The sequence below is a fragment of the Polyodon spathula genome, chromosome 13 (assembly GCF_017654505.1).
Source record: "Polyodon spathula isolate WHYD16114869_AA chromosome 13, ASM1765450v1, whole genome shotgun sequence".
Lineage (NCBI taxonomy): Eukaryota > Metazoa > Chordata > Actinopteri > Acipenseriformes > Polyodontidae > Polyodon > Polyodon spathula.
The window spans coordinates 39094513-39166601 of NC_054546.1; the positions used below are offsets into that span (position 1 = coordinate 39094513).

Sequence of the window (72089 nt, forward strand, 5' to 3'; positions counted from 1 at the left end):
ATTTATTTTCACTAGCAATTAAGCTATTTTTTATCGGCTTTATCAATAGGTAGTTTGACTGTGTCCATGGTATTGTAGTTATTAACCACTTTGAAAAAACAAATAACTGGCTAAACACACACACACACACACACACACACACACACACACACACACACACACACACACATATATATATATATATATATATATATATATATATATATATATATATATATATATATATATATTGATAGGTTTGTTGATTTGATAAACATACATAGAAGCATATAAATGCAGATACATTAATTAAATGTACTGTAAGTGCACTGTAGTTACATGTGTGTTTATAGTGCAGTGATGCTTACATCATTAAATATTTAACATGTTGTTAATATCTGTATTATGTGGTAATCCTACCAATCATATAATTGGTATTGTAAGTACCTGAACAGATAGTGACTATAACTAGAAGAAAAAAAATTATACTTTACTAAAGATGTAACCTCATGTCTCAAATTGCTTGCTTCAAAAACCCAACCCAAGTGAGATGCGATGTTTTCTTTTTGCTCCTTCAGTTGTAAAACCCATGTGTTTTGGTGGATAGGGTATTGGTGACAAGCAGTTTCCAGCCATATATAGATTGATCAATAGCTGTGCTGGAATATTACTCACTCCCTTAAGACATTTCAGACAACTCTCTTATTTTCCTGTTTCACACATATTCTAAGATACATATATATTCCATCAGCATGATCGTGAGTCTTTCAGCCCTGTTTTTGCCATTGCCTCATTTGGTGCTTAATTTGTGAATACAGGTACATATATTTACTTAAAAAGCTCTTTACTGTAAGCCTTGTGAATGAGTTAAATGTTAAAAAATGAATAATACGATTTTTCCGGCGACATTTGTATTTAAAATAAAATATTGTAGCATGTTGCATAGCTGTTTGAGCTCTCTTTCTTTTCACCCTGGGTGGTCTTCAAAACTGTGCAACTTGCTGGGGAACACCATGTAGTAGATATGTAGATCAATACAAAGAAGTCATGGGGGTTTAGAAGCATGTAAAAACAATCTACATACACAAAAAATGTCCCTGTGGTTGCTAGTGCTGGAATAGACAAGCTGACTATGGGTTATATGTGGAGTGAAGCAATAACAACATTCTCAACTGAATAGCTAACTTAGCCAGACGGTTGGTTGCCTTCCCCTGGGATCAAGATTTCTGCACGACTAGCTGTCCCCTAGAGTGGTGTTTTGACACAACCTTCTGTGCCCACCATTCCTGGAAACTAAAACCTGGTCCAGCCTTGCTGTATGCTTTGTTGCTTATGCTACATTTGAATGCTGAAACTTCTCCTTCCCTGGTGGCTTCTTTTTGCAGGAACCTGCAGTCAGAACAAAGTGAACTGTCCAGCTGTAGGCAATGTTTTCCCTGATGGACAAAGTACTGACAGCCCTGTCACATTTCAGAAACATGTCCTGGAATCTGCAATGAGCCATTCTATAAGCAATGCTACAAAGCCAAGAGTAAATGAACCTGCTGGATTGCATGAGCATCTCCATTAACATTTTGCTAATTGTTTTAACTGCACATTGATTAAAGAAATCCAACAGCTGGTTATGCAGATAATGTGAAAGCCCTTCCAGCAAAGCAATCCACTTTTCTTTTCCATCTTAACTTGAAGTGACTGTGCAGCAATGGAGGAGAGCAATAAGATAGAAAAAAAATGCTTGGAACTGTTTGTCAAATAGTAAGTCAATAAAAGGTCAAAGAGGGGGAAACACTATATTGGAGGCTGTATAATTTTACATACTGTACATTTTGAAACACAGCTCGGATTTGATGAGCCCAGCATTCCTGCTGATAGTCTTTTCCAGTAGTCTGTTTAATATTTACAAAGGTAAATACAGCTCACAAGTTATTAACTGCCAGTCCATATTTATTTCCAAGCTGAGCAAACTTTCTTAAAACACCTCCAAATGTTTCTTGTTTTTTATTTTTTTTTGCAACCCATAGAGAACAGCATTTTATGTTGCAGAGAGGCTTTTCCACTTTAATCTTCCTGCAGGGTTGCTGGTGGGATCAGCCAGTCTTCACAGGTTCATAGGCTTCATCCTGATTCACTCAGCAAGAGCTCTTGGAATAGCTGTATTGCAGTAGCCAGTGCTGCTATTGGCAGAGAGGATATTAGTGCTAACATCAGAAAGGAAAGCAGGATATTCCATCCTAGAGCAAGCTCTTCAAAAAGGGATTATGTTTTCTGGATTCCAAAACTGGAGAATCAGTTTGATTTAATGCCAAACCTGCAACTGATCTTTTGCAGACTACATCAGCTTGAAATTTCAATTCCGCTTGCTTTGTTGAGGCCATAGTCAACCTAGACTTAGATGATACTGTGGAACTATTGATACCAAGCTACTGAACCCTAGATAAGAAAGGACAGTATGGAAAGCTTCCACCTGGACTCAATGGATGCCTAATTAGTAGGGGTCACTAAAGGACTATCCTCATAGATTTTCCACTGCAACCCACAGTAGTGCAAACGCAAATGCAGTGCTTTATATGGACCCTCAGACAACTCAGCATGACCTTAATTTGATCCGGTGAGCTCCTGGTCATGTAACTCATCTTCCACTCCATATGGCACTTAATTTACTGGATGAGCAACTGTCGACCCAGATCTCTAAACAAACCAGATACACATAGTAGTAGCTTTACAGTAATATTAAACCAAAATAACATTAAAATAAACTGAACATGGTGTGTTAATGTAAGTTTGTGGTAATTTTACTGTAAAACTAATACTAGTGGCTAAAATTTGTAATTGTGTGCTTGTTATTATCTGCAACCTCATAACCTCCATCTGATCCCTTGAGGCATTTACACTTTTCTCCAATTGATTGATGCATTCCAATAACATAGAATATAACAATGACAATCTAAAATATGTGTGCTCTTGTTCATCAGTTGTGTTACACAAACTAGATTTGTTGCATATGTTGGTGTCTACAGAATTAGTGATACTGATATGACTTACAAAAATGCCCCAGGGGACCTATAAAGCAAGTTTTACCATTGGGTCTGGTGAAGGTTAATCAACCTTTCATTGCATCCTTAACAGTTCATTCATTGACCCCATTGCATTGCTGTCCCCTGCTGTTTTCCTTTGTGTTTCATTCTATTAGCCCGCCCTGTTGTATATTACAATCATAGAGCAAAGTGAAAATAACAGTAATGCTTTCATAATATGTGTGTTGATGTTGAATGGTTTCTATTGTACCACACAGGCTATGCTGACACGACAATGGTATATATATTATATATATATATATATATATATATATATATATATATATATATATATATATATATATCGCGCCTGTGACGAAAAACTGTGACGGAAAAACAGATCATCACACAAACTCAAAAGAAAAATTACTGAGACTTCTCATCTTTACTGAATGCAATTAAGAAGAATATGTTTCTTACAGTAATACAAAGATGACTGTAGAAGACACAATTATTCATTTTGGTACATTTTGTCCATTCAGTTTATTTCCACATTAATACCTTATTTCTACATAACATGTTCTTTTGAAAAAAAAAAAAAAAAAAACAGTAGAACAAAAATGCCTGGGTGTAGAGCTATCTTGAAATGCAGGCTCAAAAAAAAAAAAAAAAAAAAATCAAAGGAGAGTAAGTGTTAGAGTTGCTGCAGCAATCTGAGTATGCCCATCAAATGTGTGCTCCGGGAGAGCTAGACTATTTTCATATGCTGAACAATCACTCGACGGATAATTGTTTTCTTAAATGAGCCTGCCTGTTCCTCCTGTTCGCCTAGTTATTATGAGAAGGCGTATGTGCTGTGAACAAGCCTCTCTGACAGCTATAACAGCTCTCTCCAAGGCACTGACCTCAGTTACACATATCTCTGCATGCTTTCATTCCTCTTTCTGCATCTCACCAACCCAGCTATCATAAACTGACCCAAGCCACCTGATAGCCATGCCTTCCACCAGTGGGTTACAAGCACATTGACCAGCTCAAGATTGTACAGCAGGTTGAATTTGCTGGTTCTTTCACCTGTAATGTGAGCAAAATGGGCAATGCTTCTTAAATCTGTAATTCTTAACAAAAGGCTGCAAATTCTTAAGATTATAATGGCATGGCAATACCAATTACATTAATTAGCATATTAAAATGAATTCTAATGGAATACCATAGAAATATTCTATTTGAATACCCATATATTTTATATGAATTCTATAAACATAATATAATTTAAATAGATTCTAAGTACATAATTCTATGAATCTTACCTGTTGTGCACTTAGGTCTTACTGTATGTGCAGTTTGGAACTAAAGTGACCACTTTTCTTATTGTCATCTTTATGACAGTGACTGTATTTCTTAAGTTTTCTTAAATTTGAGAAATTACACTTTAGTCATGGCAAATTTCAAATAAGACTGATCGCCTGTTTATCTGCTTCAGAATACTTCTGCATGGTGGTAAAAATGCCTCAGCTGAGAATAGCCTAACAGTATTGTCATTGTATATATATATATATATTTTTTTTTTAAATGGCAAATTCCAGATCAGCTGATCCATCCCTAATGACACTGAACTCTCTGACACCACTTTCTGCAATTGCCCTGCACAAAGTTCAGCGTCAGGTCCCCAATGCATAGAAAAAGTACAATTCTCAGCTGACGAGGACAGCAAAGAATCAGAAAGGCACTGACAAGAGCAGTCCTTCAGAACAGGGAGTGGTAATGAGGCTAAAACAGTTCATTCTGCTTTTAATTAATGGACCTGGTTAAACTCCTGACATAACACAATGCAAAGCATTCACATTAAAAGACAGTAAGCCACAAGCTTAATAGAGCAGATAACCTTTCTCTTCAGCGCTGACCGACCCTGCTGTAGAAGAGAAATGTGCCATGTCGCCAGCACTGCTGATGAGGTGCCTTTGACATAAATTAAAACTAAGCAATAAATTGGAATCCCAGGGCAGCAGTAGGAGCGACAATGAATGAAAACTGTCTTGTACTCTGGGATTCACTTTAACACCAAATCAAGATTACCCATAATCTCTTTTCTTAGCAGATGTCACTGTATGTATTCACTGACCTTAATTAGATAGGTTTAAATAATTTTTTTTTTTAGATTACTCTCAGGGACTCCTCTCAGTATTGGCTTTTGTGTATTAAGGGAATGAAACTCTACATTGCACTAATAAACATATTAAGTGAATAGCTTTACTTTCTGCTTGCTACATATTGTAATAGTGTTTGATGAGATGTTATAAAACATATTGATTGATAAAACTTTTAGTGCTCATTGCTATGATTCAAAGTCTCAAACAGTGGTTATATATATATATATATATATATATATATATATATATATATATATATATATATATATATATAGACAGACACACACACACACAGTCGCAGATGAAAGTATTTGGGCAGTTAAATAAATTGGAAAAACCAAGTGATTTCTATCATTTCTAATTGTTCTATAGAAAGATATAATAAAACAAATTATTGCATAGCATGCATCAAATAAAAAATAACATGCAAAAACCAATGTTGCATGTGAATTATTGACAGTGATCATGATTGAAAACCAACACCTGATGATAATTATAAAACAAATACATTCATAATCATCAAGTGCTGAAAAATACATTGAAAAGGTGTGATTCAAAAAACAACAAAAATGGGTAAAACTAAATATTACAGCAATGATTTCAAAATGGCAGTGATACAACTAAATGAAAAAGGAGAAACTACCAGAAAAATAGCAGAAAGACTTGGTTTACCGAAAAGCACTGTGTGGGCTATTATCGATAAACACAGGAGAACAGGAACTACTGCAATTAGCTCCAGGTGTGGAAGACCAAGAAATATTTCTGCAAAATCTGGAAGAATCGTTCGAGCAGCCCGGAAAAATCCTTGGATTACTGCAAAAGATTTGACACAAGAATTTAGAGAAGATGGTCAAGAAAATTCACAAGCGAACAAGTCAAAGACACCAGTGGCACTGAAGCTGCAGAGCCCATTGAAACTTCACTGGGCAGAGGAGGAATAGTATCTAGAAAATATAAATTTAGCACAAGCCCATTATTAACTGAAATAATACAGTCGTGTAACTTGAGATGTAACCCGGTAGCATTATATTAAAATCAAGAAATGTTGGTCTTATAATATATATCCTACCTATAAAATATGAACCTAAGAGAAATGCAAGAGTGTAAATACATTATTTCCTATAGTTTAATCATTTTGCTATATGCCTCATGATAATGTATGGATTGAAGGATATTTTAATAAGTGGACTGCATTGCAGGAAATCCATTCAGTAATCAATGTATAGAGTACCTGTCTGCTCACAATAGAAAGGCAATTGAAACTAATACCTGAACTCATGATTACAAAGACTTTATTCCACACAATTTATTTCACTTGCACTCATATAGTAATTCAAACAGATTTGTGTTGTATGTGAAATATTTTTCTTTTTTTCAAATACATTTTCATTGCAATAAATGAAGATAATATTTTCCACTGAGTAAAAGCAATACATATTTTTAATCTTAAGTTGCCAGATGTGTCTGTTTAATTTATTTTCAATGCATCCTTTCGTGCAGCTTGTGACAGTCATCAAAACTGGCATCTCAATTTGGTGACAGTTGTAGCTTGTAATAATAACAGGTAGCATCGTTGTGTAAGTTGTATGAGTCGCATCATGGCTTTGGTATTCTGTTTAGTGAAGACTATATAAAATTAAGTGTGAAGTGGGTTGTCGTTGTTACAAATGAGCACTGTTCCACCACCTGTCTGCCTTTTTTAAGGACTGTTTGTAAGCACTTGTAAGCGAACCCCCCTGGGCCCCACAAAACAACCCAAAATGCATCCACAATTCCACCTCCCACTTAACTAATCAAATGTAATATACCCCCAGATTTCACAATGATCTTGTATTTACCATTGTCCTGTATCTTACACCTGGCTGCAACTGTCATGAAAAATGACACTATTCATTTCAGGATGTATTTATTCTGGCTATACACATTATAAACTAAAGTGACACTGCGTACAACTGTGCAAAGATGGCTCAGGTTATGGAAACATTTGAACTGGACTTTGAGGTTTATCAATGATGTGCCTCTTCGTGAAGAAAGTTCATCATTTGGAATTTATATTCAACTTAGTAAACAGGCTAGAAAACGCTACATATTTTCTGTTGTGCCAGTTTCTGGAAAGAACAATTCCAATAACACCTTGTATGCAAAAAGTGACATGTTGTGCTTGGCTGGCACAGTTGTAATAATCTTGTCCTTGCATTTGGCATTCAGCTATATCTTCTGAGCAGGAAACAACAACAGATTAACCTACACACAGAGAATAGTCAAAACTCCTTTAACAAGTACCCTTCAGGAACCGGTGAACAAGGACAATTAAACTCCTAGACATTGCATTTTCTAACACAATTGAATATTCTTATTCATTGTATACAGTTTAATGTACGCCATGCACAATGCATTTTGCTACAGTATCTGTGATTCCACAAATAACTGATTTCCAAGTGTACTGCACCCTCTAATGGTAGAAGTGTGCCTCTCTACCTTTTATAATTGGAAAAGATCAAGATAGTAAGAGTACATGTTAATATTTTTTTTTTTTATCTGTATAATCTTTTTTGACAGTACTGCTAAACCACCAAACCCCAACATCCAGATTTTACCCATAAACTGCCTTTTTGTAATATTACCATTTTACCCTTTAAACCTCAAAGTTTTCTGATTAATGGGCCACATAGGTTATACTTTAATCATTCATTTTTCCCAGTATTTAGATCTGCTAAAAATGACACACTTGGTTATATCTTTGAAGCAAAATGGCAGACATGAAAGTCGTCTTCTTCTTCTTCTTCTTCTTCTTCTTCTTCTTCTTCTTCTTCTTCTTCTTCTTCTTCTTCTTCTTCTTCTTTGTAGAATTTGAATTATTATAGATAAAGCCTGTCGTTATAACAAATGGTAAATACTGTACAACAGGTTTAAATAAATGAAACTTAGTATGTTCTGAAGGGAAGTGGTCTTTTAATAGAAAACTATCTCCTAAAACAGTCTGTTATATGTCATCGTCTCTGTAAAGTTAATGCACATTAGTCACCTTCCTTCTGCATTCTTATTTTAAAAAAACTGGTGAGCATTTAGATTACAATGTTGTTTGCAGACTGGGGTTCTTGGAAATCAGGGACATGCTCGTACTTTACAGTAAATAGAAGGAATTAGACTTGGCCTCAGGTTGTACATTGATTAATCAAAAGGTGTCAAAAGAAGGTCTTGGATTGCCTAAGACCCTTAAGGTGATTCATTATGACCATTTAAAAGTCCTGCAGTTCTGTACAGCAACCTTGGAATAAAGATCTCCCAGAGACTTAAAGTCACACACACTGGAAACCGTACACAGATTGTGAATCCCTCATTGTTATTTTAATCAAGAGGCCAGTCGATACAGACCAGTGGCTACTGTGACCTGTAGTGTGGCTGCTAATTATTCTGTTTAAATACTGAGGGAGATTAATGTTCTCTAATATCTAGATCCAGACACATACACCATGCCCATCATCCATAGAGGAGTAAAAAAAAATCAATTTTTAAAGGTGTCTTGTTTATTTTGAATTTTTAGTTATCAATAGTACATGTTCTGTTCTTCAATATTTATGAGTTACACAGAGCTGCTGTATCTTTTCCCAATATGTATGTATAATAGAAATCATTGGTGTAGCCCCTCTAGTGAAGGACTATATCATGCACAGTAAATTATTTCTTAGTTATCATACACTGTTAGAATGCAGTACATTTCGTACAGGTTAATCATTTGACTTCTAGCTTCATCAATAGCATACTGTGTTTGGATATTATATGTGAAGGAATCCACCATATCAGTACCTATCATTCTGAATCATGAACAGTTTTGTAATTAAAAAAGAAGGGTTATTATAGTCTAAAAAATAGTCAACAGTGCATGTCCTTTCAAAGAGATTTGTATAACAGAGTGTTAATCTATAAGGGGTGATAGATCCACAAACTCATGGGAAAAAAATCAAATTTTGTATATGGATTTTCCAGCAAGCAGAAATTCATGAGATTGAGCAAAGTCTGAATAGATTAAACTGATTTTATTTAAATATAGATTTCTGTCTATATCTGTGAAATCGGTGACATTCAGGACAATGAATGACTACACTATTGTAAGTGCACCATAACTGACATATTGGCTATTCTGCTGCATTTTCACATTGAGATAAAACATGTTCTTGAGACTTTTTAATGTTAACATATGGGACCATATATTAAAATCACAAATGGGCCTCTACTTTTCTAATCCAATGGAGAGATATTTAGATAGAAACATATTGTAAATAGCAAATTAAATGTTTGCAGTGAATGGACCTGAGGAGAAGATATATTTCATGCATGATTTCCAGTTATCACTGAAGACAGCAATTATAACTGGATGCCAGAAATACATAAGAGAGCAACCTAAAAGTATGTGGGTTAATTGTATTGGGGTGTCCCATTAAAATAAACTGTTATATTGGCACACAATATTGTGCAGATAGCAGTTTTCTCCAATTGTATCACAATGTGTTAACACTTAAAATGGAAGGCATTTTATCTGCAAAACTATAAAACTGCAATTAATCGTAGAAGGAGCTTAATCTATTAAATGCAATGAGATTATATCTTGTCCAGATTTCATCAGTTGCTTCCACATGGTTTGAAAGATACACAGTAAATTTTCCAAGACTAGCTTAGAATCCATTTTAAAATACACTGGTTCTCTTTCTAGAATAAAATGGATGTTGACCCTTTTTTCTTTTCAGTTTCAAGTAAAACTGAAGCTTTTACTGCCGCAGTATCAGACAGTACATTACTTTTTGAAAGAGATATAAAGGCACGAAACACCACAACATATGAACATTTAACAGTATTTAAATCCTGGTTAGCAGTGAGTCGCACAGTCCGGGCTTTAAGTATCCAGCTTCCTCGCAAGTGGGGTATTTCCTACCTGCATGCTCATGTGGACTTGCAGGTGTTCAGAGTAAAAGCCTTCTTTCTGCTTACTAAGTGAGCCTTACAGCTGCTGACATTTTAAAAACAGGCAAGCCAAACTAAAAACATATCAGTGTGGAGGTTTCAAAATAGAGCCACAGGACTGAGGAACGAGAGACATGGTATTTCATATTAAACCCTTTACCTCCTGGAATGCTCTTCAGTGCATCCAGGGTGTCCCCCTGCATCCTATATTAGACAATACAGCCATTTAAGTTCTAGCTAATGCATATTGGTAATATGTGTTGGACATATGTCCTGGACATACAAGTATACGTAAATAATGATTGGGGTCAGGGGACAAACAGCTATTAAACAACTCAATCACGCAGTACATTTATATGTATAATTACGTGTGATTGTGCAAAAAAAAAGTTACATTTTTGTGTGTTTGAACTGGATGTGTTACATATATTGACAATGCATCCCATTGTTATTGTACATGCTTGTGCTCATCATCAAGGCAATATTAAATGTCTCTCCCCGAGGAAGGATTATTGCTTGTTGTGCATGGCATTTCAGATGATGCATTGCAGGGCAGTCATGCCTCAATCATACTGTATTGCAAATAGGGGGTCTAGGTATAACCTTACACTGACTTTCTTGGACTCAAAGAACAGAAAACTAATAAGCCAAATATCAATAAACCTTGAACAAAGTAGGATGGATCTATGGAAGGGTTCAATTTAGGACACAAGCAACATTTCTTTTTCTAGCTTGTGGTTCCATACATATGTATATCTATCTCATCATGGCAGACTCTTTTTGTCAGCTGTCTTTGTTTAAAAAAAAAAAAAAAAAAAAACAGTAATAAATGGCACACAACAGCCTGATGCAATGTTTGGTGTACTGTAACATGAATGATCAGAGTCACGGTTTGTACAATTGTCAGTTGGAAGCACAACAGTACATCACTGGCACTGGGAAGCTAGCAGATGCAAAACATTTATAAAACTGAGACCTTACTCTTGTTTTGAGAATGAAAAATGCAGTGGTTGACAGAAAAGATAAACCTTAAAGTAGTGCTAAGATTTTCAAATCCTTTTTTTAACCTCTTATTAGAACTATCAATATTATCTAAGGCCCCATTTTTATTTTGTTTTCAGGCATATGGATATGAACAAAATATATTAAAGGCAGTAGCTGCAGAGTATTTAAATCTATTGAATTCCTTAACTCTCAAAAGCACTCAAGGGACTAGTAAAGTGCATTTAGTGTCATATAAATCAGTCTGGAGACTGGATTCAGACAAAAGGTTAATGCCACCAATCAGGTTTACAAAGTTGGAAGGTTATAAGAGCCACTGTTTCTAAAGAATGTGCTGTACTCTAGAAACCCAGTTCTGTCAAACAAAATTCCATCAGACTTGTAAATCACCTTCTAATCATAACACAGAGGTGACCATGGTATGTCTTTGATATGATTATCTTCAGATATGCCTGGGAAAATATATCTTTGTATTGTTAAGACTGCAGGAAGAAGTACAGTTTCACTATGTGGACAGCTATGACCAAAAGTTTTGCATTACCTAGAATTTTAGTATTGAGACATAATTTAGAAAAACTGTGAACATAATGTATATCTTTTAATCAGATAAAGTGTAAAGTTATATTGCAAAAGTCTACCAGAAGCCATAATAGTAGTATGGTCACCTGTAATGGAAAATGTTTGGCCATAGCTGCACATGCTCAAATCAGCACCATTCTACAATTAAAAAAGAGACTGTTTACAATTACAAAGTAGTTCACATTCAAGTATTCTCTAGTACACATTCCACTGACCGCCTGTGACATCTTTTCCTCTTTTGAGACCAGTATGTCGGTTTGGCCTGCATAATGAATGTTTTACTAACCAAGACGGACTCTTTGAGTGGGAAAACAAGCATTGGGGCAGTGTGCACATTAATGAAATGTTTAAGAATAGGGAGTGGTGGTTCTGGAAATGGAGCTACAAATATTAGAAAAATCTAATGTAAATTAGGACCAGTTTGTTTATCCACCCATCTTCCTGAGAAGTGTTGGATGCTGTAAACGCAGCCAACCTCAGGCACTGGTGAGCCATTGAAATGCTGCATGGGTGTCAGACTGACAGCATAACTGCTTCTTATTAAAATGTGAACAGTATATGGAAAACATTTTGGTATATTTTAGGGTGGGGCAGCTTGCTGCATCAGTAACACACTGCAAAAATAAGTTTACTGACAATACTGAATGAAAATTAGATTGTGTGCCTTGTTTTATACGACTTACAACATAAACTGATTATATTTCACCACTGGAAACAGCTTTGGTAAAAAAAAAATTAAATAAAAATAAATAAAAAATTACACAGGTGATACAGTGTGCAGTTATGACCAAAAGTTTAGCCTCACCCTGTAGAATAAAGTAATTTTGCTTCATACATTCAAATGAGACCTGCTGAATAATGTTACGTTAACATATTGAATTACATATGGCTTCGTAGTTTTCCATATACTTAACAAACAACTGAAAAAAAAAAAGATGACATTTCGAACATGAAATACTGTTATGGCTTCCAATAGACTTCTGCAATATCATTTTGTAGTTTCTTTGATTACATGGTGTTTCATAAAATATCTTAATTTTGTTCACATAGTTTTGTTCTGCCTCAATCTTAAAATTCTAGGTGATGTAACCCTTTTGGCCACAGCTGTACATTGAGGAGCTGTAAGATGTAGTGCTATATATACAGCGAGCAATCATTAAATTGCTCCACATGTTCAATGCGAAACACAAACTGAAAAAAAACAAAAAAACATTAAGGAAACTTGAACACGAACCCCAGAAGAAAAATGACATCACTTACCAGACATCCAAACTATACATTTTAGAAAAATTCATTTTTAAAAGAATAATTCACAGTGTCAGCAATGTTTCTCAGAGGATAATTGAAGGCACTCTTAAGTTTAAAGGGTGTTTTACCTTATGTATTGTACATTACTGAATCAAGCCAGATATGTATATTTCTTCTGTCACATGTTGCATTGACGTTACATTTGCTGATGTGTAAACATGTCATAACATTTTATTATAAAAATTTTAAAAATAATTAAATACGACACATATAACAGTACATGGTGCTATTTTACAGCATATTGTGAAAAGACAAAAAAAAATATAGATATATATAATCACAATAAATCATGTTGATAGGACATGTACGCCAAACATAAGCAGACACTAAACATATCAATAAATTACTTTTTTTTTTTTTACACAATAAACAGGAGGATGTAGACCAACATACAAAACATTATCATCTTAAATGAGAAGAGCACAAAACACAAACTGGGAGAAAAACAAATTGCCAAGGCCAAACAAAATGTTGCTGCATCTGTTTGCGATCATCAGTCATCTTTAAGTAAAGGTGATCATATTATATTAGCTGAAAGAAGACAAACTCCTAACCTTAACTGTCTGCTGTAAAACATTAGTGCTGCTAATCAGGACTTCCAAAAATATCTTTAAAAACGTAATTGGAGTTTAGCTCTGTCCAGTAAAAAGCAATTGTTGAGACTCCAGAAAATTAGTTGGATGAAGCCTGGCTTGTACTGCAGTTGGTCTTTAATGCTGTCAGCTTTTTTTCTCATATCACTTCCTTCCAAACATGCATGGCTAAAAGGCCACTACTCATATCGGGTAAGCATTGGGCATTAACATCCTCCTTGACACAGTGAGACAAGGCAATATAGAAATGTACAATATTTTGAAATGAAACAACATAAGCAATTAAACTTTAGGGAATTTGTTGCTTAAACAGCATCTAATGAGGCAGAGTAGAATTGGACTTAGCTCCGTTGCGCAGACGTGTGCATCTGATAAAGCATAACAACTTTGAATCCTGCTGTGTAATTAACATTAACATGATATTTGGGTCTCTGTAATCATCATATTTCTTATTTAAAATAAACTACATGAAAATATAAGGACAGACAATTTGGACTGCAAAAGAAAAAAAAAAACAATGAATAGTAAAATCAGTGATCAGTCTTGGTGACTGCTGTAGTGACGTTTGTAGCCTAAAGCCATCAGTGACACAAAACCAAACACCCAGTGCATGTATTAGCATGACCTGTGCACAAATGTCCTGCCTTATAACAGGAGACAAAATGGATGTAAAGTAGGACATTTTAGCTCTAAAACAAACTTTAAAGCCAAGTAAAGGAAATAAAAAAATAATACTACGGTTGAACATTCTACTTTTGGCATGCTAAACTGTTATTGTGTGTATGTGTTTTAAAGCTGTGTTATGCAGCTCTTGCAAGTCATTGCTTCTCAGTCAGCATTTGGTTCTGTGTATACAGTTATGTTACAAAAACAACACAACAAAAATAATTTACCTAATTAAGTGCATTTACACTTAGCAATCATATACTAAAAATGAAAACTGCCATTGAACATATACCCTGGATACTGCTGGATCATCCAAGACAACCTGTTTAGCAGAGACAATTCATAAATTGCGTCTAAACATAACTGATCCACAGTGTGTTGTCTAAAGGAAAAGCCATTACAGAAATATGTAGTGTTTACTTGTTTAAAGGGTTTCAAAATCACTCTTCTCAACATAAAAGATGAAATCCTGCATAGTCTCATATTTCCAGTTCTCAAATGTGGGGGGGGGGGGGGGGGGGGGGGGGGGGGGGGTCAATGAGTCACTATAATAAATGCAAGCACCAGTAGAACTGCAAGCGCTCCATAGCATTCCTTTAGAACCCAGTTTTGCATGGAGCAGTGTTTTGAAAGGTGCAGCAGTCAAGTACTACAGGAAAAAGTGTGCTGTAGTCTACCATGTACTGCTTCTCCAACAGGTTTCCACACACTTTTGCAGTTTTCAAGTGAATAAACCCCTAAACTGAAAGAAGAGAATGTTTGGTGTGAATGTAGAATTAAATATGATTCGCTACCGCGTTTTCCTGGTACATGATTTGCAGCACTGCTGTCCATAGAATTTGTGGTTGCACACACCATGCTGGGGAACCAGGTGGCACCAGCTGAAGAAGTCAATGCAGGACGGATCATCTATAGGAAACAACAATTAATATAATTGATTACATGTCCTTCTCTATATCTGCATCTAGATCTGAATGCAGAAGCCAGTTATTAATCACATTTTTAATTGAATGATACATTAATATCTGAGTCAAAGACACTATTGTATGGTTTCAGAATATCGCTGCAAGCGAAAATCCCATTTATAATTAACGTGAATGCGTATCAACTGCAATGGCCATATATCATGTGTTAATACCTTTCCTCTTGGGTGCCGGACAGAAGTTGGTGTTGCAGGCTCTGGAGGTGGTAGGTCTCTGGTGATGCTGACATCCACCTGATGGTCTGCCCTGCCTGAGACACTGCACACTCCGCGTCTGTACCCCTCCTCCACAAGACACTGTGCACTGCACACAGACAAAGTCACGTGAGACTGAGACTACAACATGACACACTGTAGCATCTGACACTTTTAATTACTGCTGTGCCCCAAGCCTTTAGAACTCAATTGTTAAAAACTGATGCAGACTTTTAAAAAAATCTCCCAGGTTTACTGCTGTTCTGGCACCTTTTCAGATGTACAGTTTTACAAATGTATCCTCTGCTTAGCTAAAAAAAATATGTACCATAGATATCCAGGTGTTTTTATACCTGTTGCCAAGGGGATGAATACCATCCTGACACAACCATACTGATGGTCCTTTCTGGAGCAGGTCTTGGGCCTGAGCAGGACCCCTTGTCGCAGGCTTGCTCCAGTTCCACAATGGGCTTCTTTAAGTTGCGACATCTTCTCTGGGGGAATTCAATGTATTTGTCATAAGCTTCTTTCTCACTACACTTCAGTTCCCTTTTCTGAACCCCTGGACCACAGCTTGTTGAACACTGGAATAAAGAGAATGGATTTTGTTAATTATTATTATTTTACAGTTTCCAATCAATCAATCAAGTTCAAGTAATATTTATATTACATATAGTATATTTATTATATTTCATTTTCTGATTAATATGCATTGATGACCTCTTTGTTGGCTGTGCTATTTTCCGCTATCTGCGATTGTTGTGTTAGAAATCCTCTCTCTTGCCTATTTCTTATTACGAATGCAATTTGTGGGTCTCGTCATTTCTATAGCAATACCTCGCTCCATGCTGATGTCACATACTCCAGTCTGTCATTTTTCGGGCAGCGTCTCAGCACACATGTCTCTTGGGCTTTGGGTTTCTGATCTCGGCTGCACATGCTGTCCGGATGGATGCTGGGCTTGTTTGACAGATTGGTGCTGCTGCAGTAAACATCTCGTTTCTTCAGACCTCTCCCACAAGTCTTAGAACACTATAAAAGAGCATAACTGTTACCCTTAGCCCCCTTTAGAACTGAAAATACATTTCTGTGAACATCTTCTTAAGAACAAATAAGTCTTTTGATTTTTCAAACAGCCCCCACATTTGTCTTTTAATGTCTGTCCCTGGTTGAATTAGAGTTTTGGTATTTAAAAATAAAGTATGTATTCACCAATTATCAGGTTTACCCAGCCTTTTGTTAAACCATGAAATAACAATAAGAGCATGTTATGTATCAAACACTGTCATAAAATTTGGTAAACAGTGCGTGGTTGTGGTATCGACTGTGATGAAGCCACACCCTTTCCCCCCCGTCAAGGGGACTGACTGCATTAAGGTGGACGTTGGTGAGGTGGAGGGTAGGATTACAACTGAGATTGTGACGGCAGCACCCAGGTGAGTTTAGCTGAGATTTATAGGACATACGATCTGAGAGAGCAATTATTCAATAATCCTAATGAGAGAGCAAGCATTCAATAACCCCTCCCCCGAATTTCAGCCTAAGCTTCTAATGTTATGTGGTTTGTACACAATTCTAACCAAAATCCTAACTGAAAACATGTATACCGTTTATGCATAAGTTTATTGCTTAACATTATATATGGTATATGATCTACTATATAAAGTACAGGTACTTTACAAAGACTAACCAAAGGAAGCAGGTTTAACTGTGTTATTGTAATTTCGCTATTTCAATTCACATTAGATACTACACTTCCTTTGACTTTTCCTCAAAACTAATGCATGTCTGCCAGTGAAAGAACACCCACTCATGAAAAGCCAAAGATGTCATGCTTCCTTTTTCTATTTTAACATGTCTTTGGCTGCTGACAGATGAACCTTATAAAACATCCAAATGGAGATGTCACCAGTCACTAAGATTAATAGCTCTGTCACACTATGCAGCACCTTATAAAACTCATATTATAGAAATCAGGGCATAGCTTATGAATATTAGGATTCAGTTTTTTTTTTTTTTTTTTTTTTTTTTTTTTTTTTTTATATAAGACAGACAGAATACTATATTAATAAAATGTTAGTAGCACTAGCCTACTGACTAATGTTCCTTGCTCCTTGAATTTCTAAATTCTCTGTCTGTCAATTGACAAATGTTTCCTTACCTCCAACTAAAAATGATACATTGCTTAGTTAAGGGATTTACAAAATGTAGAATTCAGTCTTGGTGTATTAGATAAGGTTTCATTAAATACAGTTTAAATTGATGGCATTGTCTTTTAAAAAAAATATTTAAAGTACAATTACAGTTCTCATCTGATCACGTTTATCCTTGCAGATCCTCGTATAAACAACAGATGGCAGCGCAGCAGTTCATAAACAGCTCACTAAGCAAACCAAAATAAATAAATAAAAAGAACACAGATTCTAATGCCATTAAGGACCAAAACTGAAGTAAACCCCTGTGATCAATACTGTCATATTTCATTATGAGTAATTATAGTTACTCACATACACACACACGCGCGCACACACACACACACACACACACACACACACACACACACACACACACACACACACACACACACACACACGTCTGACTTTCACTTACAGAATTTTGACTGAAAGACTGACCAGTTTTATACTTCAGGTTATAGGGTTTGAATATTCCTCCATATTTACCTCAGACCAGGCTCCTGTTCTCCACTCAGGCAGACATGCTTTGTTGCTGCAGGGCTGTACCTGGGCGGGCGTCATCACAGGACACAAAGAGTGCGCCACCACCTCCTCCCGCTTGAAGGCCACCTTCCGGAGACACTGGATTTGACGGGACTGCTGTCCCAGTCCGCAGGATTTACTGCATGTGCTCCATTCCCCTGCCGACCAGCTGCAAAGGCAGCACAATTCGATTGAATTCCCGTCCCCTTCACCTTAATTTCCACATGTTATGCCTGCAAAGTGATTCATCCCTTGGCTGCTACACTAAATAGTGCATTCTGTTTTTACAGAGATGAGCAAATGTAAAATCCACTGTTACCTTTAAAAACGCTTAACTTCAAAGACTTAATGAAAGATGAAAGTGAAACATGCTTTTCAACTAAATGCTTGAATACCATCACTAATTTGAAAGTGCTTAGCTCTTAACTCACAATGTAATCATAGCACCAGAAGCCTTTCTCAGAATAACTGCTCAGCTCATCTAAAAGGACATTCTGATTGACAGAACCTGATGTTCCACTGAAGCAAGACAACAACTTTCTGCAACAATTATCAGAAGTATTCTGTACACATGTTAACAAATGTATTTAACAGTATTTCGCTTTTATATTACTGTGAAAACAAATATATGCATGTGTATTTATTTAATGTCATTGTGCATGCCAAGTAGGCCCAGAAAACATGGGGGGAAAAAAGTGAATAATTTTCAGTTTTGCGGACTGCCACTTAGCAAGATAGCTCCACCATTTGGGATCTGGGAGTCTTTGCCCCAGATAAAAGCGGAACCAAAATAGAGTTTGTTTGGGCAGGAAGATTATTGTAAATTAGTATTCAGACAATAGTGTGGCTACATATGCAAACATAAAAAAACTGCTGAAGCAGGGGTCATGTGGCACTTTCCAACCAGATCCCTACCTCTGCCCTTTTCAAGACCCACCACGTAACTGGCGATTTGGATTTGGTGTCCTTTAAATCAACTTTCAAATATGAACTTCTGAAATTTGAACACGAACCATATTGGAAACAGCAGAATCAACTAAACCAGCAGAGCTGGTACAGGGCAGGGGGCGTTTATTTTTTCTTTGTGATATAAATACATATATAAATATATAACTGGAGAAGTGGAAAATTGACTGTCAAGCTTCACTGCAAACCAATTTTGTGTGTGTGTGTGTGTGTGTGTGTGTATATATATATATGAGATAGAAAGGTATAATTATATATATATATTCTCCCTAGAGTGATATATATATATATATATATATATATATATATATATATATATATATATATATATGCATATATAGCCAAAGTATATTTGAAGCCATACAATTGAAAAACAATATTTAAGCAATATTTTTTTTTTTTTCTACTGATTGGTCACGTTTGTTTTTCTAATGTTTTCATGGTGTAATGAAAAAACATCAAAGTGAAATGAGGGAGATAAGGCATTTACATTTTAAATCATTGTTTTGTTTTGGGTTTTTTTCTTGGCATTTCTGCTTAAATTTAAATATTGTACTACTATAAACATCATGCTAAAGATATGATACAAGGAGACTCATCTAATTACTGTATTCAAGTAGTATCATGTTTTTGGGGTTTTTTTTATAAATCAATGTGTATATTATTATATATCACAATAACTTTATTGTAGGTTGATGGTATACATCTTCTTAATTCAATAAATAGATAGAAAAACAGAAAAATGTAAACATCTCCAATTATAACTTGTAACTGCCTCACTTTCAACGATAGTTTCCGAATAACGGCTCATTAACACAATGTATATCCATTAGTATTTCTAACAGGGGAGACCCCGTGTTGCAAAAGTTTATCTAAGGGAAAAGTGTAATTGACTGTACAGCTGCAATGCGATAAAATCAAATTCAAGCTCACAGTTAAGAACCAGGGACACTGGAAAACCATTTAAACGTTAACATTTATCTTTTTGATGACATTTTCAGTTCCAGATACTGAGGTCCCCCTCCCTATCCCTCATTTTTTATCGCCTATGGTCCACAAAACACATAATCCTGTGGCTCTTACAAGTGAAAGATCATCATGTCTAGCCGGAGTAGTGGTGGGGATTCTTGGCTGGCTAGACTGATCCAGCCTCTCAGGGATTTAAACCCTTTTGCTACAATAAAATACAGATAGAGCTGTCAGCACTACAGATATGTGCTGGAAAGATAAGCAAGCATCTTTTCTTGAGTGTGTGTTTTTATAAATGGGTGGAATACAGTTCAGTGTGATTTTTTAGTAATACAGTGTACTGGTATATTATGGGGTATTGTTGAGTAATGCAGTACAATTTGTTTTTGGAAGTAACACTTTATTTTGCACCCTTATTTTGAGGGCAGTGAATTAAGGAAAGGGTCTTTAACTAAAGTATAGTGAAAATATAACTGTACTTTGCAATTTGAATTTGTTGGACACACTTTAATTTATATTCTGGAACAGGACTAAGATTGTGTTCCATAGTTTACAGTAAAATACTTTCAGGCTGGCTAACTCATGGCAAAAGTACACCAACCATCAAACTGCAGTAAATGACACAAAAAGTAATTGGCCCGGACATTTTGGCTTCACTGTACCCCTTCTGGAAAAAAAGACTAAAGTCTCAGTGGGGCTATCCTGTTAAATAGCATTTGAGATAATACATTTAAAATCTATTGTGGAGGTCTACAGAACAGCACAGTGATAAAGAGAATACCTGCAGTAAGGGAAACCATTCTTAACTGCTAAAAGAAAGGTTCAGGTCTTTAGTGCTAAGGTGTCAACACCAACAACAAAAAAATAAAGCACATAAAATAATTTCCATGCTGACATACTTTAGAAGGGTTGTGAACTGTTATGCAGGAAACTCTTTGGCTTACCCTTAAAAACATTTCTTTTGAAGCATCATGTGTATAGTGTTTGATATGCTTCCCAATTAGAGGTGTACCCTACAGAGCCACTAACACTGCTAGCAGCATTTTAAATGGTAGTAGCATGGTAGTTTGACACGGTATAAAGCTGTCACTTATTTTGGGAAATACAAACCAAATCTATAACTTATGCTCTTAATCCCTGGGTCTTGATTTTCGATGAACCTGTTGTTTGCATTTTATGATGCAGCTAGCAAGAGTTAAAAAAAAAAAAAAAAACATTAAACGATACGTATTACCTGCTAAAAAAATAACGTGGGTATTCCCTGACCAGCTCCCGGTGGAATTTTTCACAAAGTGCTTAGACAGTTCAGGTGTACAGCAACTGAAGATTTTATCAACAAACAAAAAACATCACAGTTGCCACCTTCTAATTGACCTTATAGCACTATGGTGAAAGGGACATTACAATTTCAGATGAAAAACATAGCTAGAAGGGGTTACACTACAATCCTAAAAGTGATACTGTACACTAATATTGCTGATTGTTGTGCTTAAATCAACAATATGCAGATACTACCAACGTAAACACTGGCAAGCATTGTTCTTCAGCACTGAGAAATTGTCCCCTGTCAGCACTGATGTCTGGAGGATATGCAGATCCTGGGAAAAAAACATGCCGCAGGGACCAGAGTTGTCCACTGAGTCCCTTTGTTTCCATTCAGAGACTTAACATACCAACTGCTGCTGATCTACTTTGCTGCTAAGTGGTAAAGAAATTCAGCAGCATTAGACACAAAGAACAGATAAAAAGACAGACGCTAATGTGTGATGTGATGCTGAAGTCTGTTTTTCAATACACAATCACTTTTCCATTTTAACAGTTAATGTGCCACAGTAAACTAAAAGGGTGGTCGTCTTACTCCATTCAAGCAGCCCATGTACAAACGTAGCCCTCATTCCACTGTGACTTGTGTAAATATGAGTACAGCTGGAAATGGCTCAGGGCCTAAAGCAGATGAATTCAATTTGTCTGGGCATGTAATAGGTCTTAAACATATTTAATTTACATTAGGTTAAAGGAAATCAGATCACCCTGCCTTCTGTTAATCTCTAAAGTGTATGCTTTGACTGGGGTTTAAAGTTGCATTTTAATGTAATACCACAACTGGGAAGAAACACTGTCTCTGAAACTTTTTTTTTTTTTCTGACAATGAAATGATCTATTTCTAATAAAAATAAACTGCACGAATCAGCAAACAAGGAAAATGTAAACTTACAAAGCTGGGCATGGTTGAGTGTTGCAGACATTAGTTCCTATTGTAGGTCTAGTGCGTGGATTGCAGGAGGATGAGTTGACCTGTGTGTAATGGTCTTGTAGACAAACAGCCTTTATTGACATTTGACCTAAAAGAGAAATGTTACATGTTTGGGATTGTCATCGTCTTACAGCACTTTATTATTATAACTTTTATATAAGCTTATAAGAAAGAAAGAAACAAAGAAAGAAAGAAAGAAAGAAAGAAAGAAAGAAAGAAAGAAAGAAAGAAAGAAAGAAAGAAAGATGACCAGGAACATTCTACTGTAGGAAACATTTAGATTTGCTCTGAAAACTTCTGATAATTGACCTACCTAGTTCAAAGAATCAGTGGAAGTACTTTTATTGATCAGGTTTCCAAAAGCCTTGCTCTTTCAAACCTGACAAAGGCGTTCTTAGTAGCTTGGTGTCTCTCTTCATTCTATGTGAACAAATAGTAATTTCTGCTGAGGTTACTCACCTCCAGCACACGAGGCTGAGCAATCTGATCTGATGGCCACCCAGGTGTAGTTGTGTCTCCTAGCAGTGGTCTTGCTGTCGTTCAGGCTCTTGGGTAAGGTGTATTCCCAGGCGATGCCAGGGTTCTTGCCTTGCAGAAGTATCTGTAACAAGAAATCAACAATTAAAAAAAAAGCTATTTCACAGGTCTCTGGATCACCAGAGAACAATATCAAACCCCAGGGTGTGACTCTGTTCCCACGTAAAAGCCTTGAGTTACAAGGCTTTAAAATATGGACAATGCTGGCATATTGCATACACAGCTCAATAGTTGAAAGTGAGCCACAATAAGAATTCTACATTTAAACAGAGGTTGTGTCTCACTGCCTACAAAAAAATAAAAACAAAAACGTCAGGAGGGTGACAGTAATGTTTCCACATACAATGCAATCTTGTTGTATTATCCAATCAAAGGCATACAGGTATACAGTAAGCAGGCTTAAATACAACTCATGCCCGACTCATGCAACTGTAATAACAACACCACATATATATTGTTTAAAATGAACAGCAAATCTTCTTCAGGATTACTTTTTTGTTCATTTGTACGCTATACACAGTAGTTTCAAACAGTATCAGCACCGCCTTTCACAATTCGAAAACAGTCTTGTCTTTTGAAAAGCATTGTTATATTAAAATTGTCTTATACTGTAATCTGGCTCATTACGCACCGATTTTATGACGGAACACATCATTCTGAACAACATGAGTAGCACTACTCTTTAGTCTTGTAATCCAATCTGGTTCTATGACATGATTAGAAATCTGCAACTTCCCAGTGATGATGGGAACACAGTAATGACTACATAGTAACTACCATATTAAAAGTAGTGATAACCAAGACCTTATCTCGCTTTAGCACTAGCAACAATATCACTTGTCCCACTTCACTTGCGTTGAATATCTTGTGGTTCTTTGCATGCTTTTTATAATTATTTAGTTAAAGATAATATGAGATCTTAAATACAACTCTTTAGAATACAAAAGAACCTGCTGTTATTTCTTGGAACTTAATCACTGTGCTGTGTATATATGTACAGAAGGGTCCAGCTGCTAAGTTAATAGGTAACAGGAAGAAACAGTAGACCTGAAATGTTTTTGATCTACGGCATTGCATCAACATATGCTTTAACACAACGAAGGACTGACTGTATAGGAAGTAAGGAAATTTATTTTAATGCCTTGTTTTTTCCTTCCTGCAGCAAAAGCTGTCTATAAGCTAAAAAGTTACGAGCGGTATTAAAAACAGTATCAGATTCAACAAAGTTCTTTCAAAACCAATAAAATCACTGGGTACTGTAAGAGCACTCCATACTGAGGTGTATAGGCTATCTGTAAGGTAAACGTTCAGGAGTTTAATGCACGTTATTCGTTATTATCCAAATCCTGCAACACATCACTGGGTAACTGTAACGTTCAACTAAATTTACAAGGAAAAGAAATGTGAAAAACATATTCGTACGTAGTTATGGTTCCAAGCAGTTGTAACTATACGACACCAAATTTGGTCAAGGTTGTCGAGATTCCAGCATTGTATGTCCACATATATGACCGTCCATAATATATATATATATATATAGATATATATATATATATATATATATATATATAAAGCATCCTAATCCGCATACAAACTAACATCCGCCACGGACAGTTATGAATTGAGATACCCTCCTTTCTTAACGTGTTGTGTAATTAACAAACGAATGTAATTTACTAAGAAACTTGCCTACTGTTACTTCAGGACTGTATTGAGGATAATCAGAGGTAGACTCCTCTTCTGCTTTGTTATGTGGGTGGCTGATCTAGCATCTGGAGCCATTTTACTTCAGAGAATGAGGTCTATTTTGAATCAGGTAACAAACAAACAGAGCTCAGACATTTAGCTCATAGTTTCCAAAGGACAGAATCCTCTACCAAAGCGGCAACCGACTAGAAACAAAAGACTTTGTCTCAGTGCATGAGGAATCAACAAGACTGAGATCTGGAAAGTTTATAGCCAGAAGAGTACAGAGTGAAACTAATCTAAACAGATCTTTTGTATTGGCATAAGTAAAATGATTCGTATTCTACACTTGTTACACATGAGGATTGCATTGTAATGGGTCAGTCAGTCTCATCTGGTGAAGAACCAGATTATATCTGGTCAGATCGTTAGAGAAAATCAATGTTGAAAATCTGGTGCTTGTTTTTTTAGATTCCTGTAAGTTAACATCATCAGCCTTTAAATAATTGTTGTACTTTTTTAAGTGAAAAAAAAAAAACAGCTATTTTTTTAAACATATAGTTTGAATTAAATTCAATGCAAAATATAGTATCAGAAATGAATAAATAAATACAACAAAACTGTAAAGGAAAAAACAAAGAAATGGCAAACTATCAACCCTGCAAACATTTAAACAAACCCCTGGTGCATCACAATCTACAAAACTGGAAACATTCCATTTGGTTCCATCCAGTCAATAATTCAGTCCAAATTTACAGCTGCCATATAGGTCCTCAAACACTTCAATGTTTAATGTCTACCTTGATCACACCAGCCACCTGACTTCAGACACAACACTCAAGCAGTCCTGACCTCAGGCCTCGAGCTATACAATTTACAGCTTCTTAAGTTGCAATAACTGCTGCAGTTGAATCCGGCCAGATATTCCCAAGTTAAAGACAGCACGACTTTCGCTCAGGGCACAATGTTAAAACAATGGGTAAACTGAACTCACCTGCACAAACAAGTACCCTTTTCACTCCTAATTCTCCTTTCAAACAAAGATAATAAATTCACCAAACCAGCTGTGTCCCTGACTTTTGGTTTCCTGGCTGCTAACCCAGGTCGCAGGTAAGAAAAATGCAACAGAAAGAATTTCCATATTCTGGATCAAATTTCTGCTTGAACCAGGGCTTACCAGCCACACTGTTTGAAATATTTATTAAAGTTCTTATAATTCTTTTTAATGGGATGAAATCCAAATACTAGACAGCTGCACAAACTAGAAAGTTAGTAGAATATATTTGTATTATTATTCGTATTCGTATTGACTGTCTGTTCTCCTAACTATTAAGATATAGAAAACAACCTTTTTAAGGGACCTGAGTACTAAAAACAGACTTAATGTCATCACCTGAAACAAAACAAACAAAAAAAAAGAAATAGGGAGGACAAAACTTAAATGCAATATATATTTTTGCATAGGAAGCTACTGTATCTGCCTCTATACAGCTGTGTATAGCTATAAAACCATGGACAGAAAAGTAAATAGCATGTTCTTTCAGCTATATTATAATATAATAGTAGCCAAGATTTAATTCATTTTTTAACTAGACAATTACATTATAAACCATCTCAAAATAATTTTCACTGTTCCTTATCCCAAGGTGTCTTGCAGGGACCTGAGAGCAATAAAGGACATGTCTACTAAGCTCTGTCAGTCATAAAGTCTACACAAGCATTTCAATGACTGGGAGCACTATCTTCAAATTACCTGAACACTGACGACAAACGGCATTCCAGGGATTTCATCCTGACATTTTTACTATATTTACTGGTTTAAATCTTGTTTTCACTTTACCAGGAGGCGAGACACAGCCACAGGGATTCTTGGCAGTACCTTTTTAAAAGATCACTTTTCTACGTGGCCATGTTGAGTGATACAACACACACACACACACACACACACACACACACACACACACACACACACACACACACACACACACACACACCTGGTTTGCTTTCAACTCCCTAATGACTTAATCTGGAACCATTAGAAAGAATTAATTGGCACTGTTAGCAGTGCGTTTTTGAGGATTTTCCAGCAGTAAAGTGGTTTGTACAGATTGATAGAGATTCCACATTGATTATTATTATTATTATTATTATTATATTATTATTATTATTATTATTATTATTATTATCTGTTTTTTCTTCTGCAAGATCACATTAATAAAGAAGGACAATCTAGCAGGAACCATATTTAATTCCTAAAACCTCTATCCCCTGGTGCACACCCTTATAAAACAAAGAAATCTGCCGTTACAGAAGTGCCAAATAAAAGTCTTCTGTTTGAGTATGTTGCTGCTACTGTACAGTATATTTCAACCTTTACACGGCTTCTGTTTACCCCACAGATTCAGCACTGATTAAAGGCTCACCCTGCTGAAACCCCTGGCTGATGAAAGGCCCTCTGATGTAGCGGGCCTGCACTACAATCCTAAATAGCAGCATTACTCCATGCAATTCTTTGTGGAACCTTTTAGTCTTTTAACTGAGAGCTAGATAGAGCATTTTGCCAAAGTTGTCACTGCTAATTTTGTAATGGACATCAGTGATGGAATGAACAGAGGAAATCTTACTTCAAAGACCAGCGTCTCATTAGTCGGACCGGCCGCATACAGGCTTTCCGGACGGTTAAAGGAGCGTTGATAGTCAAACACGGTTCCAGCAAAGGGGAATTGTCCCGGCCAATCAACTGTCCAGTCTCCTGTCAGATAGTATTTCTTCTTCAAGCTACGGACCGCCAGATAACTGGTGGAGATTTCCATCTCATGCACTCGAATGCTGTGGACTCCTGCTGGAATTGTGACTACTGAATAATACTCTGGGGAAACAAAGGGAAACAAATCTCTTTAAGCTGTTTCTTAGCATCAGGAAGTGGCTCTGAAGAAAGGATAGAGTCCTAAATAAAAAGAAAGACCGTTTTAAGGATCCCAGCTTTGAGGCTAAGATGAGGGCCAAGCTGTTTTGTTCTTTCACTGATTGTCTCTGGTTCGATGCATTTTTCAAAGATTGTTTTAAAGGCTTTACAAACCATTTATTTCTCAAAGCTATTACTTAAAAAAAAAAAAAAAAAAAAAGGTGAAAACATAGTTTTGGGGATTTGTGAAGTGACCCCCACTTATAAATTTACCAAGGTAAATGTAAACTGCAAATATTGTTTTGCTCATGCATTGTTTGACTATATTTCATCTATGCTAAATCCATACAATAACAGATTCTAGGACACTACTGTCTGAATATTCTGTGGTTATCTACCCTGGGGTAGTGCCTGTCAGCCGAGCTTTCTGATTAGTGGATGACGGTTTTTTAATACACTTCAGTATACCACAGAAAATTGTTATGCCTTGCGTAATAACCCATATGGGATATCAACCAAAGAAGAGGTGTAGATATATGTCTTTGAACTATGAGGTAAAGTTTTGATACTCTGGACAAGTTTGCATCAGCCTACAGTATAAGTATAAGATAAGGGCTCACCTGCAGGCTAATGGAATCTGCAACTTAATCCATGCTGTCTGACCAACATAAATAAGCCCCATATAAAATAAACATCAGAATGACTCTCCATCTCCACAATTGTGAACAAGTGTTTTGTAATTATAGCATGTTTCCCCTGATATATACTTCAGCACCAGACCATGCATGCAGTACTGGAGAATATGAAGATATAGCAGCTAAAAGGATGGCTGCTGAGTTTTCGTCTGATTATGACCACATGGCTAGATCAGATCAAGTAAAGCACTGAGATCTGAGGCATGCCCTCTTTTTGTATAGGGGATCTTGAACTCAACCCTATGCAATACTGGAAGCCTATATGAACTCAGCAGTGCTTACAGTGAGTGAGCATGATATAATTATAAATGGATTATAATAGAAATGGATTTGCACTTAACACTACAAACATACTTAGAGCTTTTCACGCCACCCAGTCCTGTAACTCATTTCTAACTTACCATTAGCTCTGTGCTGCTGGAGGTACTGCCCTTTAAAGAACGTGCAGGTCGAGTTATCCCCTTTACACACACCACAGGCATCTAGTGCAGCTTTTGAACCCAGAACCTGGTCACATCCTACTGGCTGAAACAGATATTTAAAACAAGTTAAGACGCGTGCACTGTGCACTAAAACAAACATAAAAAAATAAAGCACCAGAGCATTCTTCCAAGCTGCTGACAATAAATTATGTTACAAAAGAGAAATACTAATTAATATTGGTCCAGTGGTTAAAGAAACAGGCTTGTAACCAGTAGGTACCTGGTTCAAATCCCAGCTCAGCCACTGACTCATTGTGTGACCCTGCGCAAGTCACTTATCCACCTTGTGCTCCATCTTTGGGGTGAGAGGTTGTAGGTGATTCTGCAGCTGATGCACAGCTCACACACCCTAGTCTCATATCTTGTAATCTGCTTTGTGATGGTGGTCTCAAAGATTAATTAAAAATTAATGTATAATTTTCATCAGAACTACTGTTCAGTAAGTGTGTTGACAGGTGTGACTACTTGTTAGAAAGCTAACATGTGTCTATGTGTTTTGTGATGGAAATGACAGGATATTTTGTGAAGATAATTTAAAAAATATGAATATTTCTAGACCACACTGTTTACACGCAACATGCATAACATTAAATACATATCAGAATGAAAAAAATAACACATTTTAATCAAACAAGGTTTATTCTTTCTTAAGTGCTGATTTTATTCAACACATTTTCCATTCATTTTGTTTAATTATTTAAAATAACATTATTTATATACAGTGTTATATGGATACATTGGCTTGTGTTGAGCTGCTCATCAGGCATCCAGCTGTCCATTGGCCATTGCTTATGTGATTAAACTATACATACTTCCACATGCATGGAACAACAGCAATACAAGCTATCTGAAGAAGCTGGGGTTTATCGTACCTCACAAATCCCATCAATGCACACATCGTGCTTGTGATCAGAGCAGGAGGTCCCATCCTTAACTTTGCTCGACATTGCAAAGAAGAATTCAAAGTCTTCTGCTATGCAATACAGTTTACAAATGTCTTCCACTAAAAAATAAAAAAAGATGATTATAATATATATATATATATATATTATATATATATATATATATATATATATATATATATATATATATATATATATATATATATACACACACATACACACACATATATATATATAGTTTTTTGTTGTTGTTATTTTAAACAACCAAGGATGACCTATGAAATAAGGGTGTATTCCTAAAGCCTAGTATGATCATACCAGTCATGTGTGATGTCATCTGACAAGAACTAAGAGGCATAGGTTCAAATTTGGTCCAACATCCAAACACAATCTATATGCTATACTCCTGTGGATTGTGATTCCTACCGCATAACGGCCATCAGTGCACTAGAACACCTCGATACAAAATGTTGTCTGAATTTCCACCAATAGCAATAGCACTTCATAAAAATGAAGAAATAATTTTTAAAAATGAACTTGATGAGAACATTGCATGCAAAGTGCAATACTATGTAAACATAGCACTTTGTATGGACATATGGTGATTTGGCTAACTCACTTGGTATGTACTGGGTCATGTTGGGTGCCTCTAGATGTTTTCTTTACGCTCAGGGCAGTATACCCCAGGTATTTTGGTTATACCAGGTGTGTTTTCTTTTCTATGCATCACCTCCCTGCCAAATCAAGTGTAGACCCATTGCTTGAGCCATTCAGCTGAGGTCTGCAATGGGTGACTTGTACATTTTTGGCTGTACTCAGGTTCACATTGCCATAGCTAATGAGCTGAGCATTACCATGTTTGGTTTTAGATTACAACACTGCTATTTTATCCCCTGCTATGGGGAGGGTGTATTAAATTAAGATGAAGCTAATGCTTAATGGGAAATCCAAATTCTGTTATAAAGTTTTGACATTAGGAAAAGTAAAAATGCTAAGTTAGCTTTCCCAATATATTTCTCCCTTCAGATTTTTATCACCAGTTGCTACTCCTTTGGCCAAAAGCTGACAAATGTCTATTTAAATGAGAGCATTTGAAACAGCAGCATATAATGTACTAGTGTTAATTAATAAATAAAAGCAAAGCGACAAGTTTAGTAAAAAAGGACCGACACTGTGTGTGTGTGTGTGTGTGTGTGTGTGTGTGTGTGTGTGTGTGTGTGTGTGTGTGTGTGTGTATATATATATATATATATATATATATATATATATATATATATATATATATATATATATATATATATTATCATTACATCTTAAAAGGTAGCAATTATTCTGGGAATGTGAGTCCTTCTCAGTAAAACAATTCTGAATGTTTTTTTTTTTTTTAGGCAATGACTTCCTGAGCAATTTTTAAAAAAAAACTGTATATATTTCTACATTCTAAATGTTTGCCACTTATTTAAAAGATATAGGAAAATCTGAGACCAACAAAATGATAGCAATATGTATTAGGTAAGATTTTTAACACCACATACTTTAACTCTCTGTAAACTATTCTGGTACATTCAGCATGATCACTATGCAGTGTTTAGGTTATTGTTTGTACTGATCAAAACCTTTCAGGATTCTGTGCATTTGAGCAAGAGGCCAGATTTTTTTTTAGGTTTCAAGCTCTAGCTGCAGTATTTATATGACTGCTTGGTATTTACTATTCAACCTCCAAATCCATGTTACAGGGCAAACCAACAGAGAACATTAAGGAGTATTTTGTACTTTTACCAGAATTTTTACATGCGCATCAGGACTGATGATGCAAAAAACAACCGACGACACGACCTCAGTGTCCTCATCCCTAGTTACGACATGGTCATTGCATATGGCATCGATTAAAAATGTAACTGGCTAGCCAAACGTTTTCATTGTTAAAATAAAATAAAAAAATTTAAAAGTGTATAGTTTTCTACATCTATCATGCTGTCTGCTTCAAATGCGTTAATATTAACCTAGAAACATAATTATTGGAGTTAAAATATCCCCAAGGCTTTTTAATAGCCTATTAACTCACTCTCTGCGAAGACAGGCTAGTACATGTTTCATCAGCTTACTCTTAACAAATCCGCTTCTTAGAACTTAAGCATGAGGCATCTTGATGTTTAACAAAACAAAAAAACCTACTGTATTACATGTTTGCTGCTATGAACCAACATGATAACGTTTAACAGAATCTATACTATATAAATATGTGTTACTGTGAAGTATGAATAATATTACAGGGAACTATGCATACATAAGAACATAAGAAAACTTTGGGAACAAGAAAAGGCTGTTCTCAAATTCACATCACAAATGCACGTAACTTTATTGTTTTGTTCCATAACCATCACAAAAGCAAGACATCATAACTGTGTTTTTGTGTTTTTAAGTAGTTAATAATCTCCATTACTGGCACTGTATAACGTAACATATATGTGATGAAAGACTTTCTGTAATTTATAAACGCACGTAAACACACACGCATATACTGTAGAAGCAGTTATTATAAAGTGACTGTACCTTCTACTTTTGTGTAGGGTTTCCATTTGTAGTACCAGCCCCTGAAGGGCTTGCTGTTGTATTCAGCACACTGCTGTGCCCTGAAGTCCACGCTGTTGGGCTGGCAGGCGTTGACATTACACAGCTGGTATAAGCGAGTGGAGCCTTGGCAGAACTCCCCGCCATACTGTGGCCTAGGGACAAAACAACAGAGAATTAAAAAAAAAAAAGTACATTACGTACAGTATGTGCGTGTGAATATTCCCTGGAAAAAAAAAAAAAAGTTTATAAAAGTATAATAAAGCATACAGCAAAAAATAGTAATTCATTATTAAAACCGGTTCCTCTCACATTTTATTCTTAGGCAAGTATCCTGGAAAAAACTCCAAGTTACACATAACAATCTCCTCCAGTCTACAGTGGTGCTTTAACTTGATTTTACAGATTCTATCTCAATTCAATTCCTCTGTAGAGCATGTCAACTTTGTTTCTCAAATGATAGCATTCTAGGCATGCTTCCACTGTATTATCCTACCAGGCAGTGGTGTCACAGCTAGGATTTTACATTACTGTGTGCTTCTTTGTGCTTTGGAGAATAAAACAATGGTATTATAGAAGGAGTTCATATTTCTAAATTGGTTGCCCTGTCATCTCCTTGGTAGTGATGACCGCCTTCTGAGTATTGTATCATACTATTCATTTTGCAAAATCATAGCATTAAAACACACTATCAGATGTCCAGTCAAGCTAATAGATTGTGCACTGTGTCTTTCTAAGAGATTTGCCTGACCCCCATTAATCATTATGCAATGAATCTATATGCTAGAGTAATTTTGCAAGACCATCCTAGGATTGCACTTCTCAGTTATTGTTGCCTCTCTCCTCTCTTCCAATAGCATTCCATGTAGACAATGATGCCTGCCTCCTCTATGATACCAGTTACAGATCAGAATTGCTAACACTGTTCATGACTTTAATATTTTCTAACAAAGATGTTTTACCAGACAGGCAGAAAAACTTTCTGTATTCTAGACAACACATTATCGATGTTTGGCCTCAAATGTTTGGCCAAAAGTACTTAAAACCACCTTCGTTATCCATTGCTTGGAGTAAAATCTTCAACACATTGAAGGATTAAATCTACTGCTGCCCTTCACCTAACTCTTTATCGTCTTGCTTTGCTTAGAAACTATTGTTTTACAATATTATGTCATGTCTTGTTGGGTTTTTCAATACTTGTTTAACTCAAGATATTGCCGAAATTGGGATTATATTGGCTATCTGACAAATGTGATGTGAAGTATTCTATCACAACTGAAAACAATATTATTGTGGTCAGAAAACTACCACTGGACGGTACAAATACAGTAATTTGGAACATGGTATTGTTTTATGTTACACAGCTGTTAAACAACAGCAGTTTTTAACTGTTTAAAAGCTGATGATTCCTTTTAAATTCTTGGTTTCAATCCTGTCCAAATAATTACCACTGAAATACTGGCTTAATGTCGCAACGCCTCCTCACCATGGTGGGACAATGTTTAATCTGTGATACACTTCTCAGCTTCCAAAAAGTGACTGACGCTTACACTGTGAAAACAAGTTAGCTTCATCAGCAAATGCTAAGTATTAAATCACAGGGATGTTCTATGGGATGCATGCCTGTGTCCTAAGAAACCCTGTTTACATGCTAGGGCAGAGAAATACACTTCTATTTGCAGGCTGATTTGTCTTTGTCCTCATTGTCTGACATACTGAAAGTTTATAACTTTTACACCCAAAAGATGGCACCTACAGGCTCATTGTGTTATGGTGTTGACAGATCACTCCCATACTCCACCCCCCCCACCCCCCTCCCCACTAAATTTGATTTTACTTGATTTGATTAAATTTGATTAAACTTGATTATTTACTGATATACAACCACTCTTTGTTAGATATCTAACTAGAAATATGTAACCCTGTTCTCAGTCCCTGAGTTTTATAAGAGTTTTGGTGAAGAGATTGGTTGCAAAAAATAGACACACATGATCAGTGCATAAGGGTCCCTATTTTGGAGTACCCTGAAAATAGTACCATATCTTACAATGGTTTAATAAAATACATATACAATTGACGAATAATGAGTAAAGCAGCTAGTCTGAGCTGACCAGGATTCCCTCAGAAGCGTAGTGAAGCAATATTATTGCCATCATTAATCAGCAGAATAAATTGATTTGGCCTCAAGTGGAAGAGATGTAAAGGTCATGTAATACCTCCTGGAAAGCTGATAAATGATGTTAATTTGTGCCAGCAAGGGAGATTCCTCAATCCTGGCATAGAGAATTATTTAAACTGTTATAGCAGAAATAGCCACAGACATTTAGGGGATGATGACAGAAAGGATAGTATTAATTGTATTCCAGTTGCCTAATGCACAAGTATACTGCTGCATTTACATCCCTCTTGCAGTTTGTAGATCCTGAAGATCAATATTTTCTAGAAAGCCACCTTATTTAACCTAGACCAAGAGTTTTATGCACAGGATTTTCCAACTATAGTTCAAACTTGATATTGAAGCTAAACTACTCCACATCTGTAGTTTATTACTGCTGTTCTATAATCATCTTTGAGATAACACACGTTTATAGGCCAAGCACTGTTTCAGCACTTGCTTCCGTGGGCTCACATTGCTATGTTTTTCTGGTTCACTGTATCCAACATACTGTAGCTGGGATGAGCAACTGTAGGTTAAGGTAAGTCCTGAAAGCCTTTCAGACCATAAAGGAGTGGGCCACATGTTTTCATTACAGCACTGTTGGTAAATTGTAAGTCTCTTAAATATTATCATTGTCATTTCTAATTTGTTTTGGCTGACTCAGCAGAAAAGTTTCTCTGCTGCCAATGAAAACCTGCATTAGTTAACTCAAACTCCAGCCTTATTCATAACATTTTTTTTTTCTTTAATTACTTAAAGACATTTATAAAGAACAGTCTTTTACACAGTATGTGAATTTCTAGAAAGCTCCCACGAGGTGCCCTTACTGGAATAGCAAAACCACACATCTCAAAACAGCGTGAGTGGCATTTTGTTCGGATTACCATAAAAAGGTCATAGGGGCTCTTTTTTAATAAGTACAACAACAATGTGCTTATTACTGTTGAATTTCTAATGAGAAATGCATCAACTATAAAAATAACATAAAAGAGGATGGTAGGACACAGATCCAGATATCCACTTACTTTGGGCTATTGCAGTGTCTCTCGCGGTACGTTACTCCCCTTCCACAGGTTCTCGAGCACTCAGACCACTGCGACCACTGGGACCACTGGCCGTGGATAGCTTTGGGCCCATGATCCCCAAACTTCACGCACTGGCCTCTTCGACACCACTGTCAAAACAAACGCAGAAAGTGGGTGTATATCAATATCAGCTAACAGCAGCTTTCCCTTCAGAGATCATATCTTTCCTGGCTTTGGATGCCTGCCCAATAAAGCATCCTTTAGAGCACTATTTTTATTTTATTTTTTTATTGTTTATTTCAAATGTGCTATTGTTCTCTTTTTTATCTAATTAAATTCTGTGGTTAATGGTCAGGAAAGACTATGCAGCTTTCCTAGAAGTACCTCCCACTGGGAGTTTCCTAAATATATACTGTATGTATAACTCACCATGTTCTGTCCACAGATGGTCCCTTCTGCTGCTGGCATAAATTTAGTTTCACACCTGTGGCCTGTTTTATGGCACCAGAGTGACTTACAGATATCCTAAAAGATACAAAGAACTGAATCATGAGTTGGTCCCAGCTATGCTTTACAGTTGTCCTTAATGTGAAAACGTCTTCCATAAAAGCTGCTGTTAAAATTCTTATTTAAATAAAAAAACAAAAATAAATAAAAATAAAAACACGGAAAACAATGAAGCACTGCAGACATATAGGTACATGATGACACCATTTGGGTTTAGTGGGAAAACAAAAGAAAATGCCCTTATATAATGACACTTCTGAATTCCATGGTTGTTTATGTTTTGGCTAGATATAAACTGCTAATTGGGGGTCTGTAAATTATTACTGCTTAGTTACAATCCAGATCTAAATTAGACACGAACACAACTGCATTGCCTTGGATTACAACCAGCTTCTCAGATCATCCAATTAAACAGCCATGCTTAAATGTTCCCAGGGTATTTTAATACAATATAAAAAAAAAAATTAAAAAAAATTCTAATCTCTGAAAGTTTTGGTGTAATTAATAAATGACAAAAAGATTTGGCAAGATATAAGAATAGATACAAAAAATTAAATCTGAATAGTATTTACATTCATCCAGTTAGACAGCTTTCACTACGTCACAGTCACTATTTGACAACTCAGGTGTTGATGCCTTCAAAAGCCTGCACGCATCTTGAGATGGCCTTCCCCGTAGAGCTGTTATTTGTTTTAGCTGCTTCTCTGGAGGAATTTCTAAATACAGAACATCTGCCTTTTGTTAAAGACACATTCTGATTCAGAAGGCACACAGGTTCTCTCAGACATCAAAACAGAACTGCTGTTACCTCTACAGTTGGTGTTTAAAAAGAACTAGAAATAAATCTGGCAAACCGGCAACATCTATTAAATGTTAATCTTCTTCAAAATAAATGACTCTTTAATAATCTAAGAGAACAGCTTCAATCCATGCCATGGATAAGTGCCACCTGGCACCTCGCCCGACTGCATCTGGCAACAAAAGTCAGTTTTTAAAGCCGGTCCCACTGAGCGCTAATCTAACGCTGGAGAGGCTGCTTGGTTTGTGCACTGAGTTCATAAGAATGCACGGCCAATTAGACCTATTTTACTCAGACTATACAGTCTGAATCCTAACACAAACTGCTGCTGTGAGATAGCTAAAATCCCTTTAATTATGAAGTTGTGTCGTTCATGCAGTAGCTTAAATGACAGACTAAAGCTGCAATTCAGGATGTGAAGGCAAAGGGATAGGCCTATACTGTATGGCTCTTATTGAATTTGGACCTGGCAGAATTTTAGTTTTTCCAAGCTTGTGTTCCCTTTAGCCCTTAGTATTAGCATTAGCATTTGAATTAGCATGCTGATAAATGTATAGAAGTGCAATGTACTGGGTATTTGTATGCTAATGGTGTGCAGCCCAACTACAAAACTGAGCTGCAAGTGCTTATGCTTAAACTCACTCCTTATTCTACTCTTCTAATGCGTGTTGTAGGTTTGAGCAGCAGTGGCTTGTCTTTATGTTGGATATGATTCTGGTTCGATATCATATACAAAAGCTAGTCCTGCTTTGAATGCTGTGGCTCACTATGACATATTCTTTTTTAAACCCTTGTTGCATTCTGATAATGGTTATTAGATTTGAATAAAAAAGCTGACATGACTGATCAAATGTTATTGTGAACTATAATAAAGTTCATATTTTTAGAAAAGAAAGGCTTTGGTCATATATGTTGAGAGCTGATACCTTTACGAAGTCCAGATTGCAGAGCTTTGCCTTTGAGCCAAACTGCCATTTGCACTGTGTGTCAGCATCATACAGCTGACCTGGGAGCGTGTCCGGGTATCTATATTGTCCAACTTGCTTCGGATCATCAACAAGACAAGAAGCTTGAGCTGTACTGTGAAAAAACATACTGCACATTTAAAAGAGAAACTGTTTGGTTCAATCATGCACAAGCAAAACCTACAATGGATTTTCACCGGTTTGAAACATAGTATGGTGGAATCCCTTTGCTTGGTCCGTTTTTGGAAGAATGTTTTGGTGTTTGGTAAATTTAGTGCAACAATAGCCAGAAGAACGCAGTTCGTTCTGGATTGGGCCTACCTGAGGAACCTGTTGAGATACTGGCGGCTACAGGCAGACCAAGAGAAGACGCCATTGTTTCCAGCCAAGGTCGGGGACATTATGTTCCCTTCAGCCTTCTTACATGCGTTCCCCTCACCGTCATGGACCATACCAAAACTGGAACACACAGGGGACGTAGAGCTTTACAAGACATGACAGAGCAGGAATAGGCGGCCAACAACATGATCAGGATGTTCCTACATGATTACCACAGACCTACTGTAAGTAAGGAGAATTTGTTTGCTTTGTGTAGGGTCAAAACTACCTAATGAGGGATTTCAATGAATGCAGTTCACTTCGTACATAACATATATGAACACACTCTGTGATTCTAATCCCCAATGGATTCAAACTATGAATGTTATTGTATTGGTAATGCGTGTGTTCTCAAAATCCCTTATGTAACTGATCAAGTGCAATGCTTACTCATAGTCCACAGTGCCGTTTGACTTCTCTGACATGCCAGCCACCTAACAAGACATGAGAATAGGGCCCCCTTTTTTTGTCAATAGATTATTATACACATCAAAACTGTCAGTCTAAATTAGGACAAAGTCTTCTCTGCATAATTTCCACAAATCCCATTCATCAGAGTAACTTTAAACTTCCTAAGATTTTTTAGAGCGATTACATGTAAGAAGTTAACCTTGATCTAGACCTCTGAAAACATGAATGAGGCTCATTTGGATACACGTTACTTTAGGGCCAGGCTTTGTTAAACAAGCCACAGTAAAGAAACAGAGGACTACGGGACCTTTTCAACACTTGTTCAAGTTCAAAGTGAAGTTCCCGAACAGTACACAGCCTTTTGTTTTTAATAAGCATGGAATCCAGTAGTAAAATACTTAATTGTCTAGCCTTTGCATGCACAATTTTTAGTTTGGGACAAAAATAGTGAAGATCTTTAATATACGAACTACTTTTTACAACATATTACACATGGTACAGAATTATAAAACAAAAACTAAAGTACACAAAAAAATGCCATATAAAAACTTTTTATAAGATAAATGTTTCTATCTGTTCCCACATCTCTCTGTGTTGTGTATGGATACCAGTACTATTTTAGATGCTACACTTGCAGCGTTTACACGCACAAGTCATGACAGTTTTCTTCACAACCTGTTTGCTGTACTTTTCAGGAAATGCGTTTCTATGCACTTCTGATTTAGGAAAAAAAATCGTCCGTACCAATACAGATTACTCAATTCACAGTCACTGAGGGGAGGGGATATTTAAATGTCTGTGCCTGCTTACTAAGTATGACAAGAACGACTCTTAACAACGTAAGGAGAGCTTCATGTGCTGCCATGAAGATAAAAACATTTAACCTGAGAAATTAATTCACGTGTTGTCCTGCACATTCTGAATTACACCGTCCATTAGCTGCTTGTTTGTCTGGTTATATTTCCAATGCACACACAAAATTATATGAAATATAATTTCTACTAAGTACAAGTTTTAATACTTCAAATTTATATTTGTGTGTGTGGAACATCTAAAACTTAAATTTCATTAACACTAGAACCACCTTTTATAATACATGTTTTTATTTTGGATATAACCTACAATACTACAATATCATATATATATATATATATATATATATATATATATATATATATATATATATATATATATATATATATATATATATATATATACATATACACACAATTACGCGCGCACACACACACACACACGTCAGCAACAATAGCGATAACACCATGCTTGTGTGTGTGTGTGCTTGTGTGTGTGTGTGTGTGTGTGTGCGCGGCGTATATCACGGTGTGTGTTATATATATATATAATATATATATATATATATATAATCAATTCCTTCGTTTTGTACAAGAAATGCAACAGGGAAAAAATCAGTAGGAGAGATTTTATCTTCAAGCTAGCCACAGCACTTCAGCAGAAACATTTCGATCAGAAAACTGCAAAGCTGCTGGCTGCAGCTCAACCGGGATTATGTGTTGCGAGTGACACACATGCAACAGTAAACATATGTTATTTTCGTTTTAGACTAAAAGCTACTTTTGTCTTTACAGTTTTGTATGTACATAAACCCGTTTACACACGAGTTTCTTTTGAAATGTTTATTTTATTATAGTTTTTATTTTTTTTTAAGTAGTGCTTTATATGTGGTAAGTTAGAAAATAAACCCTGTTTAATTGTTCATTTAAATACAGCATTTCGACTGTGCAGATGTTTGATATGATGTGCTTGAATAAAACTTTTGATTTGTATCCAGTAGTTTGTCTTTCATTTTAATATTGATGATGTTCAAAATGTACCGTGATAATGACTGCCATCGGTGGTTGTAGATATGAGCGGCAGTTCTAGTGTTAAAGTAGTCCATAAATGTACATTTTGTGTGTGTGTGTGTGTGTGTGTGTGTGTGCGTGTGTTTTGTATGGCCTTTCTGCTGGAGATTATGTAAGATTAAGTCAGAAGAACTAGATCTTCACTGCTGAAATCTCACGAGCCACAAGCACTGTTCCTGCTCCCGTTTACATGGGTTTTTACAGCTGATTTTTATCATGAGAAAGCGATTGACCCTGCCCTTAAAGTCACGCTGCCAAAAGGACATCCATTGCTGTTTCACGATGTATTTGCATGACAATGTCGCACAGTCATGACTGTACAGTCGATTTTCACTTGCATGTAAACCCAGCCAATGTGTCTCTGCAAGTACCTGTCACTTCTCATTAAGAGCTACAAGACCAACCAGAAAATTCTACTGCCTCTTAAACTTGTATTAACTAAGTAATAAAGTGCTGGTCAACAGCATTTCATTCGGTGCAATTTAATCAGGGCAGTTAGGACCAATAAAGGATCAAACACAGAACCTTGTCACGTAAACAGGTGCAGCATGTTTTAGGAGTAAAAATCTTCTGTAGATATGAGTCAACAGGAGAAGTAACTATTGATATACTCATGTACGCCTAATGCTTTTAGAGTGCTGTTACATTTTGGTCAGAGAAAATAGTGCATCTGTAGCTGCAGTGTTCATTTCCCCCCTAGTCCTGTCAATTTGTTGCTGAAAAAAATCAGTGATAGAAAACTGAAAGATCATGCCTTCAGGCACCTGTAGCTGTTATCAGAAGTCAAATTCCAAATTCTGTTGCATCAACAGACGGACACAAATGCCAACTGTTAATTTGTATAATGTAGACAGCTGTGTAGACTTTCTAACTGAAACCGGGAAGTCCATTTCACTGCATAATATACTGTACCTGTAAATAGCAATTTGCTGATTGAACTCACAGACACAACATTTAATGACAGTTAATTAAGTGACGTACTTGTGCCCTGATTCATGTGCAATGGTAAAAGCCAAGCCAAGCCCTGTGTCTTCATTTATAGTACAGCTTCGGTGTTTACTGCACATCCCACTTATAGGAGCAAAACCTGTAGAAATAAAGAAAACACATTTGTATCAATAAATACAGATCTTGTACTGATATTACAATTGGGATAGTCCAGTACAAATGCAGTACATAATTGTATGTAAAATAACATTAAAAAGTACACATAAAGGGAGTTTAAGCAATGACATTTATGCATGTATACACCTGGTCATTGAACTGTATTTACAGTTAATGTCAATAAGTGGATCAATAAATCCCTGCTGGGAGATGAACTAGATCATTAAAAGAGACCGCATTGACAGTACCAAGAGCATTTTCTTTTGCATGCATGAAGTTTAGTAGAAATAACACTGAGGAAAAGAAAACGCTATGGAATTATAGTCTGAACAATACACATGTTTCCTTACCAAGTGTGTCACAAGGCTCATTTTTCCAGGAGCAGATATCCAGTCCAGTGAGAAGCACTGCGTGGTCATGACGCTTCCTATTCTTCCCATTCAGGCCAGACTGCCACTGGCAAAAGCTGTTCAAGGACATGTCTGCATGGTGGCTTATTGACAAGCCCACCTGCACACGTCCAATACAAGACAATAGTGTGTGTTGACCAGAAATATTAACATTGAGGAAATGTTACAAAGGAATTTTAAAAGCAACTTACTGGATCTTGCTCCAGGAGAAGAAGACTGACAACCACAATGCTGATATCTTTTCCAATGGTGCCGTCTTTGAACAGACTGGAAACCTGTGGAGATTATATTAGCAGGTTTGTAGGGCAAGAGATCTAATTAATTTTGCACTGAACCCCAGAATCATGTAAACTTAATAGAGGAATGGTTCCTTCAAAATAGGAGGTTAAACTAAATGAACAATAGTACTGACATTTTATTTTTTGTAGAGTGCTTATTTAACAAAAAAGATGCTTCCCCTAACATCTTACAGTAATTAATGAATGAATATGAATATCGATATATATCCAAAACATCTGTACTAAATGCTCTGGTAAATATACACTAGCATCAGGTGACTGATTGCTCACCATGTTCATGACTGTGAGGACGTATGTCGTAACGTTCTCTTTGCCGTGTTTTTCCACCATTTTCCGGTCAGCCACCACCAGGGTCTCCACATTGAGCCCTGCTGGCTTGCGGGGGTTGAGAGGAGAGCGTTTGGCTCTGCTCTGTTGCTCGTACTCATCGGGCATTGTGTGGAGGTCCCCCACAGGAGGTTTAGGAGTGTCTGCAGAGGGAAGCCAGAGAAGTGTGCTTTGGAAAAGTGTCAAGAACAATAATATTAATTACTAGAACCATCCCTGATAAGAGTGCTGCTGATGATGAAAGGGCAGGAAATATTCAAAATAATTTATTGCACACAAGCTCAATCTGGATCAGTGTCTAGGGCTTCCATTCAAAGTGTACAGCTATGGCCAAATGTTTTGCATCACCTAGAATTTTACAATTAAGACATAATTAAAAAAAAACAATATGAGCATAATTTTGATATTTTATTTAACATCATGTAATCAAAGAAGCACGTTTTATTCATCTCTATGAAGCAGAATTAGTTAATTCTATAGGGTGATGCAAAAGTTTTGGCCATAGCTGTACAGTAGTTATTAGAGTAGTTAGATTTGTATTCATAAAACAGAACTGTGTGATTTGTAATGAAAAAAATGTTTAAAACTGCACTTCATAACCTAATTTTCAAGCATACCCCCAAAAATGTAATAAGGGTTGATGGTCTAATGCACTCCAATGCAGTTTCTGTTGTATTCAGTTAAGAGAGAAAAGTTCCCTTACATACATTTCTTGCGCCGTCCACAGAAGTGCTGTCTCTGGTACTTCCCATGCAGGTAGTCTCTCTTGTGAAGGTGGTCGTGGGGCAAATAATGGTGCCCCTGGTATGAGCTGCTGTCTGCTGGCCTGTGATGGATGGTATGCTCAGCCGATCGCTTGTACAGCACATGTGGGTGATGCCCGGGGAGGGAGGTGTAGTTGTGTTCCACTGCCAGACGCTGAGGTAGCGGTGTAATGAGGAACTCACCACCATGTATCCTTATCAAACCTGACTAGTAGACAGAGAAAGAGTTACCAGTTGTGAAGAACAGAAATGGCATTACAAGCCCTATTTTGAACCAAGTGCAAAGAGGAATAAAAAAGTTATAAGAATTAACAATTACATTTTTTGTAGTTTCTTGTTAGTTTTGTACCACTGAAATTATTTGATTCATCTCGGAAAATCTCCTTTTGACGTTGCACTTCCTTCTAAATAGACCTCTTTACCATACAGGTTTGTGGATATCCAAAGGTATATATTTATAATTTACCACAAAACATGCTTTCAGAATCTGCTACGATATGGTTAAAGTTTTGGATTAGGTTATTAATTAAAAAATAACATTGGCGCTTTGGTTACAATGGCAGTTGTTTTTATCAGACCAGAATGCATAGTTGGTTGTGTTGGATTTTACTTCAACACAATTTAGATCAAGTCCTGATTCCCGATCATACTGAGCCAGTAGCACATTGAAACTGAGCAACCAGTTCTGCATAGGGCTGCATCAACCAACCCAACCAAATTCCTTCAAAACATGAAGTTCAGACAGTGTGAGCAGGTTTTAGAACTATGGGAAGAAACTGCCAACTCAAAGATGTGAGCATTCCTAAGGATTCAAATGAGGTGAATATTTATACAAAGTATGTGCAGTATGTAACAAAACAATGTAATGCTTTTAGAGGCTTTAAAACACAAAATGCCTAAAGCTAAATATACTGTACACTTTACCCAAGAACTGCTTTCTTTGAGGACTCCCAGACTATCCAAAGCTTGGAAAAATAACACTCTCAATCTCAGATATGCTATAAAAAAAAAACACATCAGACTTTATAGTTATTAATCGTCTTGTACTATAGTCCGGCTTGATAGCTGAGCATCTGTGGAAAAGAGTTTTACTGATTTGAATTGAGCGCCGATATTCAGCAGTAAGTGTTCTTTTCTTTTGTTAAAAGGGTTTTTATTTCTACAGTGCCCTCTCAAGGGGATCATTTCTAAGCTAATTTAAACAATGTTGACTGAGAGGATCCAATGTTGTTTTTTGTCTGTCAAAGAACTATTGCACACAATAAATGATTTGATGTGTTTATGTTGCTAAAAGTATCGACTTCAGAAAGGCACGCTGAGATTTTCATTCAGATAAATAAAGTTTGAGGCCAGGTGTCACCAATCAGAATAGACGATTCCACTGTGGTTTAATGGATCAGCTATGGGATATGTCATTAAAGCAGGAGACTATATTTGTTTTACTGTTTTTTGTGATTGTTGCGTTTCTGTAAAATAAAAAGCCCTGTAATGCCGCTTTGTATAAGCCTTTGTTTTTTCTTTTCATAAGCAACATTTCATTTACGGAATACCTATCCTGTGGCAGAACCAAGATGACTTCTCTTGGATGCCAGAGGTTTGAGTTACCATCTGCATTTCTACAGTGCTGGTTTTTATCTCCATCTCCAATCTGTTTCATTCTTTTACTTGACAGTTGCATGTCTACTTGTGTTAAAAAGTATATTATGTGCTGCTTACTAAACAGCCAGCATTGTTTTCGAAATGTAGGGTTTAGTTTCAGTAGTTTAATATTTCATTGCACAAGTTGGTCACCTTCCATTTCTAATGTACTGATGTAATGTATGTTAGCAACAAATGGTATTGGTTAATTCAGCCTGGTTTAACTGACCTGATGACTGCATGTTAAGATTTGCTGTTTGTCTCACAAACTGTATTCCTTTTTATAGTATGTGTTGTTTTTAGGTTGTTTTTTGTTTTTTTTGTGTTTTTGTTTTTTTTAACTGGCACATGAAGAAGCTGATGACCCCTTTGTTCATGAATCTCATCTTTCAATTCAGCAAAAATAAAAATTCCATGGCAATCAGTTGCAATTTGTTAAGTCTGCAAGAATAAAAGAAAAAGAAAAGAAAAACAAGTATCTATCTCAATCATTTTAAACAAGCCACAAGAAAGTACATGGTTTCAAGAAATCCTTTACCAACAAAGCCAAGATACATCTCAAAAGTGGTATTGTATGTTATCACTTGATTAGCATGCTTGGAATAAATTAATTCTTCAAGCATCACTGAAAAGTAGCTGTTGTTGGCAAAGGATATCACAAAGGATATAATTGTAAGACACTTTGCTACACCCTTGCCTCTTTTCAAATAGCGCTGATTTAAATGGTGCATATTGATAACAAATTAGCCACTACCCTGCCAACCGGGACACAGGAGACAGACCTCCGATACTTGTGTAAAAAAACTTTTTGTTTTCATCTTAAATGGTTAAGTTAAAGTTGACATCAAACTGCCTTTAAATAACCCCAATATGAATGTTCACAATTAAATTGTTTTCAAGACTGCACTATAATGCTTTAAGCCTCTAGTGGAATTGTTCACATTCCATGTGGGAGGGAACAGCATCCCATTTAGTCAGTCATTCATTTGTTCCTGCCACTCCCAATCCCACTTTCACTGCCTTGCAGGTGGTAAAGCAAACAGACAAAAGGCAAAGGGGAACGCAAGGGCTTATTGTGGAAACATTTCCTGCCTTCCCAGTGTGCACCCCTCCCACCGAATAATAAAAAAGAGGCATCAGTTGAATCTAGTGTTCTGGGACAGCAAATTAATTATGAATAACTTGACCAAAAAGACTAACGCTTCAGGGCATTACAACAGGAACAGAATGCCACCACCTCCTTTGGTCTGGAGATGGAGATTTTCAGCTTAGATGGTTCCATTAACAGGTTCTGCACAGACCAAAACAGCAACCATGTCATAACAGAGCACTGTATCGTATCACTCTCCTATTTGTTGCTTCATCTAGCACTACACCAGTAGTGTGGGTACTAACTGTGATAATAAACATTTTATAGAAACATGCATGTTTAAAAATTGGACTTGTTCTTCAGTAAATATGAATAACATGAGCACTTTAGAATTGTCTTATCAGATCAGCAGAGGCTTCAGGTTGCTTAAATCATTGACCAACCCATTAGCAGCTGAATAGTAGTTGAAAGACCTGTGTATTGCAAACACTTTCCCAGGAAGTGTTGCATGGTCAAATCACTGTCTACAGACGACAGGAACATGATGGGAAAGGTTTAAGGGAACCAGACCTCTTGACAGATAATTAATCAACATAACATGGTTTGCTGCTAACATTTTAAAGATAACTGTAGTAGAGTCAAATGACAAATCCAATGACAAATCCAGCCAGATAGCTTAGCATATTGACAATATCAGATGCAGCCAGGTGCCAAAAATCAACCAATAAGATGAGTTTAGACAGTTAACAATTAATTTTAACACATAACATGCCCACCTCGAGTTGCAATATTCATTCCTCTACAATAAAACAGGGAACTTTAATTCTTTGAAAATAAGCATTGCAAAAAAATAATTGCTGAAATAAATAATTGTAGACATCTATTTCTTGTAACTTTTTTTTTCCTCCTCCATAAAAGCAAAACTTTTGCTGCAAAAGATGTTTCCTATAATTATTTGTTTTCAATAAATTTCTAGAAATGATACATTTCCATTGGGGTATGTAAACTTTTGACTACAACTGTACATTGTTACACAGATTAGAAGTTAATCATAGAGTGTGTGTTATTATCACTGGTAAATCATGCGGAAATGTTTCTACTACAGTATGTTCACCAAAATTGTGATCTATAATTATCGGAGGTTAATTATAGGGAATAGTTATACATAACAAGACATATGTTCTTCCATGACAGTGATTATTATAAGTAAATTATAGACAAGAGCTTGCTTCAGTATTTTTTTGCAGTCTGCAAAAAATGATTCTTGTGTTTGTCATGCTATACTTGGCTTACTGCATTTTTCAAGTTATGATTATTTACTTTAAAAAGATAACAATACAGCTTGTTTTAGAAAATTGCTGGTTTCCAGAATCAATCTGGATTAAAATTCCAAACCACTCAATTGATTGTAAACTTAATGATTCTCAACTTCAAGTCAAGTATAATGCTGAAATAACTTGTTTAAACACATTTTAAGACAACAGCACTGAATAACCACTGACAATAGGAACAACATTTGTTAACATGCTAATAAGTTAGTTCTTAACTGTGAATACACCAAAAAAAAAGTGCTGTAAACACTTATTTTCTTCTCCACATTACAGTATTTACGGAACGGTTATTATTTGAATGAACTGCAGTTAGCACCCTTACAGTATATTCACTTATCCACTCATAAGAAAGAAAATGTGTTTCATTTTTTAGCTAATAAGTTATCAAGCAACTCAAGTGCTTTAAACTACAGTATAGTAGTATTATTGTTAAGTTATACATGTAAGCCGCATACAACATTTACGACCAAAACCAAGAGAAGTTGTCCATTTTAGGCAGGATCATCACTTGTAAAAGCCCAGAGTTCTTGGTAATTCAGTAACCCTACAATTTCCCATTTCATCTGTAGTACTGTAATTTCAGGAGTTCAGCCTCCTGTCTCAAAAGTCAGCAATACAACCAGCCTAAAAGCAGTGCAGTGTTCACTCATTAAACTGTTCCTGAATGCCATAATCACACATGTATTCCATTTGCCCCACAGACGTACCAACTTTTCAAATAAATTATGTAACAAAGTCTTGCAGTAGTTAACACGTGTACATGCCTTTTCTGTGCTGAGTGCAAGAAATAAGTTCCATCTGTGTGATGTGGCATTTCTTGGGGGAAAAAAAAAAGCTTTTTTTCCTTTGACTAGATCTGACTAATATGCCCTGCAAAACCATTATATCATCCAAATAATCAATTGCTATGCAATTTAGTCTCCTAGATTAAAAGGTGATGTTCCAAAGGATTTGCCTGATGAAACCTAAGTCTGCCACTAGTATGATTATAAATGAAGATTATTCCTTTAGACTTGACTTAAGGCCCACTTCCCTAAGGACATTGGGCTTTAAAAGGTTTAAAAAAAACTTCCCAGCGACTACAGTATTTGCCTAAATTGCACAAAATACAGTACAAAGGTGTGCAATGCAAGGACTCTGTGCCTTTTCATTTGTGTACAGTACTATTGGCCAAGGACATAGAAACAAGAACCTTTATCAGTGCATGCATGCCCTACTAACCAGTTGTATGGGTTAGAAAGGATTTAACATCATGAAAAATAATCTATGTTATGTCAAATGAAATAATGTATTGACAACGGTCATTATATTTTGCAAACACAAGAAATTCAAACGGACTGAACACTAGTTAGTTAAAACAGGTGACTGACATACTGTTTGGAATTAAACAAAAAATATGTTCTGCGGTTTATTGATTAGTAAGAGCATCAGTATGGGTAATTCAAGTGGCTGTAGCGATTGTTTAAATATATAAGGGCTTGAAATTAACTTTCCCATGCAGTAGCCACCACAACTAATTTAGCAGGAGGCATATTTATACTATCTTATTAACAGAAGCTGTTTAGAAAAAAAAAAAAAAACCTTTTAGATTTAATTAAGTAAATATCAGAAACTAACCTCAATTGTTAGAAAACAAGAGAGAAATTCTGACGGACTAGTCCTATTACTTCACAGCTTAAACACCGCCTCCTTTTCTGTTTTGTTTGGTTGTCAGCAACATCACTTTCATAAGTGATTTACTAAAAAAAAAAAAAAAAAAAAAAAAAAAAAAAAAACTTGAAAGACAGAATATGTTAAATAATAGACCAATCAAAAGCAGAAGTTGTGGTAGTTATTGTGGTGACATATTTTTTTCAGTTTTCTTGTTGTTTTAGCCAACAGCTTCTGTTTATTAAAGGTACAGCGTTCTGACGCAAATTCGCACCACTGGCAGACAGCTGCTGGCATTCAAATGTTAAGTGTACAAAAACGTACCCGCCACTGTGGCGTGTAAGTATGTGAAATTAACTAGCATTTGGCGGGTGGGCGAGTGTTAATTTCAATCCCGGATATATATTTGCTATATGGGTCATAACCTGTACTTCATAAAAGAAATAAAAAAAACAGATCTGGTTGCTTTGTCATAAATGGAATAATTTGCCTGTTGTCACATTAAAATGAACTGCATATAATAAGCGTTACTATGCCTGGCAGAGATCCAGGCCATATAAATGACACACACACACATACTATCTGAAGCTTTGTTGTCTTCCTTTCACTTCTGCAGAAGATAATAATCAACGGTTATAATCAGCACGCCACTCATAAATTTTTTCCTAATCTCCTTCCAAACTGAGGATCTGGAGTGGAAAACAAAAAAATAGTACAATAGCTCTTCTAAACAGCAGATTATTTTTTTTCCCCAAAAAACAGGTGTGTGAAACATCAGTAATTGTCCAGGCTTGCATACCAGCAGTAGAGATGAGGTACATGTAGACATGCTGTGCCTTTCCTTTAAGGGACTAGTAATTCAGCCATACGCCCACCAAGGCTCTGTCTTCTTTCAGTGTATTTTTGTGATTCAGGACCTGTTAGCCATTAACTAAAAACATCATAACATGCTTATTTTACTGTATGCTGCTTAATCTTAACACACCTCCAGCCAATATGCTCTATTTACCAACGTAATTTTTCTATAATGTATAATTTAAAACTACCTGTAAGCCTATCAATTCTTTGAGGACAGAACAGCACTGTTGATGGCTTGGAGTGTGAATCTTAGCCCTGTCAGTCCATGGATACCACTCTTCCGGAGACCCAGCTGTCAACAATAGTATGTCGGGTAACTGAAATTATTGAGGTGGCTCTTCAGGTTACAGTTGGTGCGATGTGACTCTGGATCTTGATTTGAAACCTCAGTCCCACCCAGAATGACAGCGGTGTTTGCACTGCAGGAGCTGGCACACCTTGCCGGCGGGAAGGTACCCAATGAAGTAAAACAGACTGTTAACGTCACAGAGGCAATACCAACAGGAAATCCATATGCCCTTCCTGCAATCTCACCCTCCCAGATACTGGAACCAGTAGAGCTGAGAGGGAGAAGAAAAAAAAAAACACCTCACTTTGTAATGCACCTTGCAAACATTCATAAAAGAGAATTCAGCGTAAATATCTGCGATCATATCATTTTCAACTAAGCAAACAAGTTTGATTTTAAAACTTTTAGAATTCCCCTTGTACAAAAATTGAGCCTATGCTGACAGGACTTAACAGCAAGAAATGCTGTGCTTTCAGCAGTGCTTTGCATGAGACTTTAAATCACTGTTGCCAAAAACTGTTGGGGAATGCCTTCCTGCGCTCATCCATAATTTATAATAGGTTGGAATGTGTAGTGAATTATGAAAAGGGGAAATGTGTATTATACAACAAAGGCTAAACAAAAGAATGCTAATTTCTATTATACAAACTGAACAGTCAGCACTATTTCATCTCTAACAATGTTAAGCCCAGGCATACATCTACAAGTCTCATAGGAACTGCTTTACAGGCTGGGTGGCAGAAACAGATGACTATCTTAAAATATGTCTTCTTCAAATATGTCCTACAACCTACAAATATGTACAGAATGTTACTGTTTGTTATAGTTTTCACAGCTTTTACCTAATTTACAATAAATGGATTGGCAGATGTTTCTCAATTACAGGACAGTGTTTTCAAAATGCCTATTGTGTCACCAAGGCTGTGATAAGCCTAGTTAACATGCTGGCAGAAATAGTGCTCTTGAAAAAGTAATTAAGGAATAGGAGAGGAATCTTTAAATACAATTTGAATGATACAATGATGGTGAGATGTAATTGGTAATAATCCTTGAGTAACACACTTGAGTGTTGTTAAAGATTATTTTGGAAGGATAAAGGCAGAGTTATAGAGATCCTGTGTGTGGTGGAAGGATTTCTTCAATAATCCACACCTTCAATTATTCCCAAGAAATTCATTAAATGTTCCCTCTATAAGGGGATAACTGGGGTTTTGTATAACTACTTAGATATTTTGTTAGGAATGCATGTGTAATGTATATACTGTATATACAATTGATTGATTTGGGTGATTCCACAGTATTGTTTCACTTCCCTCACATCTGTTTAAAACAGTATACTGTAACATTTAAAAAAAATGTATTACAAGACTTTTAGTTGTATAATAGATGTGGGATATGTAAAACAACACCACACACAGCCTTTAAATTAACAAGGAAAATTTCCATATCCACTTCTGCATTATCAATCTATGCTTTGAGAGTAAAGCCTTTAATACACTGCAACATTGAAATTTAAAACAGTGTGTCTTTACAGCGCCGGAGTAGGACAGACACTCACACAACCCATATTTACTGAAAGAGATGGAACAGATGAAGACTGTAGGTCAGAGCCTTTGCCCAGACATAACACCTCTGACTGACCTTATTATGGTACTTAAGCATAATCTGCCTTGTAATTTGGAAGAAAAGTATGGGAAATGAGATTCCATCAGGTTCATTGACATGGCCAACTGGGATCCAAACTAAGACACCAGATCCTGTATAACTGGCAATGAGTGTAGCTAGTGTCAGTGCACCAAAATGGACTGTAAAATGAACAATAAGCATTTTGTTTTCTTAACTACAAAGGCTTTTAATTTACTGCCCCATAAATGACAGCGGTGAAAATGGCATCATGCAAAGTCTTATAACTGAGCGTCTTCTAAGCCAAACCAATTTATGTGCAAAAAGCATGCACATAGGTCCACAAGGAAAATCTCAAATATACAAATATATGGTTTTACTAAGCTTCCATAAAAATAAGCTCCAGCGGGCATCACTGTTCAGTGTGCACACCAGGCTATGTTGATTCTCTTCAGACATTCTTCTGGGGTAACAACCTCTGCTTATGTGAGATTTTGAATTTTAATAAACTCATACCTGTAGCTTGTATACCTGTACATTTACATCCATTGTAAAATAGCATGATGTAATGTGTTCAGATCATGCTACACAATGGTGATGTCACAAGCTGCATTTGTACTGTATTATGCCACTAGGCAATCAATGTTTTAATAGCACTCCCTGTGCATGTATTTAAACTAATGGGTTTATAAAGCACTTGAGTTTGCAGAAATATTAGACTGGAATATTTATTTAAAAATGCAAGCAGGCAGATCCAGCAGTGGTAAAAACAGCAATTACACCCTACACTGACAAACCTCACACAGATTCTGAGAGCTCATGTTTTAACCAGACACACAAGGCAAGCCTACAGCTGGAATTTGTAACCGAGCTGGCATTACAACTGTTAAGGTTTCTGCACTTCATATTAGCAGCAACAAACAAACACTCTTCAAAAACAGAATAAACACTTCCTTGCTTTGGCAGCTGAAAACCAAAAGTTCACTGGCAGAGAAGGTGCGAACACCACACCTCAGCCTACTGCACAGACACTAATGATCTCAAACTGTGACCTGGGAAATGGAGTGGAAAAACAGAACCAACTGAAAGATATGTTTGAAGACCCCAGTAGGGTTACACCAGAAGTCAATCTCTTAGTTTTCAGGACTGACTAAAATAACAATATGGTTAACACTTTAAGGCACTTTTCTTTTAAGTGTAATTTTACACAGCTTGTTGTATTCTTTAGAACACAAAATAGAACAAAAAATGTGCATATTATTATTATTATTATTATTATTATTATTATTATTATTATTATTATTATTATTATTATTATTATTATTATTATTATTTCAATGTCTAAATCCTGGTACACTTGTTTTAGACAAACCTAGGTCTTTATGAAAGCTCTTTGAAACATACCTGTCCTCTGGATGTGCTTTCGGTTTTTCGAAATGGTTGTATTCCAATTATATTGATAAGGACATCAAATTTACAAAAATAAAGTGTCATCGTAATTGTGAATGTTATTTCAAAATATAAAAAACACATACAGCCACAGGCATACAAATATACACACACACATACACACATATACACACACACAAACACACACACACACACACACACACACACACACACACACATTCAGAGGTTTAGATGACGGTAACAAGTCAATTTCTCCAAAAGAGGTTAATCCTGTAAATATGAACCCTGTTTCTCAAATAGCTTCTCAGATGTGACGTTAAAATGGCGGCAAAGACTAAAACATGATGGGGAATAACAAGGACTAAAGAGCTGGAAAATTGGCATTATAGTTCACATGGTAAACTGCATACAGTATATCCAATGAAAGAGGTATATAATTTATTTGAAAGACAGATTCAGCTGCACGCCATCAAACATAATATTTGTAATTCTTTTAACTTATCTCAGTATTGTTCATCACAACGAGAGATGAATAGGATTTACAACAAAGAACTGAGTCTTTAGAAGTCTTAAGTGAGCTGCCTTCTTTCTTCAATTACACATCTAGTTTGACAACAACATAAAAGGTTGGTTTCCTCTATCACTACACATCTGAGACAACTCCAAAACTCATCCAGCACATTGCTTTGTTTAAAGAACGCAATCAATCATTTTCCAATTGACAAAAAAAACTGGACGTGCATTTATCATTTAAAGGAAACAAGCAGACTGTATGGCAACGTTTCACAATATTCACGTGTTTGGTGCTGCAAAGGTACTGCAGTTCTACGAAGGGTACTTGCTTGCACAGCACAGCCGCACACTAGGAAAGTGTTTATTACATCTGCAGTAGTATCATAAGACATGAGTACACCGATCATACTTCATGATACCAGTTCCAACTCAATCATAAATTACCAAAAACGCATGATAAACGTAATTACTGCACCACAAACATTTTGCACATCTTTGATTTACCTTGTTCTAGAGAAATAATAGTAATTGATTCTGTAATTGATCAGGCGTTTTGACAGCATCTGTGATTTATTATGATTCCACATAATGTTAAGCAACGAGACAGCTTACAACAGAGCAAGTGCCTGTCTTTGAAACTTTTGTTTTCTTCAAATTGTTTTTCCAGAAAAAATCTAAACTAAAGCTGCATAAACCCTTGAAGATACACATAAAAGGATATCAATGGTAGTACATCAAAAACAGCAACATGCATTTCAAAAACTACTGTTCTTTGTAGGAATCATGTTTTTTGGGGTTTTTTTTGGTAGTCAAAGACAAAAATCTCTGAAGACAAAATTAGTCACCTTTATGCTCACATAATTTCAAAACATTCTATTTTAAATATATGAGGGAGGTTGCTTAGTGGACAGAGCCCTGAAGTTCTACATGGACAATATGGTCACAGCATCTACTTGTGAGCGGAAACTAGAAAAACTAGAACCTCTAGCAGCCAGGTTTGGAAATAATAAATACAGCTACTACACAAAGAAGAAAAAAACACCTTGATAGAATATTTGTGGTAATGCCTCAGTACAATTTCTGTAATTCATTCATTTTTATTTTGTACACAATTATTAGTTAGCTTTGGCATGTGGTTATCCAATGACTACTGTTAAACATGGTGTTGCTGTTCACTACAGTAACACACTACTGGTGAAGCATTTATTTAACATTTCCTCACAGTTGCTGTAAATTTAGGTCATTTTTATTGTTCTGGAGGTCCATGAACGAATGCACGCAGAGAAGAACTCCAAAAGATACACTTCTGCGTCATCTATTAAAGTGGATTAGTGGACATGAAAGTTTTAAATGGGGGCAGTAACTTTGTAGTGTGTAATATAAATGGTGGGTGAGGGCTTGGGAAAGGTCAGGCGCATGTGCAACACAACTTAAGATGTCGGTCACTGCACACAGGTCTTGCAAAGGGTAATCAGGCTGTTCAGGGATGCGGCACTGAGTAAGGCTTAACAATACAGGGTGTTATCTTACTGGTGGGCTAGATATCTCCTGAGGCTTTCATAAAATAATGTTAATGATAATAATGTTTCTTCTATGAAGCGAAGTTGGTGATTTAAACATGGATCCCCTTTGTTATGTAAATGCTGTTTCTGAATAGCAATGCTACATTTGAAACCTGCTTAGATACATGTAGGTTAGCACCCAGCATCCTGCGAATGTCCATCTAATGCCCTTAAGTCTTGACCTAGACATAATCCTACTTATTCAATAAAGACGACTAATATTGATATATTGTGGAATGTCTGGAGGCCAGTTCTGATAACTCATTCCTTTTGACATTGCCATGAATTCCAGACTCAAAAATCAGGTTTAATACCATCTGAAACAGTATGATGTGAACTTTGTAATACCATTAATTAGCGATGGAATGCAAATGTTGTACAACAAAAATGACTGTTTAATTACACAAGACATACCTTTAACTTACACAAAGAAAATGCAATACTTATACTTAATTAAACTTTTTTAAGTTACTCTGATAATCTGCAGTCAAACAGTCAAATCTAGACAAACATAATAGCCTTCATATAGCAGTATGAACACAAGAAACCACCACTAACGAAATCATTTCAAATTCCAAATTAACATTTTACACAATTAGAATTCCCTATAGTAACAAATTGACATCCACAAAACTCTATGCAAAGGAGCAAGAGGAAGCCCTCATTTGCATTTAATCTTAAACCTCTCAAGAATAAAGACTGCAAGTTAGATTTAATTGGTCAGGCTTGTGTAGTGTTTATATTTTTTTTGCCACTGAGTCTGACATCAGAGGAAAAAAAAACAGGGAGAGATCAATTTAAAACAGAGCCTCTCCCTTTTTTTTTATTATGAAATAGTCTTAGTGGGTAGTCAACAGACAACTGGTTCACTGAGTCGCCTAGGTCATCCAAAAAAATAGATCAAAGAGTCCTTCTAGTCTATTCAAATGCAATTGCTTCTAAATCACATTGTGTTGTTCTGTACTTTTAAAGAATGGGTCACTGCTGTTTTATTGTAGAGAAGCTACCAGTAATGAAAGGAACAATAAAAAGATTAGTGCTGCCATCCATGCAGGAGGAACATCACTTTTGGTTTAATTGCAGTGAATAAGAGGGATAGGGAAGTAAGAAAACAAGGGACAAAAGAACAGAGTTCGAAAAAGAGGATAGAGGCTATTCACAAGGTATACTTTATCACAGTGTAATGTTCAAGGTTGATGTGCGACTGTTGGAGTTGGTGGGGCAAAGCTTTAGAGCGCTTTTTTAGATGCTGTATCCTGTGCTGTCAATGTGGGTTTCCCAGCACTGGGAAGGCCCTCCTCTTTGTAGAAAACAGTGGGAAAAGTTTTATGATGCAGGTTATTCTAGTAAATGAAGGTGTAATGAGCTTGTTCTAACAAGTTATAAAAAAATGTGGATGGTGGCAAATACCCTTATACAGGGCACTGGTCCTCACTCTGGGACCTGGTTCCAACATGGCTTAGGCACATGCCCTCATACAAATTACAAACCATAATCGCACCCTGTATTTTTCATCAGTAACCTAATCCAAGGTAGGACTACAGTATATAGTACAGTTATTGTACTAATCCAGTGGGTGTATATTTAATGGGACAGTTTGGTGACATTTTAATACAAACAACAATAGTGTAAAAATTAAATACTCATGTATTGCAAACCTCAAATGACCATTTTGAGTCAATGGACAAGGGTTGTTTAACAGGTCTGACTCTACCTCTTATCTGAAAATTAGTGCTTTAACTAGCATCCCCTACACACATGCACCATGCAGCAGTTCTGGCAAGTTGGTTAAGTCTAGGTCTTCCCCTTAGTAAGATATGCATTCATTGATCTGCAATACAGTTAAACATGTCTTGATAGTGACACAGAAAAGAGGAGGACTACATACAAAACAAAAGGGAAAAACTTACCAGGCCTTTACATGTTGATATCGCAGCCGAAGAACTGCTGTGGTTTCTTACAAATCCCTGATAAAAACAATCCTCAACTGTGGGCTCTTGCCATGAGGTTGCACCGTCTTTGCCAAGTGTCTGGACAGCAAACCCATTTGCTAACACATTGGAGGGCTTTAAATCTAAATTAAGTTCTTGTCCAAATGCTGACAGCCTGTAGTGCAGCGAGTCCTTTGGATACTGCAATGACCTCCTCTTTCTGCTGCTTCCCACAATATCATGGGAAATGTAAGCTCCTTCTGAGTCTACTTCTATAGGTGTTACAAACACGTAATCTGTAATGATAAAATGTTAACAATAATTTGTTTATTATTCAGTCTTTGGTCTATCAGTAAGAATTTTGAGTTCTAGCAACACCTTTTTCAACAACATGTTTTCTGTAGAATACATGGCTAGTGTTCTAGCACATAGGTGCCAAGTACAATTTTTGGTTTTGCAGGTATTATCATTAATGTTTATTCTGGTTGTGGTGGCTAAAAACATAATTCCTACAAGGCACACCTGGGATATACAAACAGTAGACTTTGTAAGGCAGTATCAAGTCTTCTCATTTTTCCTGCGGTTATAGAGGTGAGTGAGTTTGTGAGGGCAGTGTGGCAGTCAGCCACAGCAACTGCAGCAGTTAAAGGGAATCCCTCAGCTGACAGTGTCTGTGACAGAACACCAGAGATGAAGCAGGGGCTGCCACTTTATTTCAGCTGACTGCATACCTGCTTGCAGAACCAGTCTCAGCAGATACCGTACTACATTTAAAATCATTCCCCCATCAACTGCAGAAAAGCTTTCTTTGCTCTCTCTTAATTATTATTATTATTATTATTATTATTATTATTATTATTATTATTATTATTATTATTATTAGTTCTGTAAATCATATGTTATGTACTAGTCACAATAAATACATTTAAAAGTAAACTAAAGAAAAATACTAACCATAATTCAGTCCACTGTTGTCACTCGTGAATGTAGCTGTCACTGTCGATACAGAATAGGAACAACAAATCTGCAAAGTCTGCAAAATATCAAACATGACCTGATCACAATAAGTACAGTAACACGCCACAACAAGCAAAGGTGTAGGTACATTAATGACTCAGTATTTGTTTAAAAAAAAGAATACAAAATAATCTAAAAATGAATTGATCACCTGCCTTCATAACATTCCCAAACCACAGGGCTGACAGAAACGTCATTGATCTGGTACTGACTAATGGAATAGGTAAAGTCCACAGCAAAAGAAAAAGGAAATCCATTTTTTTTTTTCATTCATTCACCTCTTCAGTTACATTCTCCTTGAAAACTAAAAAATAACCCTCGACACCGCTGAATGCAAGCGACAAACATTTTATTAGTTTTTGTTTCAGCTTAGTCTTTACTTGAAGTCCTTTAAATCCATTGCATTCAATTGTAAAAGTGCTTTATGTAAAAGTGGCGGTTGCAGCAGGTAGAAGTCTACCACTCGAGCGCTTACTCAGCTCTCAACTGCTAATCAGTGACTGTCAGCTTGCGCTCAGACCTCTCCAATATACAGAACTGAGCTCACATCGGGTAGTGCTGCGTGCGCAACTCATAATTCACGTCATGCTTCATTCACCCCGCAACACCTCTACCACGTGACCACAAACAGGGTGTGGGAGGGTGAGAACTCTGAACATAGTGATTACGCTCTGGCAGAATTAACTGGTGCTCCATAGCCAATACCCCACGAACCTTAGCTTTAGGGTTAGGTTATTGTTATGAAATAAACTTCGTTTTAGTACCTAAATTGTGTAAGCTGGCTGCCTCTTGAGAGCTACGAGGTGCTAGGCTGCGTTTTGCAGCAATACCCCTCTGTGCTCTCTGGGAAGTAGGAAGGCAAGGCAGCCAATCACAAGAGAGTTCCCCAAATGATAGCACGTCAGTTAAACCTCGTTTTCCAAAACACAGATTTCCAAAGAAAACGTGACAGGAGTGTAATTACTACGCATAGTGGCCCAGATATCTAGCGATAGTATACGGTAAAACAGAGAAACAGTGATAACTTGCAGCCGGGCAAGCAACAAGTATTAGGAAAAATGACATCGAGAAACAATTCAGATTATGACACAAAAGCCCCGGTTAAAATGCATACATGCTCTTTCTTTTGTAATAGGGTTAACTTTTATGTTCAGGGGCAGGGTTTGAGAAGCTTGTCTATTCAGACTTGAGAAGATTGTTTGCTGTCATATCCTGGAGCTCCAGTAACAATCTGTACACATAGTTTGTATATTATCACCCTGTCCAAAGAACACCTGTTTGAGAGCTACTGCAAACTACAAAGAGGAGCTGTCTCTCTCCATGAAGGGCTCCCCAGCATCTCATTCCACACTTAACCATCTCATTTCTGTATTAGCAGATGGTTTTAATTCATGGTGTTGAAAGTTGTACTTTAAGAGTGAAAAACTGGTGTTTTATTAAAAAAAAAAAAAAAAAAAAGAAAAAAGAAAAAAACAAAGTTCAATACATTGACGCCTTAGCAACTCTGAAGCCCTTGAAATAACAGTATATAATAACAACAATAATTAAAAAAAAAAAAATAAATGGGTGTTTTCTTTCTCTTTTCATCTGATCAAAACATGTTAATATAGACCAGCTATTACTGTTAAAAAACGTGATATACACAATCAAAATTATTAAACAACCCATACAATTGTTTATGTTAGTTTTGAATTGCGCTACACAACCCTATACATTAGTTTGCTGTCAAGTTGCTGAGCACTCACTGATACAAAAAAAAAAAAAAAATGTGAATACATAATAGCAAAACCCCAACGATTTAATAATTCAATAAAAGTTTGAAATCTAGTAACCCTATATATACAGCCTTGGTAATAGTGTTATAGTTTTCTATTAAATATGCTTAATTCTGCAAGCATAGGGTTCAACACAAAGATATTTGATTACATGCTAGTATATCTTGGGGAGAAGGGACAGCCTGCTCGTTTATAACCTTTCCAGTCTTGCAGTGTCCCTTGGTTTCCCTGATTTAAAAAATAAATACTGTGCAGCTATCTCTTTCAGAAATAGTGAAATAGTGAAGCCTTACCTTACGTGACCCCGCATTAACAACACCAGGCACGGTATTTGTAAAATACTAAAGCGGTCCCTATTTTCTGAGCCTGGAACAGCTGCAGTCTTTACTGCTCTAGTGGCCCGGTAGCAAACAAGGTGGTGATGAAAGACAAATTCATCCCATTGTGGCGCCGTCATCCCAAAATCAAGACTGTAAACACAGCAGTCATATTAATCAAGTTTAAATTCAGTATGACAACTATCCAGGTGCAAAGTACGAGTGCCACTGGAAAGGGTTTGAGTGGTGAATTTGTTTAACCCAGGCCTACCTGTATATCTATCCATCTTATGCTACTGTTTAAAACAATGACTCTAATTTACATTGAGTTTGTATTGGAACAATATGGCGCTGCATGTGACGATCTTATACGATCTCTATTAGAACAAACAATGGCATTGCATATAGAACCAACCTTATTTAGAAGAATCTATTCATTTTGCAATTATTTTAAATACAGTAGTGTTAAGCAATAGCTCTGCCTAAAGAGAAACTTGGTACATGCGGAACATATTACAGTTATCTTAACTAATGTATTCTTCTTGTTTAAATTAACTGTGTGTGTTATTTTCTGTTTCAGTTACTACAGCCTGGTGACTAAGTGTAACCATAAGTGTGTCCCCAATCAAATAGACCAAAGAAATGCATTTGTAAGAAAAATCACACTATCCAAGTGTAGTATTCTTTACATCCACTGGGGGCAGAGTGTTGCACTGGGACAGGTGGTTACACTGGTGTGGTGGACTAGTTGTACAAAAACAGTTTTGGCAAAAACAGACGAAATTGCAAGTAGTCTTTCAATGAAGTAAAAAGTACAGATTGTCGGAGACCGTCAAACTATGGAGGCTTCTCAAAACCAAGTTGCAGTCAACTGAATACGAAGACGGATAGCAATAATAATAATAATAATAATAAACATAAATCGCCCTGTTATTATTATAGTTTGTCTCAGTCTGAATGTTATTTTACAAATATATTAAAAAATAAGACTATAGTGTGTACTGTACACATCAGAAAAAGCAGGCTACCTTTGGTCAGACGATAGCCTCTTAGGAGCAACATAGCAAAAGGGCACCGATATGTTGCTTCTAACAAGTGTCTGCTGTAACAGATATGGGGTCATTGTATTTCACTGAATCAAACATTGTGTCTTACTTGCACTTTCAGCTGCTCTTTTAATCTCTGTGTCAGTTCACCCTGTATACAGTATATTTCCAGGCCACTTTAATAACATTTCAGGCAAGCATGCTGCTACTGAAACCTTTAGTCATGCCAAGGATGGAAGGATCTGATAAGAAATCAGCCTGACAGCCATGTATTTACACAGATTAGCCACCCAAACCTATAGCAACTGTTTTTTATTTAACGCTCAAAGCTTGAAGCTTTGTACATTCCATCATATTGTAACGTGTGCAGGGAAAGGCAGCAGCAGAGCTGGTAGGTGACGTACTCCCAGTGCAGCGATTTTGGTTAACGCAGGCAGGCACATCACAGGGCGAGGCAATCCACACACAGGCAGAGGGCGGGTTCTGCATATGTATATATTGGCATCTGACATTGGTTTGATGCCTTGGTTACTGGACTTGTCATACTACATACACTGTGCATTTCCAGGTAAACTTTATCTTCAGAATACATTTCTCCCACATCCAGTTCTGTCAGTGCTGCCCAGACCTGTTCTTTTCATTCTGGAAGATTGCTGGTCATGTTTTCTAAATATAATCACATTGGCATCTTGTTTAAATTAGGTCCATAATTCTACCTGCACACCATCTTGACCTTTATTTTTCTTCTTAGGTTGACTTACTTGCACCTTTATGAGGTTTGATAAACTGCATAGCTAAGTGCCCCCCTTAGCACTCAAAGTGGTAGGCAATTGTTCAAAAACATTAAAACGTATGCCACAGGCACTTCAAATACATTTGCAAAACCAGGTGTTGTAAGCTATGCTAACTTAAAGATTAGTTTAAATAGTTTAACAACAAGCAACAAGTGAAGACATAAAGAGACATATGCCTGAATGAATTCATGGTAACTTGTTGAATAATAGGTGTAATACCACGTGTTTAATGTTTATGCCAAGGAATAAAACCTTTTCTTTAATCTGTCTTGTAGGTAAGATACAACTCCTGACAGTAATTAAATAAATGTTGTTGAGTAGGTTTCTCATTCGCTGTTCCACTGCTTCAATCAGTCACTAAACTACAATAAAATAACTTGACCCGCAATTCAAAACCTGTGAGTTTTTGTTTAATTGCAGTACAAAAAAATTGCATGGCACTGTATTGTGAAAATGCACTATGGGCCAGGTTTATATGTAAGTCTTTACACTAAAAAGCAAAAAGCAAAATAAGTATCAAGCAGCTTGTAAGGTTAATCCAGGGACTCAAACGTGTGCCTTGATTATGTAACATTAACAGTTTTATTTTTCTTTTACAACAATGGCCTTGATAAATCTTCCCCGCTGAGGTCAAATAACCCTGAATTTGTTCAACAGCTTGTCCCTACCCTGTTCTTGTCATCTCCTCATATCCTTATCATTTTATTGCTAGATACATCTATGAGATCTCAGACAGGGTTTTTTTTTTTAATTATTTTGTTGGTTGCTGCAATTCCTTGAAGATTATTTCGACATCCATACAGAATTTATAGGACACATGTCCTGTGGTTGCTACAGAATTGGTCTTGCTTCTTGATTGTTAATTTTGAAATAGTGTTTAAAGGAGGATTCTACTCCAAGCACTGCTGCTAACTCTTGTAAATATAAGAAGTTAAAAGGCTATGATTAATTTCTTCTGGATGACTTTATTCCCATCCTTAGCCTCCACCAATTTAAATTCCCAAATGGGATGTTTAGTAAATGCTGACTTTAAAAAAAAAAAAAAAACTACGCAATAGAATGCTTACCAAACAGCCTGTAAGGACATGACCCCAAATTTAATTCAAACACTCTTAGTTATCGAACTGGGAAGACAGTGATTGGACCAGCCATACCATCTGGAACGGTGGTCTTAGAAACTAGACAAGTTCTTGTCATTACATGGATAGGGGACCTCTGCAAAAAATCAGTTGCTGTAATAAGTTGTTTTTGTTTCTAGTTGGTAGCATTCTTCTTCTGATGTGCCATCTTGTTTTAGTTGGCACAAAGCTGTGGTAGATGTTTTCCTTCAAATATATATATATATATTTTTTTTACACTACGCTTGGGCTTTGCCATCTTTTTTGGGTTCAGGGTTTGTGTCCATCTAAATCTGCCAGGTTTTGAGCTTGAATGTGGAATGACTGAGCAACCCTTCATAGTCTATTGAAGTCATGTGACAATGTGACCCTTCAACTATGGTGGGGCTGACAGAGTGGAAAGGTCACATTGTCACATCATCTGAATGGAATGAAGAAGGTTGTTATCCCCCTTAAGATTCTCCAGACAAGCTCAAAGCCAGGTAACGGCAGATTTAGAGAAAACTATTTAAAAGTTCAATATGGATGCAACAAAACCCAGAACCACTCAGAATGTCTGCTAACTACATAAAATAGCAACACAATGAACCTGCAGTTCCCCTGCCCTGTTACCCAGTTCACCGCTGTAAATAAGAACATGTACTCAGTAGGTCCTGCAAGGTTAACTAAAGGGTTTGAAACTGTATACCCAAGAGGTAGCCCCGCTTATGCCACAAAGGCCTTCACACAACCCAAAAGAATAGTGACTAATCAATCTGCTACCATGAGTCACAGTCTAGTTTTGACACTGTTTCTGGTCTGAGAATTAGCAGACTGATATGACAAATACTACAGTTGGAACAGGGCTAAAGAGAGGGGCATTTTTGGAAGCAGATTCCTCCAAACAACCGCAGTCTTGTTTGGTGCTGTATTAACTGAAATGTGAAATTATGGGAAAGACATACAGGGATTCCATATAAATATTGAATAGAAAGGGGAGTATGAATTTGCTTTTTAACTTCCACTGTGTTCTCATTTGTTCAGCATAGATATAGTCAACTTGGGAAAGCTTTACTTGAATACTCTACACTCTATAATAAAAAATATAGTAGCACTGAAAACAAACATGTATTATGAAAGACTTTGATAAAGACGTATCATCAGAATGTTTGTATTTTTTTTTTTTACTGAGTTTCAGTTAGTACTACTGTATGTCTATTAAACTCAGTGAGCACCAGCTGGAACATATTGTATGACTTTTATTTAGGGTGTGGTCTAAATAGAATAAGATTAAGACACATGATTTTAGTTTGAAGAGATATAGTATAACAATGCAGTTCACTTGAGTTTGAAAACAAAACAGAGTATTTATGCACTCAAACTGTTTACTGTAACAAATGTAATCATGCTCAATGCAGTAGCTTTTAAATTACACTTCTAGTTTGTTTATTTGAAGAAAACTACCAGTCCATTCTTTTTATTTATTTATTTCGTTAAAATAATTGTGCACAAAACAAAAACTCTATAAATCTGGCCCAATTTCATAATTGATGAGCGAGCTTTCAAAAGGGGATGAGCAGGGATCATGAAAGAAAAGAAGTGCACAGATGTGTTTTAAATGATGCCTTTGGATCAGATAAGGCTGCAGCTAATCATTCACAATCTTCTGTTTGATCTGGGATCAAATCCTCCTGCTAGTGAGACTAAAAAAAAAAGAGTTATGCAAGTGCTGAAGATACAGACTACAGTACAAGTACACTGTCCTAATGTTCAAGATGCTGACTCGGTAAACCCAGAGCATGGAATTGGAAAAGATTGATTTTTCAGATCAACTTTCTAAAGGGCTACGCACTAACAATTTCATTAAATAGAGTTCAGCTTGTATACAGTATTTGTAGTCTCAAAATAAAGATAATAAGCTTGGAGATATGAAAGACAACACATTTATAATGTTCAGAAGAAAAATGATCCATTGCTTAAAAAAAATAATGGAGAGATTGTAAAAACAAGGAGAGATTGTAAAATTGGGAGCTACCATTAAAAAAAAAAAAAAACAAATAAAAAAAAAAAACATTATAAGGGAAGGAGTCCATGGGTTGTTGTTTGTGGGACCTGATAGATATTTCTGGTTTTATTTACTAATTTAGTTTATGGATCAGCTATTCTGCAAAGGAATATGGCATGGCATAATTGAAAAATGATAGTTAAAAGGAATCTTTTCTATTCCGAGATCTTAGTTAAAGTAACTACGAATGCAGTTAAATACCAGGCCAATTTCTGTTCTAATGAAAAATCGTAATCGTCAGAAAATTAAAGATAGATGTCTGCTTTGGTTTAACATGTGTAGTTTAAACATAAGATGAAGTCTGCCTGTTCTACCTCATATAAGTGTGGTTTTCCACATGGCTAACAAGTTATAATTATAATGAAGAAAACTGCCTTCAATGTCCATGTGTCATATTGAATTAAAACATATAAACAGTTTTAGAAGGTATTTGTTGCCACTTGAATGGTAGTTTGTTTTCAATAAATCTATTTACTAAGCAATTAAAAAAAATAATCAAGTCACCTTTCCAGGTATCAAGATTAATGAGCAAATGAAAACAGCGAGAATTGTTTCCTCAGACATGTTCCCTTTCTAAACAAATTAATCACAATTATATGATGTGAGAAGCATATTATTTGGCCAGAGTCCAAACATCTGGGAATCCTTGGTAAGTACCTGATACAGAGCTGAAGGGGATTTGCCTCCAAACCATATCTGGAAATGCTCTGTAGGTGTCCCTCAAACCACTTGAATGTGATCCAGCTTTGGCACCTGGATTTGGGCTGGATGGCAGCCAAGACTGAATCAGCTGTTGACTATTCCTGAATTACTCTGTCTTAACTGAGATTTAGACTCATCTCTTAGTTTATTGTAGCCTGCTATTTTCCCCCCTTTCATTAATTCCACTGTGGAAGTCATTTAAACTAGAAAGCCTGATTTAGCATTTCACTTCATTTTTTTTTTTTTTTAAATTTGCAACCACTCGTCTTCCTTTGAAGCTAGAGTAAGAACAAGATATTTTGTGGGTTCAATGCTCGGTTTTGCATCACGTTTGAACCCTCTCGAAAGTTTATGCCTGTGTTTCCCCTTTATGTTCTTGTCATCTTTGTAACCAAATTTTGACAGTGGTCCACAAATTGGGAATTCTGGGCTCTGGTTTTTAGTGTTGTCAACAAAAAAAATTATCCTTAATCGTTTTCACATTTGCAGAACTATTTTTTTTTTTTTTTTTTTTTTTTTTCTCATTTTGGTTCATTTAGCCTCCAGAAAGTACATTGAAAAGTGGATAAGCTGATCACAGGTTACACAGTTATAAAATAAAACTTCACTTATTTCTGTTGGTTCTTGTTTTCTTAATTGAATTTGGGATAGGCAGAGATTTTCAAATATGACTAAAGTTGAATTATGAAGTATGAATTAAAAGTTGCAGTTCCTACTTGTACCTAATTACTTTCTCTGCAGTCTGTCAATAATCTAGCAGCAATCAGACCATTCACCTACAGCACAATATGTCTTATATGTGCTGAATTAATGTTAAAATAAAAAGGAAGTGTAATGCTCAAGTGAATTTAGGGATATATACAAAGCACATGGATTAAAAATATACATTTTCCAATACCATAATTATGATAACCATTTTTTTGTTTGCTTTTGACCCACTGTGGTTACCCTTTTTATTTACCCTTATAAAAACATTTGCTTTGTAGAAGGGCAATTTGCCTCCTTAAAGATGGTATTCATTTTTAAACAGTATAATCAGTTGCTCATTTACACCAATGCAAATTTCTTTTTTTCCAAGTTCAAGGCAGGAAAGCATATGAACATAACTTTACAACCCAAATAGACTTTTATTTGAAAATAAATAAGCTCCTTCTAAACTGCATTTATTTTAATCTATGGCAGTTTGTTAAATACAAGGTGCATATAAAACTACTCCATTAATTTGGCTTAGTTTACCAAGCCTGGGGTTGTTTGGATGTTATCCATTAAACTAAGACATGGTTTAAATATTTCTACTGACAGTACTGCAGTTCTTGTGTCTGGCAGTATGAACTGTTCATGTAGCAAATAACTTCCCACCTGGGTATAATTTATGAGTTATTATTGCATGGGACTGTCTAGTAACTTTCAATACCAATGGGTTGGACTAATTGTTACAAGGGAGACCACAATATGTACTGCATTTCTGACTGCAGTCAGACTAAGCAAAGAATTTCAAGGTTCAGCACAGTTATACCCACTGTTTTAGGGGATATGAGCATATCCTTGGGGTTGATAGTTTCAGGATTTCTTAATGAACCTCCCTTGTTCCACATGACATGAAATGGCCTCCTTCTTAAATATTGGTTTATCGTGTTAATTTAACAACTGGACTGGTACTTATTCAATTGTGTTGTACTTTACTATGAAAACATATATTAGAAATAACAATGATTTGGTGTCTGGTTCCAAACTTAACATTTTGAATGGAATCATTCCAAAATCTAATGGGATAAGTACCATAGTGTTTCTTTTTGTGTGGGATGATGACTGTACAGACTTTGTCAAACATGGGCATCACTGATGAGTGAGATATGATTGTAATAATGAATCCTCATCTATTGCCCCTTCAGGTCTCGATTCATGGTGCTTTACGAATTTGGCAATCAATTTGTTTGAAAATATGGATTGCTAATGTTTATGAATCATAGATTTGTATCTGAATGGGACAAACATTATTTGTATTATATTTTGATTTTTAGGGCAATCACTGATTTTACACAATTAGTTTTTCAACAGGCACGCTAACACATAATTCCACCTTTTACATATACATGTCAGAATAACCAGTCTACTTAACCACAGTTTTTAGGCTAGAACCAAAAATGTCAGTGGAAAATCAGGAACCTCCCTGTGGGAATTACAAACCTAACATATGCTTTCAATGGACCTCTGGTACTGTGCACTTCTGTGAGGTCTAATCAATATGTCTTGTCATAATTAAAGACTGCTCCAGGAAAAAAAAAAGAAGCTTCCTCAGTATTCTATGCTCTGTTTATGACAAATGTGTCTGCATGATATCTGAAGTCAGGGTTGTGCCACTGTCTAAAAGGGAAAAGTGGTCTTTGAAGATATGCCTTTTTTATCAAAGAAGTACAGTATTTAGAAACAGCTTACATTCCATATGCCTCCCTAGTGTGTCAAACTGTTTTTTAAATGGTGCTTTTCCAAAAAATACAGAAAATAGGGAGAAGTATGCAGCAGAAGAATGCACCCTCCCTAGTTTTTAACTGGTAAAGTGGCATTAGGGGAATTTTGAGGTTACTTGGGATATGCTTTTTTTTTTTTTTTTTTTTTTTTTTTTGTCAGTCCTACTAGACTGCCAGCTCTCCATTCTAAAGGAAATGTAACAGTTGAGAAGTCGAGACAGGATGCATTGGACAGGTTTGTTTATATTGGGGATCACACAGTTTGGGCTTGTCACCTGCATACTGTAGCTAACAAGGAGCTTATTACTGGTGGAATGTGCTTTTTAAATTTGCATCTTTCAAATAAGAAATCTTAACATGCAGTAAAAGAATAAAATGCTTCTGAAACAAAACATATATTTAACACTTTGAAAGTTATAACTGGATGTGTTTCTCAACAACCCAAATAGTACAATTTCTATGAAAGATAGGTGGCTTTTATTTGACCCCAAGTTCTGCATCTAAAGGTTAGAAGGAAACCACTACCCTACAAAGAGGAACAGATCTGACAATAGCATGTCAGTGGAGTAGACCGTGACAAAGCCACATGCTGTCCCCTCATGGGGACTGCCAGAAAATAATTAGTGGTGGAAGTGGAGGGTAGGAGTAGAAAATTGGGATTGAATTGGCAACAACCAGGTGACCCTACTTGAGCTTAGAACGGGCTTTGAATGGGTGAGAAATGTCATGTGTTGCTTATAATCAAATAATTGTAACTAAAATTATTTTGGGTTGAAAAAGAAAATGGAGAGCTATAACAAGAAAAGTCAGCTGAGAAAGGCAGTTGATAAACTCTTTTTTTTGCACTTGTTTGATCTATGTGGCATCATTTTGATGTTAGTAAATATCATCTCAGTGGAAAGTTAATAAATTCATTCTGCATCACATTTAATAGAGTCTGAAGAGTAATCTACCTCAGTTCTGCCCTTAGCTGAATTGCAATGTTTTTCATTGCACTTGGACTAATGCAAAACAAATGATACTTAGAATTAGTAATGTTTATTAAGGGTTTCCAACAGAGTACACTTCGTGCCCTTATGTGCTAGTATTACTTCCTGTGTCTCTAGCTCCAGCCCAGAGAGATCTTAAGGCTTCAGTTAGTTACAGAAAACTTCTGGCAAGGACATGAATTAATGTAGTCTGTTTTTCTCATTCTATTATGGTAGGGTTTAGGTTTGTAAATGTACTGTTCACTGAACTATCACCTATTAAAACAACAACAACAACAACAACAACATTGTATTTATGTGGCACCTTTAATAGCAAGTATCCCAAGGCACTTCACAAGATTTGAACAAACAAAAAGAAAAAGTACAATTAAGTACAGGTTTTGAGAGAGTCTGAACTTTTAATATAATTTGTTGAGGAGTTCCAAAGTCTGGATGCATAAACAGAAAGAGCCCCATCACCCTGAGTGGGACAACCAACAGACCAGCCTCAGAGGAAAGCAGGCTGCAAGCAGAGACATAGGGAGTGAGCAGATCAGCAATATATGAAGGACCAGTGCCATTTAGAGCTTTATAGGTTAGCATTGCAATTTTAAAATCAATCCTAAAGTTAACAGGCAACCAATGGAGTTGACATAGTACAGGTGAAATATGATCACAAGCTTTTGATCTTGTTATGATATGAGCAGCAACATTCTGGACATATTGGAGCCTTCTAAGAGTATTATTAGGAAGGCTACAGAACAAAGCGTTGCAGTAATCCAATCTGGATCTGAACTAACCTTTGTGCCTTGATAGTTGAGTGAAAACGTATTTTAACATGATTCAGGTTTTCTTTTACAGCCTGCGTGATAGCCCTGCTCTAAAGCATTTTTCTTTTCAAAGGGTCTGTGTATAAAGTTTGTGTTTTCATTTGTATTTTCCCTCCTTTGTGATCTGAGTTATAGTGTTTTTCGCCAGGGTGGACAGTGATCCCCTACAATTTTACCTGGCACTGAAATACAAACTCTCACCACAAATTACAGCTGTACTGTATGTTAACATTGCTAAACTCATAAAGGCTGAGGATTGTGAATGTGTTGACAGCTTGAGTGTGGTCCCCTGCAGCATTGTTTTTTTTTATTTTTTTATTGATCTTTAGCATTTTGATTTATTGTGTTGGATATACCCATTATACTGAAGGAACCAAACACAAAATGCTTGCAAGTTGAGTAACCAGGTCCATAAAATTCAATATTTAAGTGGAAATATAAAATATAAAAACAGAACACAGCAAACAAACACAGAGGGAGCAATAAAAAAAGCAAACAAAGCAATCCTAATCCATAACAACAATTAACTTTCCCATGAACTGAACATTCATGACAGAACAAAAACAGTATGAGTAGAATACAATACAGCTACTAAAATATTAATATATTATATAGGTAAACTGTAAAAACTGCATCAAGCTCCATTTTTCTACTAAAATAACCATAAGTATAAAATGTTATATTCTAATATAAACTGAAATGGCTGTTTAGAGTCGTTATACATGAAAGAAAAATGGAAAAAGTATGTTAAATAGCTTTTATATTTTAGATGCCCATGTATGGTAAATAGCTTTTTATATTTTAGATGCCCATTCCTCCCTTTAGGTCTGTATCGTGTTTGTTAAATAATGAGATCCACGGTTGCTTCTGTAGGATCTTGCAATTAAAATGCTAATTTGTAGAGATAAGATTAGGCTTAAATGTAGAATTAGGACCAGGTTCAAGGTTACAGGCAGATCTTTTTAAATCATCATGTGCATATCCCCTACACCTGATACCCCTGCACTGCTTTCTGGTGCCCTCTAACGTAGATTCCACAAACGTCAATTAATCCTGAATAATGCTTTGCAAAATTCTGGTATCCGAAGATATGACTGTTGCTGTAAGTGTCTCTGTCATTCTGCAAAACGGGGCATGAAATTGAATTGTGTTTTATTGTCATACTGATTTGTACAAGAAGAACAGGGCATACACTGTAAATCTGGTACAACTGTCTGATATCAATTTTAATGTCTTACTTTCATGTAAGAGGGTGGCATTTTATCCACCCTTTCAATACCTTCTTTTAATACATTAAAATGGTTTACAGAAACACTTAATAGTGTGGAATTGAAAGCTGCCTGGTGACTGCCAGTGTACAGTGCTGTGATACAGTTTTTGTTTTTATTATTATTATGGCATGTTATCCAAGAAATAAAAGTAGTCTGGGGATCCTTAAAGTTTTGGGCTTAATCATCAACAATGAGTTAACAGAACTCTTTGTATCTAAAAACACAACTGGTTTGCAGGTAGCAAAGGTCTAACTGAGAGGTTGTCCGATAAACACTGGTGCTAATTGAACAAGAATTAATTGTATGGAGATGTGGTGTTCTTATTATGAAAAAGGACAAAAAAAGAAACACATTTTAAAATGTATTTTGCTTATGCAGACCTCTTTTTCAGGACTGTTATAAGAATCCTCATATACAATACTGGTAGGCATCCCTTTTTGTGGAAAGATAATAGTATAGGCAACATATAATAATCAAGGCTAAGTTAATTAATTAAACAAGTAATTCAATATAATGTACATGTTGCAATTAGGTTTCCCTTTCAATTCAAAGACGACCACCGACAACATTGCATATGGAATATGCCTGCCTATTGCTTGGTATTTTCTGAGCTCTCCATACCAGAGCTGCCAATAGGCCCTTTCCTGGGATGACGCCCTCAGTCCCGCCAACCAAGGGTTAAAATCGTCAGACCACGGAAGCT

At 36.2% G+C, this 72089-nt stretch overlaps 1 protein-coding gene across 1 annotated transcript; it reads right to left on the reverse strand.

Moving 5' to 3' along the window:
- Nucleotides 1–14776: 14776 nt before the first annotated feature.
- LOC121325465 (A disintegrin and metalloproteinase with thrombospondin motifs 18-like) lies at nucleotides 14777–58502 on the reverse strand. Its single transcript, XM_041267957.1, has 23 exons — nucleotides 58209–58502; nucleotides 57991–58069; nucleotides 57016–57332; nucleotides 43085–43349; nucleotides 42321–42520; nucleotides 41943–42026; nucleotides 41692–41851; nucleotides 41219–41324; nucleotides 37887–38024; nucleotides 37527–37680; nucleotides 35724–35819; nucleotides 35295–35443; nucleotides 32094–32266; nucleotides 29511–29641; nucleotides 28558–28681; nucleotides 27181–27425; nucleotides 22793–22934; nucleotides 22295–22421; nucleotides 18109–18313; nucleotides 16265–16459; nucleotides 15781–16011; nucleotides 15389–15536; nucleotides 14777–15159 (listed from the first exon to the last, which is right to left on the reverse strand). The coding sequence occupies exons 1-23, from the start codon at nucleotides 58308–58310 to the stop codon at nucleotides 15041–15043; spliced, it is 3690 nt and encodes a 1229-aa protein (XP_041123891.1). The 5' UTR covers nucleotides 58311–58502; the 3' UTR covers nucleotides 14777–15040.
- Nucleotides 58503–72089: the final 13587 nt, after the last annotated feature.

Bases quoted from the DNA above. Each gene is read 5' to 3' on its own strand.
- LOC121325465 (XM_041267957.1), bottom strand. From the start codon at position 58,310: ATGGATTTCCTTTTTCTTTTGCTGTGGACTTTACCTATTCCATTAGTC. The intron at 41,325-41,691 runs GTAAGGAAACAT...TTATTTCTACAG, and splicing joins TGAGCCTTGTGACACACTTG to GTTTTGCTCCTATAAGTGGG. The intron at 27,426-28,557 runs GTAAGTTAGAAA...TTGTTTCCCCAG, and splicing joins CCAGCAGCACAGAGCTAATG to AGTATTATTCAGTAGTCACA.